General features: G+C 33.3%; 3 protein-coding genes across 7 annotated transcripts; 1 reads left to right on the top strand and 2 right to left on the bottom strand.

Annotated features, from left to right (window-relative positions):
• Positions 1-31895: 31895 nt before the first annotated feature.
• LOC105794000 (RHOMBOID-like protein 13) lies at positions 31896-33686 on the bottom strand. Its single transcript, XM_012622948.2, has 2 exons — positions 33480-33686; positions 31896-33144 (listed from the first exon to the last, which is right to left on the bottom strand). The coding sequence occupies exon 2, from the start codon at positions 33088-33090 to the stop codon at positions 32281-32283; it is 810 nt and encodes a 269-aa protein (XP_012478402.1). The 5' UTR covers positions 33091-33144; positions 33480-33686; the 3' UTR covers positions 31896-32280.
• A 136-nt stretch (positions 33687-33822) lies between these two features.
• LOC128039771 (uncharacterized) lies at positions 33823-66575 on the top strand. 5 transcript variants are annotated; one of them, XR_008194356.1, is made up of 2 exons: positions 33823-34175; positions 64848-66575. XR_008194356.1 is itself a non-coding variant. In XM_052628250.1 (2 exons), the coding sequence occupies exon 2, from the start codon at positions 40979-40981 to the stop codon at positions 41786-41788; it is 810 nt and encodes a 269-aa protein (XP_052484210.1). In that variant the 5' UTR covers positions 33823-34175; positions 40905-40978; the 3' UTR covers positions 41789-43804. The 5 variants fall into 5 exon arrangements, 1 of the variants encoding a protein (XP_052484210.1); XR_008194353.1 differs by having other exon boundaries at positions 64944-65362; XR_008194354.1 differs by lacking the exon at positions 64848-66575 and adding an exon at positions 38665-40818.
• Positions 66576-69465: 2890 nt separating this feature from the next.
• Positions 69466-71235, bottom strand: LOC105793996 (60S ribosomal protein L38). Its single transcript, XM_012622944.2, has 3 exons — positions 71073-71235; positions 69830-70013; positions 69466-69684 (listed from the first exon to the last, which is right to left on the bottom strand). The coding sequence occupies exons 1-3, from the start codon at positions 71073-71075 to the stop codon at positions 69662-69664; spliced, it is 210 nt and encodes a 69-aa protein (XP_012478398.1). The 5' UTR covers positions 71076-71235; the 3' UTR covers positions 69466-69661.
• Between the last annotated feature and the right edge of the window lie 854 nt (positions 71236-72089).

The raw sequence follows: 72089 nt of genomic DNA, 5'->3' as shown, positions 1-72089 counted from the left end.
CTTTTCATCCATAGCCTGATGGGCAGTCTGAGAAGATTATCCAGATTCTCGAAGATATGCTGAGAGGTTGCGTGATTTATTTTCGAGACAGTTGGGAGGAACATTTGCCACTTGATAAATTTGCGTACAATAATAGCTTCTAGTCGAGCATTCATATGTAACGTGACCACGCCCCAAGCTCCACTAAGTCCTAACCTTGACTCTATCGAGCTCCCAAAGGGACCAATGACCCGAGCCCGATCTAAGCGACTTCAAGAAGTTGTCTCAGCTCTATTTCTTAGATTTTCGAAGGAAGATCAGCTTGTTAACGAAGAGAAAGCTCGGGCTAATCCATTGAAGAATCCATGCACTTTAGTGCAAGCTGATTTTAGCTCGATTCCAGCTCCTTTACCTCGTTTCAGCTCCAACCAGCTCACTTGAGCTCAATTCAGCTCATTCGAGCTCAATTTAGTTTCTAATCAGCTCGTTACTATTATCTTTTAAATAATTTGAGTATTAGCTTTAATTTAAATAATTTTCTACAGCTCATGACCGAATATACCAGCTCAATTCAGTTCATTAAGTTGTTTCACATGTTTAAGAGTTAGCCGAATTAATTATGCTAGCTAAGTCAAGTTCAATTAGCTTTAAATTAATTAATCTATTAATTATTGAGTTTGATATGAACCCAGCTTGGATCAGCCGAATATATCTTGTTTTTAATTAGTTCATGGCTTTTGTAGGTACAGTCAAATATGGGAACACAATTAATGAAGATTCATGAACGGGCTGGTTCAATGTACGTGCGGATGCATGAATGACTACCTTCAATGAACGAATGCTTTAAGGATGGTACATGAGTGGTTCATTACAATGAATGGAAGAGTGCATGAATGTTCACCTACATGCATCGATTGCTGTCCATTGATCTCCTATGTACTTATTCAGCCAAGAAGCATCTTTTGGAGAGACCATTCAAACTTTGGCCGGATCTAGACATGCCCATTGGTCTCCCATACATTCACAAGCTGCCAAATTCATTTCCTTGGTTTTGAAGCTAATCATTGAACTCCTCATTCAGCCGAATATAGGCTTAGCTAATAGGAAATACATTGCTTGATTAATTCACACAATTAAAGCCGAATTGCTTAGTCTTTAAGTTTGTCTATTCGGCTATCATATATAAACTATAAATAGCTTATTTCTCTTTGTAAAAAGGTTAGATATTTTGAATTATTAGCTAGTGGCGTCAACCTGACTCTTTGAACTTATCACCCTTTTGGTGTGGCGTTCAACCATCTTTTATACCTTTGGTTCTTACCTCTATATAGGTAACGGGTCAAGGTCCATTTTTGACTTTCCATTAATCCACCTTAAGCAATATAAGTCCCGGGGCAATACTTTACATAGTATTGGATTGTTCTTAAGCTTGAGTTCAATTTCCATTTCCATTTTAACTATCAACTTAAAATTTTTATTTCTTGTTAAATCGAACCTAGCCATATTAACTTATCCTATCTTTTGATCCCAAATTGCCTGCTTCCGCTTATACATCTTCATAACTCAATTTTCATATGACATCAAACGAAAACTTCTTGTCGACGATTGGGCAATCAAGTGAATCGACTCAATCAATCGAGTTGGATCACGTCAATATGGCTCATTATGAAGCTCTTTATGGACGAAAGTGTAGGACACCTCTTTTTTGGACTAAGTGGGGGGAGAAGAAACTGTTAGGAATGGATCTAGTGCAAGAAAATAAGAATACTGTAAAGGTTATTTAGGATCATTTAAGAGTGACATCAGACTGGTAGAAGTCTTATTCTGACTTGAAAAGGAAGGATATAGAGTTCACTGTTGGTGATAGAGTCTTCCTTAAGGTTTCACCTTGGAAGAAAGTGTTAAGATTTGGCTACAAGGGGAAACTGATTCCAAGGTTCATTGGACCCTATTGCATCATTAAGAGAGTTACCTCCAGAGTTGGATCATATCCACGACGTTTTTCATGTGTCCGTGTTGAGGTGATACATATCTGACCCTTCTCATAAAGTCCCGATTCAGGAGATTGAGGTTCGTTCAGATCCTCTATTGTGAGGTCAAAGTTTTGTGGAGGAAGCAAATTCCACTCGTAAAATTTTTATGGACAAATTACGACTCTAAAGAAGCCACCTAGGAGCCGAAAGATTTGATGCGACAATAACATCCTCACCTTTTTCCCTCAGGTAAATTTTAAGGATGAAATTTATTTTTAAGGAGGGTAGAGTTGTCACATCCCATCTATATATTTTTTATTATTAGCAAAAGTTTGAAAATAAAGAATGAAATGGTCTAGTGGTTTAATACTCCATAGATATCCTAGTGGTCCAAGGTTCAAGTCCTATTGTTCACCTCTTCAATTAATTTTTTTTTACAATTTGTCCCTTGTGCTAAAGGAGTTGCCATCCACCCGATAGTTACCATATTTTGGAGGATTTCTTTCCTCCATTAAGAGTCAAACCTACCTTAACTTGAGGGTGCATGATCCCCTTTTCACTCCATGTCTCCCTCCCTTGCCAAAACTTCTCACTCGTGCCATTAGTAAAGGTTTATTGAACCTAGTCCATGTTGATCAAACCCTATTCTCATTCACCACCTCTCCTTTCCATCCCTCCTCCCTTTTTTTCCCATTTCTCTCTTTTTCCTCTTTTTTTCTCAACTATTTTTTCTCCATTTGCAAAAACTACCACCCTTTCTCTTTTAACTTTTTCTCCTTTCCTCCACTATGACCGAACCCTTCACCACCATTCACCACGCCTCGTGCCCACCGTAGCTCCCCTTCTCTTCTTTTTCTCCTCCCATCGCCACCGTGATCACTACCGCGTGCCACTGTGGGTCTCTTTTCTCCTCTATTTCTCTCATTCCTTTTCTTCAACCATTTTTGGATCATCGCTCCTTCATCACCGGACCGTCACCGATGGTTGATTTTCTTCCATTTTCTTCTTTCTCTCTTTTGACGTTCCACGTATTGATTAAACTTATACTCACTTTGCTCTAACTATTCTTTTTGATCTTTCAACTGTTCGATCTCGTTTCGATTTTGATTCATCGTCCATCTTGATTTATTGAAGTTTGTAAGTGTAGGTTATTTCGATCATAGACTCATCTTCTTGGTGATTTCATCTCTTGGCTGAATGGTATAGTGGTCGTAGGGATAATTATTTTTGTATTGTTATTTATTTATTTTTGTGATAATACTGTTCCTTACAATCTTTGAAGCACCAAACAATAATCATAAGGGAAACCTCTAATTTTGCATTGGGAATCATCTTTTTGAGAGTCCAAAATCATGGGATAAGTGTTGGTGAGGCTATTACTAACCGATTTATTAGTGACAAATTAGTTTTAGATAGATCCTATCCAATAATGATTATTCATGTGTTAGATACGTCTTTCGAGTTAGATCAAAGTGAAATCGATACTAAGGATTGTGGCATTTAGGATCTTCGATAAAATGTGTGGGATTAATTTTACTTATTTTATGTTACATAATTATTTTTGGTTATATTAATAACTTAAACATAATTAATTGTGAGTACACTAAGTATTCAAAAAGGAGTTGAAAAACTCATTACAAAGGACCCAAGTAAGTGACTCTATCTGAATTACATTTTGTAAAATGCACGAGATATGTGATATGATGTGATTATTGTTATAAATAATGATGTATGTGTAGATCTCATTCTCATGACATGTGTTGCATGACTTATGTGATATATTTGGTGATTCAAGTATGTGATATATGTAACAACCCGGTTTTAGCTAAATCAGAACAATGGTTTTAGAACCACAAATCTGATGTTGTAAAATTATTTTAATATTATTTTTGGTATTTACGGTATGTTATTTAATATGTGTGAAAATTTCGTGATTTAATTTTACCGATTGGTTAGTTAATTTGATAAAAGGACTAAATTGCGTAAGGTGTAAAAGTTGTGTTCTATAAGCTAAAGGTGTCTAATAGCTATAGAACATTAAAGTAAAGGTCCTTAAGTGAGAAATAGCCATTCGTGAGTTAGTGGATGATAGTGGCTTGGCAATTATGTAAATAGTAATGATTTTAAAGGTTAATTAAGTAATTAGAATTAAACAAAACAAAAGTTAAAGTTATCATCTTTAACATTTGTTCAACCGAAACTTCAAAGAGAAAACGAACCATGGAAGTTTAACATTCAGCCAAGCTTTCATTGTCCAATTAGGTACGATTTTTGTTCCATTTTTAATGATTTTTACGTTTTTGAGATCGTTGCTTTGTATTCTAGCTAGCCTGTGTCTTAATTTTCAAAATTTTTGATGATTTTGTGAAATTTCATTGATGAATATTCAAGCTTTTTGTTATTTGATGATGAAAAATAAATATTTGTTGATAGATTTTTGATGAAAATGCAAATTAGGGATTAAATTGAGAAATGTGTAAATTGAGTGGTTGAAATGTGAAATAAATGAAAGTTTTGGGATGGTAGGGACCTCTAATAAATTTGGCTAAGCATGGGTGTATTGAAATTTTGTAGAATTTGTGATTTTGTGAAATATTGACTAAATTGAATAAATGTGAAACTTTAGGGGCTAAAGTACAAAAATGTCCAAATAGGAATTTTTGAATGAAATTGAATGAATAGGTGATTAAATGAGATAAATTTGAATTCATATAGATAAAGGAAGGAAGAAATCAGATTTGGATCGGGGAAAATCGAAAGTTGCCGAATAGTCATTCCAATCTGTTCATTTCCAAACGAGGTAAGTTCATAAGTAAATAAATGTTTTTGAATTTAAATGTAAATGTTATATACATGGCTGAATTTGATTATTTTATACATTTTCGAATTAATTCGTATATAAGTATTACATTGCTGAAATTTATTTGTATATGGTTATACTTATCGAAATTGATTTGTATATGAAGATAAGTTGCCGAATTGATTCGTATATGATTATACTTTGCTGAAATTTATTTGCATATGGTTATACATTATCGAAATTGATTTGTATATAAAGATAAGTTGTCAAATTTGATTCGTATATGAATATATATTGTTGAATTGATTTGAGCATTGGATGACTGGTTTCGAGTATGAAATGATTTAATTATGAAGTCGATAGCTCTGAATGAACCTTAGAAAATGTATTTGATATTGATGACATGATATTAGGACTTCAGAGATGTGATTTTCTGTAAGACCATGTCTGGGACATTGGCATCGTATATGATTCGTATAAAACCCTGTCTGGGATAGTGGCATCGATATGCGTTAACATGTAAGACATATTCGGGATATGGCATTGTACGAGTTTTATATGATTTCTGTGTGTTCTTAATAAACCCGAATGTGAATTTGAGTTGAATGGTTCAAGTATGCATGAAGTTATATGTTTATGAAATATAAAGGTAAGTTTAGTACTTAATATAATAATATGAATTTATATGAGTTAGTTAAATGTATATGTGTTTGAGATATATTTGAATTCGACCTAGTTGAATTGAATTATAAATATCATTGAAATGATTTATTTGCTTATGGATTACTAAGCTTCCAAAGCTTAATTTGTGCATTCTTCCACTGTTTTATAGATTATCGAAGCTAGCACAGACTCGGGGATTGTCGGGAAATGTCATCACACTATCGATCATCTTGTTGGTACTTTTGAAGCTTTGTTTTTATGGTATATGGCATGTATAGGCTAGTGAACTTTTGATATATTTTGAATTGTAATTCTAGCCATGTGTGTTGGTTTGGAAGTGGTATATATGATGGAGTTGTGTTTAGGATTATGTTATGAGATGAATCATGGTAATTGAAGTGTATGTATATTAGCTATGTGTTTAGCATGCTTATTATGATAAGTGATGTTTCGATGATTAAATGATGGGAAAGAATGAATATGTTTTATGATTGATTGGTTGGTTATTTAGGTAATGTTCTAATTGGTAAATAATGACTACGTGATTCAATTTTACGAATTTGACTAGTAGGAATAAGAGGATGGTTATTAGTTGAGTTCGAAAATAATTTGTAAAGGAGATTATATTACTTCGTGCTTGAATTGTAATGAATGACTGTTCTGAACGTGTTTTGATCGATAATGTCTCGTAACCCTAATCCAGCGACAGATTCGGGTTAGGGGGTGTTGCAATATATATATATATATATGAGTATGTGAATATTGAGACCTATGATTTAAGGTGACAAGGATGATTAAACATGTTAAAGTGATGATTACTGAAATGTGATTTTGTAAGAATGTCCACATGTCTAAATGTTAAAAGTGATTCACATGTGTTTAAAAGTAAAATTACCATGTCACATGCATGGGGTGGGATTTTATGAAAGGTGGAAGTATGTAGCAATATATCTGCATATCAGTGGTGGCTAGACCACAAATTGTTATATGTGGCAGTATATCTGCATATAAGTTGTGGCTTGTCCGCAAAGTGTTATCAATGGCAGTTTATCTTCAAATCAGTGGTGGCTTGTCCACAAATGGTGATTCGGATGGATGAGTTTTGGGAACTCGATATTGGTGTGTAACGAAGATGGGTAGGAAATTTTATAAAATGTGCATCGTTTCAAAATATGCATCGATATGTCCATGCATAAATATCAATGTTATAATTTATAAATATTTTGATGTTTGATATGTCGTGATTGATATATTTTTGGTATGTATGTGAATATATATATGTATGTGAAAATACTTGTGTTGATCTCACACTGGGCCCTTCAAAGCTCACCCATATTACTTATGTGTTTTTCAGATAATCCTCGTGGTTAGGACTCGAATTCAGTCGTCGGTGATGCTCTCAAAAATGTTTCTGTTACGATTATGGATTTTTCTTATGTTTTTTACTTTTATGGACATTATGACTTCTTTTTGGGATTTTATTTTCTGATAGACTATTGAACTGTGGTATGGGATTTTTTTTAACTTTGGACGTTGGGTAAATTGCATGGATTTTATTATGGATTAAATATTTTGGTATTTTTCCTAATAAAATTGTTTTTCCGCAAACTCAATTTATCGAATTTGAATTTGAAGATCATCAAGTTGTTTTACAAATATTAAACAAGGTTTTTTTTTAAATTTACATTAACAATATCATATTTAAGAGAAATACTAGTACGCGTTATTCAAAGATTAGACAATTTTACTTCAACTCAAGTTTTCTCCATACCTATGGCCTATGTAATTGATTAGATCGAGCTATAACCTTTAGGCCTAGGTTGAGGGGTTACAATTTCTTTTAAAAACTTGGCATTCTTAGGGACTTTCTCAATTTAATCGATTATAGGTAGGTTTCAATTTAGTGTTTTGAAGAAGTTTAGGAAACTTACAAACTCATCTTCATCCCGCTCTTGCTTTTCTTTTAGTCTTAAAAGGAATGTGATCTATGTAACGAAAACATTTTTAGTTATTACTTTCTTTGGCTCCACTGCTGGTGCAATTACCTTATCTAGTTCTGGTTCATCTTTAGCCTCTAGGGATTTCTCTAGAGGATCATAAGAATTCTCCATATTTACCCTTAGAGTATGATTTTTTTGGCTACTTAGTACTTTGCCCGATCAGAGCACTATTGCTTTCACATGCTCCTTACCTTCCCTCCGAGGATTTTTTCTGTGTTGTTGGGAATTTTGATGCCAAATTGCCTTTTGATGTCACCCATCATGCTCACCAATTGGCTCATTTGATCTTCAAGTTTAGTCAATTTTTTGGTTGAGTTAGTGCACTCAGACTACACCTAATTTATGTCCGTTCTCATTGACTGCATCTCACTCTTGATTCTATCTAGCCATTGACCACATGCAGTATGGTCACTTGGGTTAACCCTATCCTAAGGTTTCTACAAATAAGGAGTTTGATAATTAGTATTTTTGGCTTGATTCGAACAATTACCTCCTCTTTGGTTTTCTCCTCATCTCAGATTTCGGTGATCTCTCCAGCCGAGATTGTAGGTATTTGAATAAGGGTTTCCACCTCTATTTTTGATATAATTCACATTTTCAGAACGATTTTTGATGTACAACGGTTTGTTTTCTCTACACATAGATGATTTATTAGAAGATTCAATACGTTTAAGTCTATCCACTAACTGTTGATACTTGTCATCCTCTTGGATAACTTTCACTGTAGCAGGTTTCTGGCCATATGTGAATCTTTCAATGGGCCACTGACAGGAGTTCAATACCATGTTTTCAATTATTTCATACATATCCTTGTTTGTTTTGTTCATGAGAGCTCCTTATGTTTCCCCGTCTAATCCAGATCTTGCATTCGCATCCAACCCATTATAAAACACCTGTAGTCGCATCCATTCAGGGAATCTGTGGTGCGGGCACTTTTGAATCAACCTATATAAAGACAGAAATCTCTCTTCTTAGTTGAACCGCTTTGCTTATAGGGAAGAAATTTTGAAAGAAATTTTCGGCGAGCTTATCCCATGTCGTAATAGACCATGGCGCCTACAAATCTAACTAAGAAAAGGCGTTATCAACCAAAAAAGAGGGAACAACCAAAGACGAATAGCTTCATCAGTGACCCCATTTTACTTAAAAGTATCACAAAGTTGGAGAAACCATTTTAAGTGTTTATTCGGATCCTCTGTCGTTGTGCCCCTAAACAATTGATTATTCTAGATCTTCTGAATCATTATCGGTTTAATCTCAAAATTATTTTCTATAATAATCGGCCGTGTTATACTTTCCTGAACCATGTCCAGACTTGGTAATGTGTAATACCTTAGGGTTCTCTCGTTACTAGCCATGTGTAAGTTCACGGGTAGTTGTGGTGGTGTTGGTGGATCTCTTAGGGCGTTATCATTAGCATTTTCGAACAGGGAATTATCGCGCGGTACGTTGCCTTCAGTAGGTGGTGGTGGATCTTGCATCTGTTGCTCCTATTGTTGCCTGCGATTTCTTCGGATTATTCTTTCTGGATCTATGACTGCTACAATAGGTGTTCCCCTACTACGAGTCATACACTAAACCCAAAAAGAGAATGTTAGTAACAATAAAGAAAATAAAATTATATCTATCACCTAAAAATTTCCTAATTATCCTTATTGAGTGCAAAAATTAAAATCAGACTAGTGACATTGCCTCCTTGGCAACGACGCTAACAACTTGGTCGCCTTTGGACGTACTAACTTCTAGAATGTGAATACTGCAGTGAAAAACATATCAATGAGGTGGTATCTGTAAGTATACATGACCAATTGTAATATAGTTACAATGGCGAGGGTGAGTACTCCGAGGATCGTACCCAAGGAAGGCTAGTACTAGGTCAATTTATAGAACGATAATAGAATAAAAGGAGATTTTTTAAGGTTTTTATAATAATAAAATAAAATAACATAAGGAAATAAAAATTCAAGAGATCAAAATTTAGAATAAATCAGATCTGATTATGAATGATTAGTTCGCTTCAGTAATCCTAGCAGGATCTTTCAATCTCCCACTCAAATAATGAGTTGCCAAAGACTAATTATCTTTCGACCTCATAGTCTAGACCGACTTGGAGTGAAGGTGTTCACAGATAGGTCATACCAATTTTTGGTTAATTCCCACCTTGATGACTTCCTAAGGTTGTCAGGCCTAAGGTTTTAAGTTTTTCGTTTCCCAAACAATTAATCTGTTGAGTAACCCTACAAAACAATTAATCATACCTCCACTCGCTAATCCCCCATAAAAATATTAGTTCCTTATGACTTTCATAAACAATATGGAATTGATGTAAAGAGGAAACATGATAAATGAATTGAAATGTAGAGTTTAAGAAAAAACCTGATTTGTATTAAAAGATGAAATGAATTCATCGAGTTTGATTATCCCACAAATCAAATCTCTTGAGATCATACAAAGAACAAATAAAAAATAAACCTAAAATCTAAGAGGAAAGGAAAGCTAAACTGAATTTAAGAGAAAAATTCTAAACCAAGTAATTAGTGTCTATAACATGTGACAAATGAGCCTATTTATATATATTTCAAGTGGCCGTCGTCCTTAACCCTAGGTTAGTTGACGTCCAGAGCTTTAAGTTTGATTGTGCAGACTAAAATGCCCCCTGGCTCATGTTTAATTCCCATCTAGAGTCGATGTTGCGACACACCAGGACTTGTGTCGTGACATAGGAGTTAGTATACACCTCTTAGGATATCTTTAGGGGTATGTCGTGACACATTTTGTTTGTGTCACAACAACAAAAGTAGTTTCGTGATTTCTCCATTCTGCTCCCTATGTTGCGACATTGATCATTCCGTGTTGTGACATAGCGACCTACATCTATTTACTATGTCTTCTAATGGTCTCCTGTACACTTATAAAGTTCTTTAGCTCACCCTTAGGCCTCATTCGACCACTAAGGTCAATAAAAGACACAATTTGTACATTCTATTGAATTTAACAAAACATACTAAAGCATGATTAAATCCTAATGATAATGCTTAATTTCAAGCTCTTAAAGTGCGAAAACTAGTTTAATATGGTACATCGAATTACGAAAAATCATATACGATGAGGACAACCTACAGAAACAGGAATATAAGAGGTTCGTGGGGTTACTAAGCTACAAATTTTTTATATCTCTGGATAAGCATTTCGATTTGAGAAAGGGACTTCTTGTGATCAATGCAAGAAGAAAGCATAAAATTAAAGAACGGGACAGAAGAAGAAAGACAGAATGACATGATGGGTGTTGGACAAATACAAATAGAAGCAATCCAAGGAAAACATCCATGTGCACTTTAATTGAACTGACAGATGAATCCAGTAGTAAAACTTGATAGTTCTAATTAAATTCTAATTTTATGTATAGTATTGTATATTCAATTAATTGCTTAGCTTAGATTTTAATTTTTATTAACATTGTGTTTTATAGGAACTGAGACACTTCAGAAGCTAAAATTTGGCTCAAAACTGAGTCAGTGTCTGATCTGTCGTAATTCGATGTAGCAGATCAAGCTAGTTTTTACACTTCAAGAGCTTGAATACAAGCACTTTGGTTATGTTTTAGTTAAGTTTTTGTAATTCTATTTGCATGCAATAAAATGTATAATTTGATTCTTTTATTCACCTTAAGGGCCCAATGAGGCCCAGAAGTGAGGTAATATGCTTTGTGAGCGTGTAGTAGACCATTAGAAGGTGTACTAACTCGATATTGGTCACTGTGTTGAAACATGGAGAGTTGGATGTCGCAACATAGAGAGTAGAATAGAAGAATTTCAAGACTACTTTCGATGTCGTGACACATTCTGAGGATGTCACGACACACCCTTGAAGATGAAGCATACTACCTTCGATGTTGTGACACAGGACCTGGTGTGTCACAACATCACCTCTGTACAGGAAATAATTAACCAGCCAAGAACGTTTTGGTCCATACAATCAAACATTAAGCACAAGGACAATAGCTGGTCTAAGGTTAATGATGACAACCACTTTAACCCTATAAATAAGCTCATTTAACACATGTTATGGACAAATTTTCATATTGTATAATTTTCTTCTTAGTTTTAGTCTTTAGTCTTTCTTTTTTCTTAGGCTTTAGGATTATTTCAATTTTTTTCTTTTGCTTTTGCGGAAGAGATCAGATTTGTGAACTGGATCAAACTCCATGTGGATTCAACCATTTTATTCGATACAAACCAGGCTTCTTCTAAACTTTATATTCTTGAATTGTTATTCATGTTTATTCTATGATATCCATGAGGAACTAATTCTCTTGTGGGGAATTAGCGAGTGGAGGTATGATTAATTAAATTTGTTGTAGAGTTCTTTTAGCGGATTAGCTGTTCAGTAAAGGGAGAACTTAAACCCTAGGCTTGATGACCCTAGGAAGTCATAAAGTTGGGAATTAACATAAAATTGGTATGGCCTATCCCTGAACAACTTAACCCTGGACCGGTCTAGACTATGAGGTCGAGAGATAAGTAGTTCTTGTTGACTCATTATTGTCGTGGAAGATCAGAGGATCCTACTGGGGTATCAACTAGTTTATTGAACAAGAAAGCCAGAAGTTATAGTTGGTTATGATTATTGAATCGAGCTAATCACTCATGCTTAGATTTGACTGATTCTTCTATTTGATTTCTCATTATTTGTTTATTTTATTATTATTATTAAAAAAACTAAAGCATTTCTTTATAATTCATCATACTATAATCTATCTAAAGTACTAATTAGACCTATTTGTGCTTAGGTTAGAATTAACTTAGTGCTTGCCTCTGTTTTGTACGATCCTCGTAGTACTCATCTACTCCATTGTAACTATATTACAACCTAACCCGTATACTTGTGGATATTGCCTTTCCATATATTTTGTGCAGGATTTCTACTCTGGACGTTGGTACGTCCGAAGGTGATCAAGTTGTTAGAGCCGTTGCCGAGGAGGCAACGTCAGTAGTTTAGTTTTAACTTTTACACATAAATAGAACAATTAGGAAATATTTAGGTTATAGACACGATTTTTAGTTCATTGTATTTAGTTACTTGTAAACATTACTAACAGTTCTTTGTTCTTCAAGAAACCTTATAGTACACTCTTGTCCAAGATACTCACAGTAGTGACTACTGAATTTAGTTTCGTATAAATCATGGACAACTTTGATTACATATGGTCGGATGAAGAATTAGACTGTGATGATGAAATCTATGAGGAATGAGTGTATGAAGAATGGGAGGTTCTGGAGAATCAGCGATTACTCATGCTAGAACTGAGTCAACTTTGAGGTGAAACTCCAACCAAATTACAATTTTGTGGCACCAATATTAACATAAATCCAATTGGTTACCAATATGAGCAAGCTCAAACTCTAGAATAAGAGGAAAACTCAGTAGCAAAACCCCATAGGGAGAGGGAACATCCGAACAATCAGATGATTTCGAGTATGAAAAAATACCAAGGCGGGCTAGGAGGAATAACACCACAAAAAAGTTACCCAAGAAGGGGTAGAGCCAGAGGAAGAGATAGTGAGTAGATACACTAGTTAATCAGGAGTTAAGTTCATCCTTCAAATGACATTAGGTTTTCTCAATTAGGAGAACGTACAAGATCAGAACATAGCAAAAGGTACTAACGTAATGAATCTACCTCGATAATCGGAGGCAATAGTACGCACTGCCAACTCAATGGAGGAATGCTTAAAGTCTCGAAAACTAGTGAAAGAGAGCATGGAAAAACATGCAATTTTGGAGGATACACTCAATTTGAATGTATTCTGCAAAATATTAATTCTAAATCAGACACCTCAAAGGTTCAACGATATAAGGGACTTTTGGATGTGAATAAATGTACCTCTAACCCGTATCCGTCGCTGGAATAGGGTTATGAAGCATTACCGAAAAATTTTATCTTAAAACATTTGATTACAATCATTTATAAAACACATCATATTCCATTAAAATGCATTCATAACGTCCATTTTTTGAGTCCTCGAGGCCATAGAAACACTTTACAAATATTAGGGACGAAATCGAAAACATTTAGAACTTCATGGCAAAAGATAGAAAAATTCATACTACAGGGTCACACGGCCGTCTGGCTAGGTTGTATGACTCACACAGTTGAGACACACACCCATGTCTCAGGCCGTGTGGATATTCGAAATATGGACACACGGTCGTGTTCCAGCTTGTGTCCGTGCCAGTGTAGCTCTCTGACTTGGGTCACACAGCCAAACCACACCCCCGTGTGCCAAGCCGTGTACCTCTCGAAATGGCCTCATATACCCGTATGCCTGGCCATGTTCTAGGTCGTGTAACTACCTAACTTGCAACCCTTTGAAACCTACAGGGGACACATGACCGTGTCGCATGGCCGTGTGTCACACACGGATGAGACACACGCCCGTGTCTTAGGCCGTGTGGACAAAAAATAGGCCATTTTCAAGCCATTTTCCTCACCCAAAACTTGGTCACTTATACAAGCCAAATGCACCTATTTTCAAGCATCCAGATTGTACCTAACACATGCATATTCAAGTTAGATCATCATAATATTTAATCATACAACCAACATGCCTAAAAGACACCTCAATCACAACAATCAAACTTAATTATACATTTGCTAAGTTTAGCCATAAATCAACCAACCATTGGAACTAATTCTATATAAATATTTACCACAATGTTCACATACTAATCATACTCAAATATACTAATTTGACCAATCAACAACTATCATCACTAAACCTTAGTAAACTAGGCCATATGCCAACCACATCCAAACTTACCAAATTAGCCATTTATCTACTCAATACTCACTACCTATTTCCATATCAAACCATACCTTAAGGACAACCTTCAAGCATATCAAAACAACGTTTCATAGCATGCATTTAACTTACCATTCCATCATCCACCAGTTAAGCCCCAAAATGCCAAAATGTCAACAATTATAACATCACATTTACATGCCAACATAACAACCTATTCATCAATCAAAGTCCCAAATTTACAAGTCATATATATAATGACCATTTCATCAAACACAAAAACACTTATACATGCCATTATAACCATGAGTAAAAATCATCAAAATCTACCGATATAGCCGATGGATAGTGTGATGGATCTCCCACTAGCTTTCAACCCAATCGAGCTTCCAATAATCTATAAGGTAAAAGAGAAACTACGTAAGCGATGAATGCTTAGTAAGCTCGTATAAACTTTAAGCATAATATTCCATTTCAATAATGAACTTTATAGAATAAACATAAATCTATGCCAATACTATAAGATTTATAAATCAATATGATCATCAACTCACAAATGAGTAAGTTTATTAATGTCGCATATTTTTTTGACCATTCATAACATGATAGGATTTCATGAGACATAATATATATAATCATCAACCTTTTATAAGATTATATATCTTTCTATTTACTTACTTTCCATTTCGTCCCCAATGCTTATCATAAGCTTAAACAACATTATTAACTCTCACTTCAGTGTATTTATCGAAGACATAGGTGTATTGATTCAAAGCATAAGTAATTTGCTCACATATAATACATCCCAATTACATACATACTATTCCATTCCTTTTTTTTACCCGTTTCATATGCATAATACAAGCATAACCATAAACATCAATCATATCCACAAGCTTGGCATAAGCCCTAGCACATCAACAACACATGTTAGTTCATTTAAACATGATTCATATGAATTTGACATGGATAAACATTATACTTGAGTATGATTCAATTGGATTTATCATCCATCACAACATATCATGTTTTTCTATGTATCACCATTCCATTGACTTTCATATAAACATGTTTTAGTTCTTATTGAACACTTACCATTTCATTTGCATAACTTAGAAATATCATCACATGGTAAGATATGGTACATAACATAGCATCAGTTATAACATACGTTTCATAAACCTAAATATTCATACTTTGATCATTGATACATCATACCTTTCCATATTTTTCGTAGTGAAGTTAACCGAAATCCTTACTGGAGCTCACACAAAGTGTGCTAAATAATGGTTGTAACTGGCTCATTTCATATTCGCTGGCTGAAACCATCCCTTTTCATTAATTGATGGTTGTCACCATCCCTTTTCATAATCGATAGCCGAAGCTATCCCTTTTCATATTCGAAGGTTGTCACCATCCCTTTTCATATTCGATAGTCAAAGTTATCCTTTTTCATTGGTCGATGATCGCCAATACGCCATAGGATTTTTCTGCCAAGACATAATTTGATATTATAGAATGGCAGCATTTAAAACATAATTTAAAATGCAATTTAAACGCACGAACTTACCAGCCTAAATTGCAAAAATGCCAAAGTACAGGGGCATTTTGGTAATTTTCCATTCTTCTCAATTTTCTACTCGATCTTGATCTAAATTTATAATTTCATTCAATCTATTAATTTCGATAGTAAAAAATGTATTTTATGAAATTTAGTCATTTTTGACATTTTTACAAAAGTGCCCCTAAAATTTTACTTTTGTTCAATTTAGTCCCTGAGCCTAAAACATGCAAATTAACCATTTTTAATGCCAATTCACATCAACCAAATATTCATGGCACACAAAAAAAGCCCACATTTGTAACAATTTCACATCAAATCCTAATAAAAAATTCAGTCCCTAATAAAAAATTCATCAAAATCACTTAACAAAATACTTTTAAATAACAACTAATATTTCAAATTCATCATCTAACATAAAAAAAACCCACTAGATTCATCAATAGAAACATTCAAAAACTGTAACGGTTTTAAAATTAAAGGTACGAGATAGCTGGACCTAATTGCAACCATCTCAAAAACATAAAAATTATGAAAAATTGATAAATAAATCGACTTACATGCATCCACTTTTATTTGGGGGAACCTCAAGCTTTTTTAATGGAGGTTTTTCACTTTAACATTTCAGTGCTAAATAATAATGAAGATGATGTCTTTTGATTTTATTATTTTTAACTTATTTTATTATTAAATCAACATTATATTAAAATAGGTTTTCACCTAATTGAACATAAAACCGTCCATTCTTCACTAAAAAGGTCCAATTACCTTTTAAATCCTCCAACAATCTTTAATTATGCATTTAGCTAATAATAATTAATAGCGATTAACTTTAACGTCTTTTACGATTTAGTCCTTTTTCATTAATTAACTATCAAAACGTTAAAATTTTTAATGAAATTTTAATACTACCTTACTGAAACTCTGTAAATTTTTTTGAATGATTTACAGATCAGTTTATAGAACAAGGTCCTGATACCTCATTTTCTAAAACCACTGGACATTAAGGTCTTACCACTCGAACTTAATAAATCTCTTAAATAACATAAATTATCAAATCAAAAACCTTTTCAAATTTACATTTGACTTGTAAATATTAAATAATAATATTTACAAACTTACTAGTCAAATTTGGTGGCCCTGAAACTACTGTTTCGGACACCACTAAAAAACGGGTTGTTACAATAAAGATCAGGAAAGTAAATATCAGCATTACCACCAATAAATACAGAGATAAAGCTGAAGAAATTATGAAGCCTTCGGTGCATACGAGGATCATTTAATAAAACTGTACCTCAACATGTAGAAGAACCAAAAGGACTTTGTAACAAACAACAAAGCTGTGAGATACGTTATGACTCCTTGGTCAAAATGCTTGAGGTAATTCCTAAGAAATCCTTCTCACTGGATGAGTTCTTTACAAACCTTATTTGAATCAAGTATGGAAATTACTTCTAATACATTCTACAAAACCAGAATGGTAAAAAATGTTTAGAGTTGTAGTAACACCCCTTACCCGTATTCGACGCCGGAATAAGGTACGAGGCATTACTAGAACACATACATTTGCATACGTATTAAACCGAGTTACAAAATTTCATTCAAATTAAGGTTTTCCAAATTATTAACATGCTTTTATAAATCTTTACATTATAACTTTAAAACACTATAATTATAACAAATAGGGCCTACGAGACCCGATACTTACTCATGTAATTCAATGCTTCATTTTTATTTCATTCAATTCACAATTTCTTATGTTCACAATTCAAATCAATTTCTCAATCCAATATACATTTCAGTACCACCATAATTCTTTTAATTCAAAACATATCACTAGAAGCTTCCATTTAATTCACGTACAATTCAATATCATTAAGTTCAATACTAATACGTATTCACCATTTAACTCAACGTTTATCGATTTTACCATTAATTAACACATTTATAAAATTCTTAGTATTGCAATGCAAACATCACTTAAGCTTAAATAACAACATTGAATCAACTCATCATCCTCTTTTTCGTCATTTTATTCTTCAAGTATGAACTTAGTATTTCATTTCCTTTCCACACCCATTTCCTACGAATATCACACAAAACAATAACATATCATTCAACCATAGTCGCAAGCTAGTGCATTTAATCCATATACCATTCATGGCCGTACTTCATACCAAATCATATACCAAATATACCATACATACATACTATGAAACTTTATTTTCTAATATGAGCTTAAACCATGATCAATAATATACAAATGTAAGCATCATTTCTATTTCCACATTTATCGATTATAATCGATCATATAACCAATTATACATAAATCATTCATATATATATATATTTAATTTTCCTCCTCCTTTTCTCCATTCCACATCCTTAGTGTACTTAACACTCTTAGAAATAACATTTTCTATAGTTTCTTTATTCACCCTTATGTATATTCAAAGTTGTCTATCCGAGTCGGTATCACTAAATTATTTTTATCTGAAGCTATAGGACTCAAAATTAATAACCGTTAATTTTCCCTGAAACTAGACTGACATATATTCTTACCTTAAAATTTTCATAAGTTTTGGTTTAACCAAATAGTACAGTTTATTCTTTAAAGTTTACCCTGTTACACAGTCTGATAGTTCTGACCACTCTTCACTAAAAATGAATTATACCATTGTAAAGAATTAAAATGGTGTTTTTGTTTGTTTCTCTTGACAATATACTCATTAAGGATTCTAAGCATATAAATTATAACTCATAATTATTTTTTTAAAAATTTTTAATGATTTTCCAAATTCAGAACAGGGGATTCCGAAATCAATCCGTCCCTATCTCACTAAAATTCAAATATCTCAAAATATATAACTCTTTTGCTTACTCTGTTTCTTTTATGTAAAAATAGACTCACTAATATTTCATTTCATATCTTATTCACTATCTAATTCTATTTCCACCATTTTTGGTGATTTTTCAAATTCACATGATTGTTGCTGTCCAAAAAAACCGTTTTGTTGCTAATTCTACTTTTTCATAATTTCACTTTTTCACTTTCAATCATTATTCAATTCAAAATTCACTTTTCCATTTTCAAGTCAATATTCAATTCAATTCCACACATATATTCATTATTCAATTACACTTAATCGTTACATGATCTCATGTATTTTCACTTAGTCAATTTTCCGATGAACACTTCGGAATAATAACAGATACACAGTGGATTCAACACACAGCAACCACCCTTTGTAATCAATGATATCCGGTGGGATCAGCACATAGCAACCACCTTATAATTAATGATGCCGGTTCACATAGTAGCCTACACATAGTACTACATATGTGACCATCACTATCCGATACACGTAGTAGCCTGCACATAGTACTACACACGTGATCAAGGCTATCCAGTACGCATAGTAGCCTACACATAGTACTACACATGCGACCTATCATTCTGGTACACGTAGTAGCCTGCACATAGTAACACACGTGACCATCACTTTCACTTTCACATAGTGGCCTACACACAGTCCGTGCCACACATGTGATCATTTCTGTCACTTCATTTGTATCCTTGTTTATTCCAAAGGTTCAATTGGGAATTTCTCACTTTTTTTCACTTTTATTTTTCACTAATCAAAGTCAATTCTTTGTCTTTCTTGACTTATAATGACACATTTAACTTATTCAACACTCACATTCATCAAAACAATCATTGACACAAAATTTGGCAAAATTATAATTTTTCCCCAAAGATCGGAAATTAAACTTCATCTCTTATTCTTATGTTTTATGACATGTTGAACATTTTTCTCTTCTATGGCAACATAAAATTCCCACTCTAACACTTACTTATGAACATTAGGTATTTTTACTGATTATGTCGCTTTACTCATTTTCACTTAAAATCGCTTAGTAAAAGTTGTTTAACATAATTTCTAGCTTCATATTCTACCGTAAAACATCAAAATAAACACATTTCACCTATGGGTATTTTTCCAAATATAAACCCTAGGTTAAATTATTGCTAGAATAAGCTCAATCAAGTTACCGAGACTCTAAAAACGTAAAGAACATTAAAAATGGGGTTAGAACGGACTTACAATCGAGCTTGGAAGCTTGAAAACCCTAACCATGGCTTCCCCTTGATAATTTTGGCCATGAGGTTGAAGATGATGATTTTTGGCCTATTTTGTCTTTTTAATACTTTTTAATTACCAAATTACCAAAATGCCCCTAACTTAAAATTTTCCTATTTCACTTATATCATGTCCATTTTTGTCCACAATTTAACCAATGGTCTAATTACCATTTAAAGACCTCCAATTTAAAATTTCATAACAATTGGACACTTCTAACATGTAGAACTCAACTTTTGCACTTTTTACAATTTAGTCCTTTTGGTTAAATTGAGTGCCCAAACGTCACAGTTTTTTTTTTGAACGAAATTTTCACGAATCATTCTATGAAATTGTAGACCATAAAAATATAATAAAAATATTTTTTTCCTCGTCAAATTTGTGATCCCGAAACTACTATTCCGACTAGGCCTAAAATCGAGTTGTTACAGTTGTTACACTGTTACTTGATTTTGAGAGTAGTTAACTGCCACGATTTACGAAAAGATTTTTCAATGATGAATGCAAGATGAAAGGATAAATTAAAAGTGTGTGGTAAATGAACAAGTGTAGAATAGCATAACGGATGTTGGGCTAATACCGACAGAAACAAAACACGAGAAGCGTCCAAGTGCACATTAATCAAGTTAATGGATAAGTCCGATAGCAAGACCTGACATCTTTATTTAACCTTAACCTATTGTGCATTATTGTATATTCCATCGACCAATGAGTTGAAATTTTATCAAAAGATCAAATACAGGTCTAACACGCATTTGAGGTACCCTAAAGATTAGAAATTTTGGAAAAACAGAGGTGGTGTCGTAATATGGCAATCTCGTGTCACAACACCAAAGGCCAAAATTGAAGGAATTATGAAAATCATCTCGACGTCACGACATAGAACCTTCATGTAACGACACAAAAGAAAGACTTCCCAGGTTTCCAAAAATTTAGAGTGTGTCGCAACATTGAACCCCGACGTTGCGACAATGATAAACTGCCAGGGATGTCACAACATGGGACCCCTATGCCATGACATCCCTGTAATTTTCTGCAGGGTTGACCTGACCCATTCACGCAACCCTAATGTATAATCCTTATTTTACCCGATTTTTAAACCTAGAAACCTCTGATTTTCAAATTAAAACGCACTTTAACCCAACCTCTAACCCTTTCTTAAACACTAAAACCCTCTAAAAACTCTTAACATCCCAAAATCCATCTAATCAAAACCCTAAATCCCTAAAACTCCATTTCCAACTCTCAAGCTTTATTTGGGTGAAAAATCCTTAACCATTTCAACAAGAAGCAACAAAAAATTGCAATGGAGTTAAGGTTAAGTGTTCTTTCCCGTTTTACTGTCCTATCAATTACTGTTCATTTTTATTCATTATTTTAGAACTAAGTATTGGAAAATACTACCTAGAAAGAGTAGGAAATCTAAGGTCAAAGAAACTTCGGTGGTTTCAGACCCTGAAAAATTCCAAAACCCAAATGCTGAGAAATATTTTCTCAAATTATAGTGACGACCACTTATACAAGAGTGAGGGTTCGAACCCTCAATGGTTCAATGCAAAGAAATTTCGACATTAGTCAAATACCATCGATGTAAGTGATTCTGTGTCACTCCTAAGGAAAATATGGTTATACCAGAAGTACAAGAATTTTATGCCTCTTTTAGAGATCAAGAAATGAGAAAAAGGTAAGGTGAAAGTTGGGACACTATAACGATGAGAGGAAAAGAAGTATCGATTACCCTTAAAGAGATATGTGAGTTTTACGATATCCCTTACTATAGAAAAGACTTCCTTGATAACACTGATTTGAATACATTTGAGGATATAGAAATGGAAGATGTCATTACCTACTTAACTCAAGGTAGAGGTACATGGAATTATAGGTTGGATACTTCCTTACCAACTAATTTCAATCAAGCGATAAATTTCTCAGTAGTGAAAATGTGGATGCAATTCATAGGTACTAGAATTGCACCCTCATTGAATGTTTCTAATGTTACTAGTTTTTGAGCTATTCTTTTGTATGGTATTTTGCAGCACAAGCAAATATGTGTGGCCAAGTGGATTTATCACGAGATGAAGCACTGTGTGAATAGCCAAAAGACCAAGTTTTTCTTTCCCCACCTCGTGACAACACTATGTCAAAAAGTGGAAGTTTTGATGGGAGAGAATAAATAGTTCATGAAGCCAAAAAAAAAGCATAATTGAAGATTCGTTATGTACGCAATATGTTAAGCTTCAGAGGAAACAGATTATTGATTGGAACCAAAAATTATGGATGTTCCAGTGTCACTCAAATGGAATGACCAATTGAAAGCTCATAAAGGGGCAAGTGGAAACAACGAAGAAAAACTCGATGGAATGATCAGGTGGATGCAAGGGACAGGTCCAGTACTTCAAGAATTCGCCCAATTGAATGGGTTAAGAGCACCAAATTATCTGCCAAACATGTTTGATCCATCACAAACCCATCAGAGAACTGAAGAGGAGGATGCGACCTCAGAGGACGAGGATGATATGGATCAACAAGATCTCCAGAGGAATGTGGACGATTATGAAGTAACATTCCAGCCACAATACTCCACGTAAAAAGGGCCCATCATTCGAAGCCCAACTCCACATGCACCTTTAATAAGAGGGACTTCCCATCACAAATATGGCTTGGGAAAGGGAAAAGCACCAATGTAAAGGACGTCTTCGCGTTGTTCTGATCATTCAGATGAAGATTAAAAAGTTAACTTTTTATTTTCTATTTTTGGGTTGTATTAATTTTTGGATGATTTTTAATTTTAAAATTGGTTAGGGATAGGAATAATAGTAGATTATTAGTTTTTTTGTGTTTTGTTTAAATTTTCTATGTAGGAACAGAACATGGAAGAGGTACAACAATCTTGAACCTTTAATGATAAAAGGTGGAGGCACCCACCAATAGCTTATAGTACTACTATGGTCAATTGGGTAACATCGTTCCTTATTTTTTTAGGGCTACACATTGAGGCCAATATGTTATCTAAAGTGTGGGGGTAACATAGAAAATTTGTTTTATTTTTACGCTTTTCTTTGATTTTTCTTATCGATTGTGTGCTTGAGCTTGTAGAAATACAAGTGATTAGTTAGGAGAATGTACATAGGTTAATTTTATTTACGGTAAATTTGGCATGATGATAGGTGATTTTAAATTTTTTACTATTAGAATATTAAGTTCTATATATTACACTATAAATAGGCATTAAACAATTAAATGTACTGGATGATATAGAAAATACAAGAAAACAAGCATGCTAGTATGAATGATAGATTGTTGAATTTCTGATTGTTTGTTTGACTAAATTTGCAAATATTGAGATACCTAGGGATAACTTAAGGCATTGTTTGGTATACACTCAAAGCCAAAAAGCTAACCCTTGGTTTTTCATCCTTATTACCTATTTTGATCCTGAAAACACTTCTTGATGAACCTCTATACAAAACTCGAGCTAAAAACAATAATTTGTGATTACCCTTTTATTTGGTCCTAAATTGCATGATTATAGACATCTGGCCATACATATTGAGGGTTAAGTAGATACATTATAATGGTTTTGTAAAAACAGAATGATGTGAAATATTAGTGTAGTATGGTGATTATAGGTTAGCTTAAAAGTGCAAAATGAAAAAAACTGAAAAAAATAAAATTAAATAAGTAGAAAAAAGATGTGATAAGAATAAAATCATTTCTGAGTGAGGTACCGTGAAAAATAAGGAAAAGTGATAGAGTCACAAAAATAGAGAAGCTTGTTCATTAAGTGCACAAAAACTTGTGAGCTAGTCGTAGTTACTATATGATGTTGAGATTTCCTATAAGGAGAAAGAAGGAAGGTGAGAGAAGGAGAAATAAGACGGTGAGCGGGAAAAGGTCATTAAGGGGGAGAATAAGGGGTAATATAATGTGTCAAACTATTTTCGTGCTTGAAACTACTTGATGCTTACTGTTCTGGAACTCCATACCTATCCCAAGCTACATAATGTTACAAGCTGAAAAAGCCTTATGTGATCTAGGTGGACTTATTTAAAATATGACATCATACTGAATATTTGCATTTACGATTGTTTGAATTATGCTAGGATATTCAAATTACTTGTATAATTTATTGATGAATCCCTACATTTGAAACCCTTAATGCTTGTATGTTTTGTAATGTACTGAACTTAAGTGTTTGATATCCAAAGTGGTAACTCAGTTATATATCATGTCAAGATTATGCGCGAATATGAAATGGTTATTCATGTGCTCCAAAGCTAAAATTTATACCATACTTGCTCAAGGTTCATCTTTTCATTTACTATTTTTTTCTTTTCTTAAGGACAAGTAAAGACTTAAGTGTGGTGAAGTGTGATCTGTCGTAATTTTGGCATTCCAATAGGTTATAGTGCATGTTGTATGGGATTGGTATGAGATAAGATGATGATTCTTATATATTTTCCATGTTCACAGAATATACCAAGGTCTTGCATTTGTTACAGACTATCGTGTTATCTTACAGTGTTTTTTAGCATGTTACCGGGAACGGATGTTAGCCTATGGGCTAGCCATTAGGTGCCGAGGCTTGTTATTAGTTGGATTGGCTCGTATGAGTGTCTGGCGTGTTTTCAGATGGTTAACCATGTACTCATATCCATATATCGTACTCAGATTGTTATTAGTCGTGTGACTCACACGACTAAGACACATGCCCGTGTCTCAGGCCGTATAGGCATTCGAAGTAGGGACACACAGCCGTGTCCTAGCCCACGTCCGTGTAACTCTTTGACTTGGGTCACAAGGTCAAGCCATACACTCGTATGCCAGGCCGTGTACCCCTCAAAATGGCCACACACGCCCGTGTGCCAAGTCATGTGCTAGGTCATGTAATTGCTTGACTTGAAACCCTTAGCAAGCTACAGGGGACACACAGTCGTGTCGCCTGTCCGTGTATCACACACGACTAAGACATACGCCCGTGTCTCTGGCCATGTGGACAAAAAATAAGCCATTTCCAAGTCATTTTTCTCACCCAATCATGCACACACCTACAACCAATTTTCCACATGTAATCAAGCATTCAAAATGCATCAAATAATGCATCAACAAGCAATATGAATAAGGTATATATTCACACAACCAATATGCCCAATGGGTACCTCAAATAACAACAATCATACATATGTTCACATTTTCATAGTTTAGCCAAAACTTAAACAACTTATAACTAAGTCATGCCAAAACTTACCACTAGGTTCACATATCAAAATCACACTTGACATACCAAATTGACCATTTAACAATTAGCATCATTGGCCATATATGTCAACTACATTACCTAAATCGTAATGACCATATTCAACCATATCAAAGAACATTCCATCACATACATTTTGAATACCATTTCAACTTTCATTAATTAAGCTCCATAAAGACTATAATATCAACCATCATAAAGGCACATATATCAACATAACAACTATTCCATCCTCAAAAAGAGACCATAATTACAAGCCAATTCCAATGACTATATCATTAACCAAAACACCTATACATGTGCATATTTAACCAATTATCACTTAACTTTTTTTCATGCCAAAACATAACATAATTGATACATAACAACCGTACCAATTTTGGTCATTTCAAAACATACACCAATTTAACCATATTAACCACAACCAACAAGATATCATTAGTACCTTAAGTACCTCAAATCCAAGGCAACATTTCATGCCATAATCATCAACCAAAATGACATATACATACCAAACTCATCAATTAAACATTAGACATAGTCCACCTATACATGTCATTATAGCCACGACTAAAGCATTAAAATCTACCGATAAAATCGATGGATAGTGGGATGAATCTCCGACTAGCTTCCAACCTGATCGAGCTTCCGATAATCTGTAAAGTAAAGGAAAATAACTACGTAAGGAATGTATGCTTAGTAATCTCGTATAAACTTTAAGTATAAAAATTCCATTTTGATAATAAACTTATTAGAATAGATATAAACTTATGCCAATGCCAAAATTCATAATTCTATATGATCATCGACTCACAAATGAGTAAATTCATTAAAGTCACATATATCTATCATTCATAACATGATAGGATTTTATGGGACATAATGTATAACCATCAACCTTTCTATAAGATTATACACCTTTAAATTTAGTTACTTTCCATTCCGTACTTAATGCTTATCATAATCCTAAACGACATTACCAATTCGACTTAGTGTATTTATCCCCGATCTAGATATATTCATCCATAACATATGCAATTTGTTCACATATAAATACACCATTTATCATATTAAACATTTTATAACATCATAATACATCCCAATTACATACTTATTGTTTCGTTCCCTTTTCTTACCCGTTACATATACATAGTACAAGCATAATCATAAACATCAATCATATCCACAAGCTTGGCATAAGCCTAAGCACATCAACTGCATATGTTTTTTCATTTAAACATGATTCATATGAATTTGACATGGATAACCATTATCCTTGAGCACAATTCAATTGGATTTATCATCCATCTCATAACATATCATGTTTTTCACATACCACCATTTCAATGAGTTTCATGCATACCTATCTTAATTCATATTGAACACTTACCATTTCATTTGCACAACACATAAGACATAAATATAGCATTAACCATATTCACAAGTTAGTGAATAAACACATAATTTAGCACAAATCACCACATGATAAAATAACTTTCATGAATATAGCATATAAGCATTCATACTTTTCATGAACATGGTTATACACACTTTATTCATCAGCAACTCATACCTTTCCATACTTTCATGACATTGCCAATTGGAACACATACTGTTCCTTCCCTTTGTATGCTCGTTGAACCACTTAGAATAATATTAGATACGTGGGAATCTTACACACTGTGTACTAACATATGGTCAAAACCATTTATTTCCTTTTCCTTTACATAGATGCTCTCTCTTGAGCCATAAATGGGTTTGCTCACAAAGCTATCGGTCAGGACGTAGCTACACTGTGCTGCTCACATAAGCTGTCAAGTATCCGCAACACATGCCAAAACTCAGCCACCGATAGGACATTAAGGACCAACACCAAAAATATGGTAACCCTAATGACATGTCATTTGTATCCTATATATTCTTAAAGTTCAAATGGGGCTCAGAAGTCGTCGTACATCGTTGTTTACTCAATATATTGTATAATTAACATATATATTGATTAATTTTCAATAAAATCATATAATAACATACAATTTGGTCAACATTATACATAGTATAATTCATACGAACTTACTTGGCTATTTTGCAAAAATGTCAAAGTACAGGGGCATTTTAAAAATTTTCCATTCTCTTCGATTTTCCACCCGGTCTTGATCTAAATTAATAATTTCAATCAAACTATTAATTTAGATAGTATAATAATTCATTTTATGCAATTTAGTTATTTTGACATTTTTACAAAATTGCCCCTAAAATTTTACTTTTATTCAATTTAGTCCCTGAGCCTAAAACATACAAATTAACCGTTTTTACCCAAAATTGAGCCCATATGAATACTTATTCTATCCAATACAACCCATTCATACAACAATTTCACAACAAATCCTTGTATTTTTACTATTTTAACAATTTAATCCCTAATCGACAAATTCATCAAAAATACTTAACAAAATACTTTTAAATATCAACCAACATTACAAATTTACCATTTAACATCAAGTATCACAAGATTCATCAATGGGAACATTCAAAATCTTTAACAATTTTAAAATTGAAGGTATGGGCTAGTTGGACCTAATTGCAACAATCTAAAAAACATAAAAATTATTAGAAATGGGTGAAAAATGGCTTTCCATGCATCATTCAAAGAAGAACCAAAGCTTGAAGCTTTTAAATTTCCATTTCCATAGCGACATTCGGTGGGAGAGAAGAAAATAGCTTTTGTCTTTTATGTTTTTATTTTTTAAACTTTTTATTCATTATTTTCATAATATAATAACATAATAAACATTAAAACTTAAAAGACCCATTAAGGCCATCCAACTATAATTCTTTAAGCAATTAACACCTTTAAACTAATAGCGATTGAGTTTTTCAACTTTTATGATTTAGTCCTTTTCGCTTAATTAACTATCGAAATGTTAAAATTTGTCAACGAAACTTTAATACCACCTTAATGACACTCCATAAATATTTATAAAAATATTTAAGGCTCAATTTATAGAAACGAGTTCCCAATACATTATTTTCTAAAACTACTTGACCTTAGGGTCATACCACTTGAACTTCATAAATTGCTTATATAACATAAATTATCAAATCAAAAAAAAATTTAAAACCATATTTGACTCGTAAATATTAAATAATAATATTTACGAACTTACTCGTCGGATTTGAAATCCCCAAAACTACTATTTCTGACACTATTGAAAAACGGGTTGGCACATGCATCGAGTGTTGACTCGGTCTTCCTGGAATTGCCACAACATACGTGTTGGCAAACTATCCAACCTTTTACCACAACTGGAATGACGAAAATGTGCAACTGTACACAATTGTAACAAGTAATAAAATGAGTAAATGTCGAGTTATCGTACCCACAGAGACTGTGAAAAGAATTATATATCAATGCAATTAAAAACACTTTGGTAAAGAAAAATATTTTGATTTTGAGGAAGTGATTAAAACTAAAATATAACTAAGTAAAATAAAATAAAATAAAACTAAAAGTTCCAATGCATGATTTTAAAAATAAGATTTTAATCAAGATGACATAATTGTGTTAGATTAATTACATTTCTTAACTTAGAATTACTAAACTCATGTTCATGTTGTTACGAATAAATTCACGGCAACTTGGTAATTTGTTAACTATTGCTCATACATACCTATTAAATTAACTAATCTCTTGAACATTTTCCAATGTCAATTCAAACAATTAATCAATCTTCATAAGCACATAAAAGATTAAGTGAGATAACAATATATTACTATATTGAAATAGTTTAATCATAATAATCTTACAAGTTATGCAAGGCTAACTTAATTAAACAAGCATTGATTAAGTATTATGTCAATTAATTCATTAGTTACCTTACAATTATAATGCAAGAATAACTTAGTCATGGTTTTACTTAATCAAACATCTTATCAATACCTATAACAACACAAGCACAATTTTAATAAATTAAGTGGACAAAATGTAATCAACCTAACACGAATTAAATTCAAGCCATATTAATTAAATTAAATATATAAACATCATAAGTATTCATATTCATGTTCATAATAACAACAATAAAATTAAAAGGATAAGGAACAGGCATCAAATCTGGTGTTTCTCCAAAGCTTGACTAGATCCGCTCCTTCTTCTCCGCTTGTTCTTGTTGAACTGAGGTTTTCACAAACACTTGAATGGTGCTTCAAATGGTGGTTGAAGGACTCTTTTCCATTAGGTGAAATCGGCAAGGGAATGGGAAGGAAAATGAAGAACAAAGGAAGGGTTTTGAAGAGAGAAAGTGAGAGAGAAGTGAAAGGATAAGAAGTTTTGAGGTGTGTTTCAAATGAGCAGCCAACGGGGGCATTTATAGGTTGAGATGGCTGCTAAAAATAGCAAAAATCAACAGTCATAGGCTCCCCCCATGCCCGGCCACACATGTGGCAAGTTTGAAGGTTTCAAACTTGCTATTTTAAGGTAGGGACAAATCTAAGAATGCACGATAAGTGGAGGGGTTTGAATGCAAATTCAAGGAATCTTTAAGGGTTATTTTGCAAGCCAAATAATCAGCCAAACAAGCTACTTGGGTCAGCATGTGGGACGGTTTTGGACAGCCCAGTACTCGGTTGGATCGATTTTCTTCGTTCAGCTCAACTAAGCCTCTTTTCATAATTAATTATTAATAATTATTTAACCCAAAATAATTTAGATTAAAATTAAAATTAATTACATTATGAATTAATATTCATAATTTGTTCATATCAGCTGGGGCTTTAGAAGAGTCAATTTCTTTGACCGGTCTAGGAGTTTTTACAAACACCTTTTGGCTCTTGTTCCTTTTCTTCAACATGCTACTGCCATTTGTGGGAGGGGTTTGTCGCTCGGTTGGGGCAGCATTAACCCTTTCAGCTGCTGTAGAAACAGACGAAAACGAGGCTGCATTAGCAGCTGGCAGCAGCGTGACAGATGGCAGCTTACCCGCTGCAACTTATTGGCCTCTTTTTACTTGTTTTTTCCTTGGAACAATAGTCCAAGTTCCCCCATCGCTGTTATCCACCGCTGCAGGGCTGTTAGTCAAGACAGCCAAGGGAGGGGTCACTTTAGGAATGCCAACAGTAATGGAATTTTGCATGGAGAGAGTTGAAATTCCATTAGAGGAAATATTGGGCAAAACCAAGTTACCATCAGCTCCTTTAGAGCTGTTATCCCTTAGGAAACTAGTATTAACCTTGAGACCCATAGTTTCACATGAAAAGCAATATAAATCCAGTGCCTTATAATGCAAAAAATTTTTACGGCCATCGATAAGCAAATATTGTTTTAAACCCTAAACCCTAATTTTGACAACTAAAAATCTCAAATCCAAATCAATGAGTTGAAGCTCTCCGGAGAGGTTCCATAAATGATTTAACTTAAAAAGAAGATATTGGTCAAAATTTTCCCGATGATTAGGGTGTTACCCCACTGACGCATCCTAGATTTTTCATCCCGAGAAAGGGTGATGGAACCATCATCAACAGATTCCAAAATAGACGTGTCCATATCATCCGTAGAAACAGGTTCTTGCTCTAAGCAAGCTTCAAAGTCAGCAAAATCAGCACCAACTAAAGTATCCCTAAAAGATACCATTTTCCTTGAGAATTTTCAGTAGAGCCAACAGCTTATTTGACTTTTTTAATGCTCTTGATAAGCTCCTCCTCTTCCAAAGAGAGCTTATCCGACTCCTCCGCCACAGAAGGTTCAAGATCATGCATCCCTTGATTTTTTTTTAACTTAAAAAAAAAGTGATTCTTTTTATTTGTTTAAAAATTTCATTTATTTAATGTTTAAAAGTGTTGAAATATTTATAAACTGTAATTTCCGCCATGAAGAACATGTCTCGCCTATGATCCCTAGTGGAGGGGACATTTAAATATGTGATCACATAGGGTGATCGAAGAGCGCAATATTTGTTGCAATGACCATTAACATGTGTTTATACATGCATATATCACTTGGCTTATATCTCACCACATGACACTTACTCCTACTTTTTTTCTCTTAAAAACAATCATGCTTGTAACTTTGTTTTTTCCTTTTCTTTTTTTTTTCTTTTTTTGAAACATTGATATCTAATGCTTATATTCTACACATTGATCTTGGAATATTGTATTATCTCATATCACTTAACAATTTCCATCACATTCAAACACACAAACCATTGCAACCTATGTTACTTCAACTTTTTTTTCTAATTCCGTTTTCAATAAATATACAAATATGAGCACACATTTCTAGTGAAATAAAAAAAATTAGCAAAAGTTGAACATACTCATACAGAACAGGTGCAACTATTTTCATCTAGCATAACTCTAGCTTTAACTAAATGTATAAAAATAAAATTTAGAGAAATAAATCTTTTTTCAAGTTCTTAAATAATCATATATAATTGGTGTTAGGTGCAATGATAAAACACATTGCACTCTTAAAGGTAGAATAAGAATTTGAATCTCAACGATGACATTATCAAGAACAACTACAAACCCCGAACATGTTATATAAAACAAACCCAGATAATTACCATATATATATATATATATATTCAATGAATTTGCGTTTCCAATATCAACAAATTTTCTTAGCCAATTTCCAAAAGAATCGTAGAACCTTGTTACTTGAACTCAATGTCAATATTGAATATAAGTATGCATCTTCGTAACCATGCCATGCCAAGCCAGACATAAGTGTAAGACATAAATCAAATAAAATGAAAAATAACATAAAATTTTTTAAAAGCTTATACATTGAATGCATATGAAAGCAATGATGATCACTAACTTGCAATACGTCAGTGAAGAAATTTGTGTAAATCTTTGCAAGTTTACAAGCAAACCTGGAAACTTTGTATTATCAAAGCAGAGGAAAGCAATGAATCTGTAAAATCCAATGGTTAAATAGCAAGGACACAAGTAGCAGCCACGATCCAGCATTACGGTAACTATTTTACAATTTCGACTCATTCACCACCAAAATTTACCCTCCGGTAGTTACCACATTTGACTGTGATAGCATCATCAAATTTACTTTCTTGTCCAGCAAAGCAAAACCAACATATTCACAAAGGAACTAAACAATTTGAATGCCTTCAACTGGAACTGTATTCATCTGCAAGGTTCTACCATTTCTGATAAACCGGACAGAAGGCAATGAAGGATCTGTAACAGACTCAATCTCGAGAAAACTCAAATCATAAGCACCAGAATGCTTCAAACTGAAAATGAAAACAACTGCAATCCATCCCAGCATGGAAACTGCCCAATAATTAGTCATCCCGTGAATCAAACCCCAAGCTATAGCATACCCCACAATAATACCAGATAAATGTCCAAGAAAACTTGCTTGTGGAACAATGATCGAAGTGAAAATCAACGACTCAAAGGGTGCAAAACTAATAGGAAGTGAAAGGAATCCAAAGAGATCTAACTTTGATGAAGGTTGCTTCACGGACAAAATCGTCATCCATCCAAAAACAACACAAGAATAACCGACAGCAGTTACTCGCCGGAAATACTCTATCTTAAACCGCTGAATTAGAAAATGGTACATTCCCAACACAAGCAAGCCCGAAAAAACAACCAAAACAAGTGTGTAATGAAGATAATTAGCCACTCCAAGACCTAAATGATCTAATTGTTCAATAACACCAAGACTCCAAAGGGCACTCATATTGAAAACAAGATGAAGAACACTTATGTGTGAAAAAGATGAAGTAATTACCCTCCAATGGTGCCCTTCGATCGCGGTTTCGTAACTTAAACCAACATGCTGATAACCAATGTTTTTCTTCTGTATGTAAAACCATATTCCACTACATATTCCTATTATACAACTTGTTGCTGGTTTTTCCAATATCTCATAAAACAATGGCTTCCCCATCAATACTAAAACTATAAAACTCCTTCAACTTCTCTACTTTCAGCTTTATTCAATCTAAAGAGCAAAACCCAACATTAAAATTCAGTTAAAATTCATGAGCCCATCAATTCTTAGATAAAAAAACATCACTTCTTTCAGCTTAAAGCATCAATCAATAATTTCTGACAAAATTTTAAGCCAACCCAAAACTTGCATTGAATCAAACTCAGATTTGAAATTCGCAATACATTTCAAATATTCATTTCAATATATAACAATAAACAGATATATGAGAACTGGGGTTTTTTCACAGTCGATCAATTAACTACTTCAAGCAGGAGTAAATGAGAGATTTTAAAGAAAATTTTAGTTCATACAGGAAAAAGAAAAGGAGTGATAAGCGATCTTACTTTGTCAGCTTTTGTTGTAAATCGATTCACGATTCCTGATTGCCTCTCTAGATTTTATTCCTTTTTATTTTTTTGCGGAAAATAATGATTCAATTCGATCATTAAACTATGTCTGTCGGACTCTCGAATCTCGATCTCTCTGGACTGTTTCCCTGCAAAATTGTATCGTTTCTTTAAAATATGCAACCGTGCCTTTTATATTTACCATAATCATAAATTTAACGCTAAATATTTACATTTTATCAATTTAACTCTTATTTTTAAACTAAATTTCATTATTAATCTTTTAAAAGAATTTTTTTTTTTGAAAATTCGACTGGATTAAAAAAGAAAAAAATGAAAATCGTCCAAGTTGGGCTGAACCTAAAACAATAAATCCTAAATAAAACTACAAAGAAACGGGCTGTTATCATTTTAGCCCACAAACGAAAAAAATCAAAAACCCCCAGCCGAACGTGATCCAGTTGTCTGCAATAATTGTTCTTCCATTTCCTCTGCCCAAGACCACTGAACAGTAAAAGCAAATCTCCTCAGATCTCCTGCTTTTCTGATTGCTTTTACTATACTGCTCTTCATCTTTCATTTCAACCGACACCCACTTCAAAACAAATCTTATCTCCTCTCCCTTTGCTCCGAATGATCCAGACGAATTGATTCATGCTCCTCCCATAACGCACGTAAAGTCTCTCCTTCCAGGTAAAATTCTTCTCCTTTCTTGAGTGTTTCTCTTGCTATTCTGTGTGCTTCCATATTTCCAGTCCTTGGTATGAAGGAGAATCTGATTTTTTGAAAGAAACCTTTTAGACTTTGAATATCACTGATGATTGCTCCTATTTCTGATCTGTCACGATTTTCACTTTGACATTTAGATATAACTGTTTTTGAGTCTCCTAATATGTCCACATTAAGGTAACCCAGTTGAATCCCTAACATTGTTGCTTGATATTAAAATATTAAAATATTAATTTTTAACAATATTTCAGGTGTACTTTATGCTAACATAACATTATTTATTTTATATCTTAAAGTTAACAAATATTTTAAAATTTTAAAAAATTTCCAAATTCAAAATTTAAAAAATACAAAATTTTCATAAAAATTAAAAAACATGAATTACATATGAAATTTCATAAGGCTGCGGTACTTAAATTTTTAACATTTTAATCAATATTTCTATTAGAAAAACATCAATTCAATTTCTTTTTCAAAAGATTTATGATTAAAGTTAACTATTTTTAAAAATGTTTAGAATTAAATTTAGCTTTAAAAAAAGGGTAAGAGATAAATTTGACATTATGCTTTTATATTTTAATGAAATTTGTCGGTTTTTTTCTTGAAATTTAATTATTTTAATAAAATAAAGTTTATGCTTTAAATATTTTAATCTATACTATTTATATTTTAATCAATATTTTTTGGGGGTAAGGAAATTAAGGCCAGATGTCTATGGAAGCAGCTATTGTAGCCCAAAATTTGACTTGTTTTTGCATGAGTCGATCCATTTGTTCTGCCTTCACAAATGGGTGTTGTGCAGGAGATGCCCCATCTCTCAAAGTCACCATTCAACCTTTCATGGCTTTTTCTTAAAGATAACTCAAATAAATTAATTATTTATAAAAAATCATGTACAAAATTATATATAAAAATACCTGTTTTGAACAGTAAATTTTGGTGTCGTCATTGCCATTGACGCACCATCCTTCATAATGGGCCAATATTGGTTGATTTTAAAAAATAATATTTTTTTGTGAGGTTCTGCCATTGTTATTGGTGACACCGGATTGAAATGTGATTATATAAAACGTTTAGAAACTAGATGAAATAATTAATTTTTTAAATGAGATGAAAAAAGGGTGGCTCATGATTGTTGGCGGCATCCAATTAAATGCTTTTAAACTTTTGATCTATTTGTATGTTAGGTCTGTCTTTTTTTTTAAATTAAATTTAAATAGTCATTAAAAATATAATAATAACAAAAATAAACCTTTTTCATTTTTTTATTTTTTAAAAAACAATAAACATAAAAAAACTATATAAAGTTTGTAACACCTAAATTTTACCCGGCCTACATGAAAAATAAATACAGAGTCCAATTACAAACAGGCCTATAAGGGCCCAAACTGAAATAAACAGAGGCCCAAAATAAATCCCGGGCCCAAAGCAGTTTCAGAAACCCTAGGGTTTCTGGGGTAAGCCTCACGCTGCAGCCAAGATCCGCAAGAGCCGCATCCCCGCTTCACCTGCACGACAAGAAAAGAAACAAAACAGTATATGGAAAGAAAAATCAAAAGATTGATAATCAAATTGATGTAAACAAGATTTACTTTCTATACTATTTGTTTTATTATGGCTATAAAAAGCCATTAAGAATACTGTAAAGGGGACCACGGGAAAATCAAATAAAAAAAGTTATTATTTTCACACCGAGAGTTCAATACAGAGGGCAAATCGATCAAAAAGGTTGACATTTACAATATTTATTTATTTTTCTATTTTTCTATTTATTGTTTTATTTTTTATAAACGAATAATATAAAATTAAAAACGAAAGAAACCACCTTTCTTTGGACTTTGAAACGGCGCTGAAGCGTTTGAGGGAGCCACGCCGAGGATCGGTGGCCGGAAACCGAAGGGTTTCCTTGACTTCTTTGCGGTTTTTGTCGATATTTTGAAAATTCCAAACCCAGATTTGGGTTTAGAGAGACCGAAGGAACCGAATAAGGGATTTTCCCCATTGTCGGCCACTGTAGACGGCGGTGTCGACGTTGGAGATCGACGACCAGTGCGGTGGCCGATGAGCGGCCGATGGCCGGATTGGACACCGGAGAACTAAGGGGGAGAGCTTTTTTTAAAGGACTTTGTTTTTTTTTAAATAGGGTTTAAAATGAGTTTTTTTGGAAAGATAGGGGCTTTTATAGGGTACCAAAACGGTACCGTTTTGGAGAGCCCCCAAACGCCCAAAACGGCGTCGTTTTGGGAAGGTCGACCCGACTCGGCCTAGGATCCGCGTGTTTTTGAGCGGAGGGGTAAATTGTGCTTTTAGCCCCTCCGCCTTTTAATACTTTTTACAATTAAGTTTATTTTATTTTTAAAATTCGCCTTTAATTTGTTTTTAATTTCAATTTCGTCCAACTTGCAACAGCGCCGTTTTAGAGAAGGGACAACTTCCTTTCCAGCCCCTCTGCATTCTTTGCGCATTCAATATGGTCATTCGATCTTCAATTATTTGCGAATTTGCCCCAAATTTTTTGTCTTCAGTTCAATTTAGTCCTTTTTTATTTTCTTTATTTTTTAATTAATTGATAATGTAATTATTATATATATATATATATTTAATTTTAATTTTTTTAAAAAAATCTATATATGTATATATATTTATATTTTCTTCTAACTAATATTTTTCTATATTTATATTTTTAATGAATATTTTTATATTTATATATATATATATACACGTATATATTCATGTTTTTAAAATGATTAAATACTTATTTTTAAAAATCGTATTTCTTATTATTATTATATATACGTATAATTATGTATTTTTATTTATTTTCATAAATACATTATATATTTTGCTATATAAATTTTATAATTCTAGATTTTATATGTAAATCCATGTATGTGCATGTCTTTTTATTCTTCATAAGTTCAATGTATATATTATGTACTTTTTATTATTTATTTATTTATTTCATTTGTTTATTAATTTGTGTTTTCATTTATATTATTTTTTATCTTGCTTGTTTATTTGATACTTTGCATGTCATTAATTATTTTTTCTTAGGAATATTAGTTTCGTTCATTTATTTGTTTATATTATTTCTATGCCATTGTTGTATTTATTATTGTTGTATTTGCTATCGCGACATTTATACATACAATATAACATTACATCATCTTTTACTTGAATTTAAAAATATAAAATTTTCAAAATAGAGATAATACTCGTATTTAGGATTTTCAAGAAAATTGAGCCCTAACGTATTGGGTTCCAATTTTCTTCGTAAAATCTAACAATCAAGAATTGCTCTTTAATTAAATAAAATAAAGCTTGTCATCGGGAATTCAACATGTGGTGTCCTAACGTATTGGATGTGACGCGTTGATTTCTCGAGATAAAGATTTTTCTAAAAAAATAATAAAGGAAATATTCAATGCTTACAATTTTGAGAAATTGTGCCAATGTATTGGGCCGCGATTTCCTTATAAATTTTAAACAAATGGATATTCTTTTAAATTTTATCACACAAATCTTTTGGACAAACTCATCTTGAAGAAATAAAATATCGTGCCCTAACGTATTGGGTGTGATGTTTTCTGTTTCAAAATGAGGGAGTCTTAATAAATAATTTAATTTAATTAAGGATCGTATTTTTAACTCGACGTTAAGACATTAATTAATCAATTTGGTACCAATTTTTGGGCGTTACGAGGGTGCTAATCCTTCCTCGTACGTAACTGACTTCCGAACTCGTTTTTATAAAACTCGTAGACCAAATTCGTTTTTAGGTGATCCAATCACACCTTAATAAAAGATTAGTGGCAACTCCAATTTTCATCGACAACTATTTTTTGTTTTTTTTAAGATAAAAATAGTTTCGACAGCTTGGCAACTCCACTGGGGACATTTTTTTAAAATAAGAGAGTCGAGCCACAAAGTTGATTAATTCTTGTCTTATGGTCGAAAAAAATAAATTCATGATATTCTTTTTGTATTCATTATTTTCTTGCTTAATTGATCTAAGTATTGTTTGCATTACACATTACATGAATTGAATGATCTTACCCTTCTAGGTGGGAGTGAGAAACTATTCCTTCGTGAGGTTTTCACCTCCATATAGGATAGTGGGTCGCTTTTGAAATACATCGGTACCTATGCCTTCGTGAGATTTTCATCTCCGTATAGTCATAGGGAAAATGTATTCCCCTGAACCGAACTTGATCTATATGAGCCTATATTGGGTGAAGATCGAGGAATCTGCTGGTTTTAGTACCTTTGCCTTAGAAGCCGAACTTCATATAGTGAACCTTAGGAATCCACCTTAGGTAGAACTACACTGAACCTTGGTAGATATCCAAATAGGTGTTTTACTATTTCTTGATTATATTTTATGTTTGTATGATACTGACTTTTTATGTTTTATTTTGATTGCATGACATGGCATCTCATTTCATTATAAAAGGCGTCGGTTAATTTTCAGTTGCTAGATAGAAAACTTATCATGGAAAAAGGGTTTTTTGATAAAGTGGAGGATAATGCGGTTGTCCGAACTTGGTCTGAAACGACACTGCAAGAGAAAGACGATAGTTTGGTTGACAGATATGTATCAGAACTATGGGATTTTACTCGTATTAGTGTAACTCAAAACAATTTGCAAGAGTTGAAGGAAATTTAGGATCAGTGGAATGACAAGGTTAGACAGTCATTTTATAATAATTATGGGGATTTGCCTTATTTGTTTGATGTGAAGGTAGACAAGTATTTGTTTCGAGCCCTCGCCCAGTTTTGGAATCCTGCTTACAGCTGCTTCACATTTGGGAAGGTAAATTTGGTGCCTACGATAGAAGAATATGTAACTTTACTCCGATGTTCAAAGTTTCAAGTGGACAAGGTCTACTCGAGAGCGATAAATGTGCCAACCTTTTCGAAGAAGCTGATGAATGTAACGGTGATGAGTGAGCAGTGGGTTGCTGCACGGATTAAGCAAAAAGGGGATAGCAAGTGCATTCCATGGAAGAGTTTGAAAGATTTAATTCTACGCACCCAGATGTCAGGAAGAGGTTAGACGTTTTTCCTTTGAGTATATATGGTTTAGTTGTCTTCCCCAAAGCTTTCGGGTATGTTGAAGGTTACACCGATTCCAGCGATTTTGGCAGAAATTTTCAGGTCATTGAGTGCATGCCGAAAGGCGGGTGAGGGTAGATTCATTGGATGTGCACAGCTCCTACTCGCATGGTTTCACTCACTTTTGGAAGGTTGATCAGGTTTTCTATAGGGTTTTCTCTGAAAATTACTCACCATTAAAGGAGATTGTAGCCACACTGAGGAGAGACGACATTTTGGAGGAGAAGTGGATGTCAATTCTTCAAAATCTTCAAGAGGGGATGTCGAGTGGAGGGTTCCATGGTTGCTTCCAGATGAGATCTTGTATAGGTGTGGTAATTTCGATTGGGTTCCACTGCTTGGAATTTGGGGAGCTGTTGGATATGCCTCATTGTTAGTGCTAAGGAAGTATAGGTCAAGGCAATTCATACCTGCGACCCAAGGAATAGCTGATTGTGAATTTTCATACAGGGATGATGGTTATAGAAAGAATATTCAAGATATGTCTAGCACATGGAAACAAACTCGCCGGATGAAGAGGTTAGCGGTGGGTCCGATGACAACTCCTGAGTATAATGAATGGTGGGTTAAGAGAATCAACGATAATATACCAAAGATAAGTCAGGAAAATAGCCAATCAATAGAGGAATATTTGCGGGTCGTCCCTTCTGAGTTGGAAATCATAAGATAAGATTTTGAAGGAAGAAATGCAGAGTTAGAAAATAAGATAGAACAAATGGAGGAAGAGAAGATGAACTTAAGATTAGACATAGACGTTCAAAAGCTCGAAACTGAGAAATTAAGAAAAGGGAAAAACAAGGTTGAAGAGGAGTTGGATAGTTTGAAGATAGTATATAAAAAGTTACGTCTGTCAATGAAAATTATCGGGTTGGGAAAACTTCAGAACAGTGGCGAGTAGAAATTTGAGAGGAAAAGGACAAAGCTGATAGATGAGAACGAAAATTTCAAGAGACAGATGCAAAACGAGGCTTTAGAAAAGAGTTTGTTAGATAGCCAAAGAGAAAAAAGTAAATTAAAGGATAGGGTGACTGAGTTGGAAAGATCTCTTCGTCAGTATCAAAATCAAAATTCCACAATAGAGTTGAGAGCAAGCTTAGGCAAAATTGAAGAAATGAAGAAAAGAATAGAAGAATTGGAAATAGCTTGCAAAATTGTGAGATTCGGATCGAGTGCTTGGAAGCAATTGAAAGTCGTAATAAGGAACAGCTTCACTACTTTCAAAATCAAGTTAGGAGCAGAGATCATATTATGGAGGTAGCGGTGGTCCAGATTCGAGAAGTAGCTGATCACATACAAATTTTAGTAGTGCAGGCTGACATGCTGAGTGTGAAGTACGAGCTAGAATCAGATCGGGGGCAAGAGTTAGCTGTGTTACTTAGGAAGATTAGAATGTTGAGTAATAAGGCAAAGCTTTATTTGTAATTCAATTTATGTAAAGAAATTTGCTTTCTAGTAAAGTTTTTTAAAATGGAATTGAATCAAAATTGACGCATTTTTTGCATTCATTTCATGCATTGTATTTTTTTCATATGCATTAAAAATATGAAAAGATTCTAATTAATATAAATCATTCATCAGTTCATCTGGAAACCAACCAACCCACCACACACCACTACGGTACTCGATCAAAAACTAAAGACATGGATTAAAGGATGGAAAGGCTAGAACAGTTCCAAAAGGAGAAGCAGGATCAACTTCAACAACAAATGAATGAACAGCTTGTGAAAATTCAGCAAAAAATGATGGACAAAATGATGGAATCTCAAGGGAGTATGATGGCTCAATTAACTCAGTTGTTGACTGGAAGAACTGATAAAGGAAAGTGTTCTGTACTCAATATGGAAGGAGACAATGAGGGACCCATTTATCCCCCAGGCTTTACCCCTCAGCATGTGCAGACCCAAGTGGAGGTATATCCGCGCAAATCTTCTGTCACCATCAAGCCTCAGCATTTTCAGGCTGGTGTTACAACTCCAATGAATTTTCAAGCTGGATCAGGCTCTAATCCCGGAGATAACCTTGTCAATCCTGTTGTCCCTGACTTTGATGAAACAACTGGGAAAGAGAAAATGAATGATGAATTGCCAAAACAGCTAGAGGAAAAGTACAAATGGCTGGAAGAGAAATTTAGAGCGATGGAATGTGTTGAGAGCTACTATGGGATTGATGCTAAAGAATTGAGCTTGGTTCCAGAATTAGTCCTCCCTTACAAGTTCAAAATGCCAGAGTTTGAGAAGTACAACAGAACTAGTAGCCCCGAAGCTCATATTTCTATGTTTTGCAGACGAATGACTATGTATGTTAACAACGACCAACTGCTGATACATTGCTTCCAGGATAGCCTCACAAGGGCAGCATCCAAGTGGTACAATCAATTGAGCCGTACCAAAATTAATTCATTGAGAAGTACAACAGAACTAGTAGCCCCGAAGCTCATATTTCTATGTTTTGCAGACGAATGACTATGTATGTTAACAACGACCAACTGCTGATACATTGCTTCCAGGATAGCCTCACAAGGGCAGCATCCAAGTGGTACAATCAATTGAGCCGTACCAAAATTAATTCATTGAGAGATTTAGCACAGGCATTCATAAAGCAGTACAATCATGTAACCGATATGGTACCTGATAGAATCACTCTGCAAAACATGAAAAAGAAACCCGGTTAAAGTTTTAGGCAATACGCACAGAGTTGGAGGGAGGTTGTCGTCCAAGTTCAGCCATCTATTCTAGAACGAGAAATGACAATGCTTTTCGTTAACACATTGAAGGCCTCATTTATCACACATGTTAGGAAGTGCTACTAAAAGCTTTTCTGACATAGTTATAAATGGTGAAATGATAGAAAATGCTATCAGAAGCGGGAAGATAGATGCTGGAGAAAGTAACAAAAGGTCGGCCTCGAAGAAGAAAAAAAATGAGGTCAACAACACAAGTTCATATAGTAAGGGATATTCAAAGACGATTACGGTGAATCAGCCGGGAAAAGTGGCTGTTAACCAACAAGGATCATCAAAACAGGGATCTGACACAAGCTAAAATACGGAGAAGCTTCAATTCACGACGATTCTAATGTCGTATAGGGAGCTATATCAGAATCTATTCAATGCACACCTGGTTTCCCCTTACTACTTGAAACCTCTGCAGCCTCCGTACCCTAAGTGGTACGATGCAAACGCATAATGCGATTATCACACGAGAATCGTAGGACATTCCATAGAACATTTTACGGTGTTCAAGAAGCTGGTTGAAAGACTCATAGGCATGGGTGTTGTTAAATTGGATGATTCGCCTAATACAAAAAAATTGTTACCTAATCATAATGATAATGGATTGAACATGATAGGTAGGAACATGGGTAGAGGAATCAAGGAAAATATCGCAGAAGTGAAAATTCCTTTGAGATGGGTCTGGAAGAAGATGGTAGAAAGAGGGTTGTTTGTTCTGGATTCGAAGAGAAGCTTTGAAAAGGTGGAAAACTACTGTGAGTTCCATCACGAGAAGGGACACGAGATTCAGGAGTGCAGAATTTAGAGCCTTAGTTCAAGGCATGATGGATAACAAAGAAATGGAGTTCTACGAAGAAGTTAAGGAAGAAGGGAGTATATGCACATCTGAATCCATGAAGGCTCCAAAAGTAGCTCAGCCTGTGGTCATCATCTCGCGACCAAAGAATGATGAAGTAAGAACGCCAATGATGCCAAGGATCATAATAAAGAAACCTGCAATCTTTTCTTACCAAGATAGTAGGAAGGTTCCATGGAACTACGAGTGCAATACAACTATCCTTAGAAAGAAGACTACAAAGGACCAGGGTGTGAGTGCCGATCCAGAACCTGTGAAAGGAAGGGCCGTAACAGTGGAACAAAAAGGGAAAATAGCTAAGCCTGTGTTATCTATCAATAAGCCAGTGAAAGAGGAAGAAGCTATGGAATTCCTCAAAATTTTTAAGCATAGCGAGTATAATCTCGTCGAACAGTTGCATAAACAACCGGCTCGTATATCTGTACTAGCCTTACTCTTGAATTTAAAAGTGCACCAAAATGCGTTGATGAAGGTGCTGAACGAGACCTATGTGACCAACGATATTTCTGTCGACAAATTAGATCGGTTGGTCAATAATATCAATGCTGATAATTTCATATTCTTCAATAATGATGAAATACCACCTGGGGGCATGGGGTCTACCAAGGCTTTGCATATCACTACACGATGCAAGGGGTATACTTTGCCAGAAATGTTGATTGACAATGGATTAGCTTTGAACGTGTTCCCATTATCCACACTTAACAAGCTTCCCTTAGACAGCTCGCACATGAAAACATGCCAAAATATAGTGAGGGCGTTTGATGGTACAGAAAGAAAGGTCATGGGAAGAATTGAGATACCCTTATTGATTGGCCCAACAGTTTATGAGGTGGATTTTCTTGTGATGGACATCAAACCTTCCTACAATTGCTTATTAGGGAGACCATATATACACAATTAGGTAATCATCATCATTACATCAGAAATTGAAGTTAGTGTCAGAAGGTCGGCTGGTGACAATAAATGCCGAAGAGGATATTATAGTGGTTGTATCCAATGAGGCGCTGTATGTGGAGACCAATGACGAGTCGGTGGAATGCTCTTTTCGATCTCTGGAGTTTGTAAATGCAACATTTATTCCTAAAGGGAGCAAAATTCTGGTGCCTAAAATATCCAAAACTACAAAGATGGGTTTGTAATTGTTGGTAGGGAAAGGAGCTTTACCCAGAAGAGGATTAGGGAAATACCTTCAAGGGAAAATTGAGGTTCCAGTGCTAAAAGAGAAACAATACAACTTTGGCTTAGGGTACAAACCAAATAGAGGACAAAGAAAGGAGTTGGAAAGAAGGCAGGAAAGAAGAAGGGCGCGTTTAAGTGGGAAGGAAATCAAATGGGAGCCAATGATAAAACCCCAATATCCAAAACCTTCATATTTGGAGGAATCATTCATTCTGAGAGAAGGATATCAATTGAGGAAAGCATCGAAGAGACGTTGGAAAAACATGCACATCAATGCCATAAATGAGGATGCAAATGAAGGGAGGAGTTTGTTAGACATTTGTCCTTATAAACTTGGGAGTGTTCTAGATAATTCGACTGCGAAAGAAATACCTGAAGTCTTTAGAACTGTCTCAGAGTAATATTCAGAACAAACTTGTTATTTTAGCTTAGAAATAATAAGAACTCTTTTGTGAAAAAGGCTTATGTTCAAATATCATTATTTTAATAAAATACAACTCTTTCGAGTAAATATTCTTTTATTCTTTCTATACGAGTAAATATATTAAATTATTCTTTCATTTATAATCATATTGCACAAATAATTGTACATAAATTTATACATTCTTTTGTAACCATATTAGGTCATTGTATATCAATGACGCGAATGACACTGCTACAAACTCAGAGTTTCCTTTGGAACGAAACATGTGTTTAGAGGGATCACAAGACTTTGAAGCTGACGTAGATGGTGGTTTATCTTTGGACTTGTTGAGAATGGTAGAACAGGAAGAAAAATAAATTTTACCTCACAAGGAAGCAATAGAAGTTGTGAGCTTGGAAGAAGGGAAAGAGGTGAAAATTGGAACTGAGATTTCTGTAAAGACAAGATGAGACCTCATTGAATTACTCCAAGAATTCAAATATGTCTTCGCATGGTCGTGCCAAGATATGCTCGGGTTGAGCACTGACATTGTAGTGCATCGCCTACCTATGAGGGAGGATTGTAAGCCGGTTCAACAGAAGTTAAGAAAAATGAGGCCCGATATTGTGCTTAAAATAAAAGAGGAAGTCAAGAAGCAGTTTGATGCTGGGTTTTTACAGGAGGTCAAATATTCTGAATGGGTAGCCAACATCGTCCCAGTCCCTAAAAAAGATGGAAAAGTGCGAATGTGCGTAGATTACAGATATTTGAACAAAGCTAGCCCAAAAGACAATTTCCCATTGCCACATATCGATACTTTGGTGGATAATACGGCGGGATATTCACTGTTTTCCTTCATGGATGGTTTCTCAAGATACAATCAGATAAAGATGCACCCTGAAGATATGGGAAAGACTACATTCATTACTTTGTGGGGAACATTTTGGTACAAAGTAATGCCATTCGGATTAAAGAATGCGGGAGCAACATATCAGAGAGCCATGGTAGCCTTGTTCCACGACATGATGCACAAAGAGATTGAGGTTTATGTTGATGATATGATTGTCCAATCTAGAACAGAGGAGAAGCATGTGCAGGTCCTGAGAAAATTGTTCTTAAGACTAAGAAAGTTTCAGCTCAAACTCAATCCAACAAAATGCACTTTTGGAGCCAGGTCAGAAAAGTTGTTAGGCTTCGTAGTCAGTGAAAAAGGAATCGAGATTGACCCATACAAAGTCAAGGCAATACGAGATTTACAGCCACCACGTACTCAGAAAGAGTTTCGAGGTTTCTTAGGATGACTGAATTATATTGCTCGGTTCATTTCACAGTTGACTGAGAAATGTGACCCCATATTTTGTCTTCTGAAGAAACATAATCCAGGTGTTTGGAATGAAGAGTGCTAGGAAGCTTTTAAAAAGATAAAGCAATACATATCCAATAATCCAGTGCTGTCACCACCTAGCCAGATAGACCATTGATTTTGTATTTAACGGTGTTCGACAATTCTATGGGATGTGTGCTGGGTCAGCATGATGCGGCTGAAAAGAAGGAAAAGGCGATATACTATCTCGGTAAGAAATTCACTGATTGTGAAATGAGATATTCGTCTATCGAAAAATTATGTTGTGCCTTGATTTGGACGACAAAGAGGTTGAGGCAATACTTACTCTATCATACGACTTGGCTAATTTCAAAATTAGACCCTTTAAAGTATATGATGGAGTCAACGGCGTTGAATGGGAGAATGGCTAGATGGCAAATCTTGCTATCCGAGTTCGATATAGTATATGCAAGTCAGAAGGCCATCAAAGGGAGTGCGATAGCAGATTTCTTGGCTAGCAGAGCTTTAGAAGATTATGAACCTTTGGACTTTGACTTCTCGAATGAAGACTTGATGTGTGTGGAAAATGCTGAAGAGGATCCTCAAGAAAATCATTCTTGGAGGTTAAACTTTGACGAAACTTCGAATGCATTAGGCAATGGGATTGGGGCAATCCTGGTATCTCCAAATAGAGATTATCATCCTTTCACCAGTAAATTGGACTTTGACTGCACCAATAACATGACTGAATATGAAGCTTGCATCATGGGTATCCGGGCAGCCATAGAGCGAAAAATGGAGACACTAGAAGTGTACGGAGACTCAGCATTGGTAATATACCAACTAAGAGGGGAATGGGAAACAAGAGGCCCCAATTTGATCCGTTATTGGAGATTGATTCTAGAATTGATTGAAGAATTTGACAACATTACCTTTTGTTATCTCCCACAAGAAGAAAATTAGATGGCTGATGCTCTTGCTAGTTTAGCCTCCATGATTAAAGTAAATAAATTAGAGGACATGAAGCCCATTCAAATTAGTATTTATGAGATCCCGGCCCACTGCTACAATATTGAAGAAGTGGAGAATGATAATCGTCCCTCGTACCAAGATATATTGCTATATGTGAAGAATCGCGAATATCCTGAGCAGGCAACGGAGAATGATAAGAGGACATTGAGGAAAGTAACTATTGACTATGTTTTAGATGGAGAGATTCTATACAAAAGGGGAAAGGATCGAGTACTGTTAAGATGCGTGGATGTTGTAGAGGCTAAGGAAATTTTAGAAGAAGTCCATGAGGGTATTTGTGGAACACACGCCAATGGATTCACTATGACTAGACAGATCATGAGATTCGGATATTACTGGCCCAATATGGAAGGAGATTGCATCAATTATGCCAAGAAGTGCCATAAATGCTAAATTTATGGAGATAAAATGCATGCGCCTTATTCACCTCTTCATGTTATAACTTCTCCATGGCCTTTCTCCATGTGGGGGATGGATGTCATTGGGCCAATATCGCCAAAGGCTTCTAATGGACATCATTTCATTTTTGTGGTTATTGACTACTTCACTAAGTGGGTAGAAGCAGCCTCATATGCTAATGTCACAAAGTTAGCAGTCAGTAAGTTTTTGAAGAAAAAGATTATATGTCGATATGGAATGCCTGAAAGGATCATATCTGACAATGCACTGAATTTGAATAACAGCACAATAGCGGAAGTCTGCAACCAGTTCAACATTAGACACCATAATTCATCACTGTATCGTCCAAAAATGAATGGTGCAGTGGAGGCAGCCAACAAAAATATCAAGAAAATTGTGGCGAAAATGGCTGAAACTTACAAGGATTGACATGAGAAGTTACCATTCGCTCTTATTGCTTACCGAACATCTGTCAGGACTTCTACTAGGGCAACACCTTTTTCTTTGGTTTACGGGATGGAGACAGTTTTACCCATTGAAGTTAAAATCCCTTCTCTCCAGGTATTGGCTGAGTTAAAGTTGGATGAGGCTGAATGGATCCATTCTCGGTATGATCAGTTGAATTTGATAGAGGAAAAAAAATTAAAAGCTATTCGTCACGGTCAAATGTACTAGAAACGAATGATGAGAGCATATAACAAAAAGGTCCGTCCTAGAGAATTTCATGAGGGGGATTTGGTGTTGAAGAAAATCCTCCCTCTACAAAAGGATTTTAGAGGGAAATGGATGCCAAACTGGGAATGACCTTATGTTGTAAAAAAGGTTTTTTCTGAAGGTGCTTTGATTTTGAGTGAAATGGATGGTAAAAACTTACCGAATCCTGTAAATTCAGATTCAGTCAAGAAATATTTCACTTGAAGGAAAAGGAGGAATCAAAGTGAAAACCCGTAAAGGGTGCTCTGACATAAAAAAAAAGGCCAAAGTGAAAACCCACAAAGGGCGCCTTGAGACCAAAGGGGATTTGAGTTGAAAACCCGAAAAGGGCGGCTCAAACATTGTCAGGTTGGGGCATGTGGTGATCCTGCTACACCTAAATCAACAGGAAAGTGATATACAACGTCTTGGGGCATCAACAAAGTACTGTGGATCTCCTAAACACATGTTAAACTCAAAATGATTCTTAGTTTGTACGGAGAAATTCAAGCTGCGATATCCAAGGCACCTAGTCTTCATATTACTTGTATTGAATTTGTTTGTTCTTGTAATACTTCATTCTTTGATGATCTTGAATACTTTTTCTTTTCAAGAAACTTGCTATCAATAAATTCTTTTTCTATTATTCGAGTTATGCCTCAAATTAATTTATCTCTTAGTCAGTATTTTAATCTTTTTGCAAGCATGTTGCATTAAAATAATGATTAATGGACTAATAAACTTTCACAAAAGGAGTTCTCCATATTACTCTGGGAATTTCTAAATAATTCAGTAACCTGAAATAGGACTATGGTTTAGAACACGCCAAGCTTAAAACGAAGAAGGAAAAGTCTAAATTAAAATTGTTCTTTCAGATTTTGTTGTCCAAATGTTGATAGAACGAGACAACAAGAAATCTTGATTGGTGACAAAGCTTCAAGGGATAGAAAGAAGTTCCCTTTAGAAAAGAAATTCTTCATTTGCACATAAGAATTTAGTATGATACCCGGGGAAGGGTGTAAAGAACCAAGGTGTTTCATGATCTGCATCCTTGAGATACGATAAGATTGAGGAAAAGCCAAATTATTCTACCATTGGGTCACAGTGGAAGAAAGATGGTACAAATTTTTTGCGTCCCAGTGGATTGAGCTTTGAAGTTCACGGTAGGGGCAATTAGATTAAGTGTTTCTTTAGAGATGCCAGCCTAGCAAAAAGGCGTTGTAGCACGTCAGCGATAAAGCCTTAATAAACTTTGAGTAATGATAACTTGAATGATAATGAGGGATCATTCTTAAAAAAATGACATTCTGCATTGATTCAAATGTCATTCATACATGTCTAGTTAGGGGCATTTGATTCATTTCGATCATGACATCTTAATAGCTAGGCATAAATAGGTTCATGAATTGAACAAGTCATGTTCCCCAGAGAACAAGCCGGTGAAACTTCAGCCTTATCTCCCTGAGCAGCAGTGGAGTAGGTTGAAAATAACAGATCTTGTCTTTCTGTGCTGGCAGTGAAGCAGATCGAAGACATTAGTCTTATCGCCTTAACGTTGCAATGGAAAAGATTGAAGCCACGACGGCGAATCTTACTTCTCTGGCGTTGTAGCGGAATAGATTGAAGCCACGATGGCGAATCTTATCTCCCTGGTGTTAAGACTTGGATTAGCAGAAGTAGAGCGGATTAAAGCTGTGGGCAGCGAATCCTATCTCTTTGGCCTTATAGTGGAATGGATTAAAGTCGCAACGGCGAATCTTAATCCTCTGGCGTTATAGTGGAACAGATTAAAGCTAAAGTAGCGAATCTTGTTTCCCTAGTGTTGCAGCGGAGCAGATTAAAGCTAAGGGCAGTGGATCTTATCTCTCTGGCGTTAAGACTTGAAATAGCTAAAGCGAAGCGGATTAAAGCTGTGGGTAGTGAATCCTATCTCTTTAGCATTTCAGTGGAATAGATTAAAGCCGCAACGGCGAATCTTACTCCTCTGGCGGTGTAGTGGAACAGATTGAAGCTACGACTGTGAATCTCGTTTCCCCAACATTGCAATTAAAAAGATTGAAGCCGCAATAGTGAATTTTACTTCCCTGGCGGTGTAGTGGAACAGATTGAAGCTACGACGGCGAATCTCGTTTCCCCAACAATGAAAGATTGAAGATGGCGAATCTTATCTCCCTGAAGTTGCAGTGGAGCAGATTAAAGCCAATAATCCTATCTCCTTGAAGTTACAGTGGAGTGGATTAAAACCACAGATCTTATCTCTCTGAAGTTACAGTAGAGTAGATCACATCGAGTCTTATCTCCCTAAAGTTGCAGTGGAGCAGACTCAAGAAAGCAAGTCTTATCCCCCTGAAATTGCAGTGGGGCAGACTAAATAAACAAATCCTGTCTCTCTAAAGTTGTAGTGGAGTGGATTAGAGTGATGGATCTTATCTCTATAAAATTACAGTAGAGCAAATCGCATCAAATTCATCTTTAAGTTGCAGCAGATCAAGTTGAAGCTATAAGTCTTATCTCCCTAAAGTTGCAGTGGAGCATATTAAAGATAACAAAATTTTGAGAAAACTACAATGTACGAATCCCATCTCCATGGCATTGCAGTGGAATAGATTGATGCATTAGTTCCTATACCTTTGAAGATGCAGTAGGAAGGAATGAGGCTACTTGAAGAAAAGGAGTACCAAGGGCCAAGCACGACCGGGCAAAATTGGGCATTTTTAAAGTCTTTGCTCCGTTCCGTTACACAATAACGAGCAAAGAGGGGCAACTGTAACACCTAAATTTTACACGGCCTACATGAAAAAATAAATATAGAGTCCAATTACAAATAGGCCCATAAGGGCCTAAACTGAAATAAACAGAGGCCCAAAATAAATCCCGGGCCGAAGCAGTTTCAAAAACCCTAGGGTTTTTGGGGTAAGCTCATAGCTATGACGAGTTTCATGAAGAGCCGCATCCCCGCTTCACCTGCATAACAAGAAAAGAAACAAAATAGTATATGGAAAGAAAAATCAAAAGATTGAGAATCAAATCGATGTAAACAAGATTTACTTTCTATACTATTTGTTTTATTATTGCTATAAAAAGCCATTAAGAATACTGTAAAGGGGACCCTGGGAATATCAAATAAAAAAAGTTATTATTTTCACAGCAAACCGAGAGTTCAATACAGAGGGCAAATCGATAAAAAAGGTTGACATTTACAATATTTATTTATTTTTCTATTGTTATATTTATTATTTTATTTTTTTATAAACGAATAATATAAAAGTAAAAATGAAAGAAACCACCTTTCTTTGGACTTTGAAACGGCGCTGAAGCGTTTGAGGAGCTACGCCGAGGATCGATGGCCGAAAATCGAAGGGTTTCCTTGAATTCTTTGTGGTTTTCGTCGATATTTTTAAAACTCCAAACCCAGATTTAGGTTTAGAGAGGCCGAAGGAACTGAATAAGGGATTTTCCCCATTTCGGCCACCGCAGACGGTGGTGCCGGCACCGAAGATCGACGGCCGGCGTGGTGGCCGATGATCGGCCGATGGCTGGACTGGACGCTGGAGAACTGAAGGGGAGAGCTTTTTTTTTGAAAGGATTTTGTTTTTTTTTAAATAGGGTTTAAAATGAGTTTTTTTGGAGAGATGGGGGCTTTTATAGGGAACCAAAACGATGTCGTTTTGGAGAGCCCCAGACGCCCAAAACGGCGTCGTTTTGGGGAGGCCAACCCGACTCCGACCCGACCCAGCCTAGGATCCGCGTGTTTTTGAGTGGAGGGGTAAATTGCGCTTTTAGCCCCTCCGCATTTTAATACTTTTTACAATTAAGTTTGTTTTATTTTTAAAATTCGCCTTTAATTTGTTTTCAATTTCAATTTGGTCAAACTTGCAACGACGCCGTTTTAGAGGTGAAGGGACAATTTTCTTTCCAACCTCTCTGCATTCTTTGCGTGTTCAATATGATCCTCTGATCTTCAATTATTTGCGAATTTACCCCAGATTTTTTATCTTCAGTTCAATTTAGTCCTTTTTTAATCTTCTTTATTTTTTTAATTAATTGATAATGTAATTATTATATATATAATTTTAATTTTTTAAAAAATCTATATGTATATATATTTATATTTTTCTAACTAATATTTTTCTATATTTATATTTTTAATGAATATTTTTTATATTTATATATATACGTATATATTCATGTTTTTAAAATGATTAAATACTTACTTATTTTTAAAAACATATTTCTTATTATTTTATATATATACGTATAATTATGTATTTTTCTTTATTTTCTTAAATACATTATATATTTTTCTATATAAATTTTATAATTCTAGATTTTATATGTAAATCCATGTGCATGTCTTTTATTCTTCATAAGTTCAATGTATATATTATGTACTTTTTATTCGTATTTTTTATTTATTTATTTCATTTGTTTATTAATTTGTGTTTTCATTTATATTATTTTTATCTTGCTCGTTTATTTGATACTTTGCATGTCATTAATTATTTTTCTTAGGAATATTAGTTTCGTTCATTTATTTGTTTATATTATTTCTATGCCATTGCTGTGTTTATTATTGTTGTATTTGCTATCGCGACATTTATACATACAATATAACATTACATCATCTTTAGGATTTTCAAGAAAATTGAGCCTTAACATATTGGGTTCCAATTTTCTTCGTAAAATCTAACGATCGAGATTTGCTCTTTAATCAAACAAAATAAAGCTTGTCATCGGGAATTCAACATGTGGTGTCCTAACGTATTGGATGTGACGCGTTGATTTCTCGAGATAAAAATTTTTCTAAAAAAATAATAAAGGAAATATTCAATGCTTAGAATTTTGAGAAATTGTGCCCTAATGTATTGGGCTACGATTTCCTTATAAATTTTAAACAAATGAATATTCTTTTAAATTTTATCACACAAATCTTTTGGACAAACTCATCTTGAAGAAATAAAATATCGTGCCCTAACGTATTGGGTGTGATGTTTTCTGTTTCAAAATGAGGGAGTCTTAATAAATAATTTAATTTAATTAAGGATCGTATTTTTAACTCTCGACGTTAAGACATTAATTAATCAATTTGGTATCAATTTTTGGGCGTTACGAGGGTGCTAATCCTTCCTCGTACGTAATTGACTTTTGAACCCGTTTTTCTAAAACTCGTAGACCAATGTCGTTTTTAGGTGATCCAATCACACCTTAATAAAAGATTAGTGGCGACTCCAATTTTCATCGACAAGTATTTTTTATTTTTTTTAAATAAAAATGGTTTCGACAAAGTTCTTATTTAAATTACCCAAATATATCCCTCAATAAATTTTCTAAAGTTTTAAATAAGAATTTTTTACTTGAGGAAAATTCTCAATGAATATATTTGGGTAATTTAAATAAGAATTTTATATAATTTTTTATGTTTATTGTTTTTAAAAAAATAAAAGAATAATTTCAAGGGTTTATTTTTTATTCTTATATTTTTAAAAGGTATTTAAATTTAATTTCATAAGAGGACAGACCAAACATTCAAATAAACCAAAAGTTTAAAAGCATTTAATTGGTTGTCAGCAGCAATAATGGCGCCACTCATCTTTTTTCATCAAATCTAAAATGGTAATTGTTTCATCAGGTTTTTAAACGTTTTATTTAATCACACTTCAATTTGGTGCCGCCAATGACAACAACGGCACCCAAAAATATTATTATTTTTTTAAAACCAACCAATGATTGACCCATTATGAAGGGTGATGCCTCTAATGACAATGGCAGCACCTAGTTTCACTGTTCAAAACAGGTCAATTTCATACATGATTTTGCAAGTGTGTCATTTTCATAAATAATAAACTTATTTGAGTTATTTTTGAAAAAAAAAACCTTTCATCTAACTATGAGGAGATTGATCCATGGTTTCTTTTTATTAATAAGTTACATCACTTTATTCCCAATTGTTAGGTGGATGAGTGTCATCTTGGTTTCAACTTTTAAGAGAGTTGAAACAATTCTTCAATCATAGTAACTCCTCCACATTTCCCTTTACTATCTTAAAAACCAAGTTCCATCATCTATCACCAAGTTACTTGTCGTTGAAGGATTTATCTTAATACTTGTTAGTAGACGAGAAATTTGCAGACATGATATAAGAGTAGAAATTATTTATTTGTTGTAACGTCTTGAGGCATAACTCACATTTCAAGCTTTCCCTATTCCCTAAAGGCTCATAACTCTCATGTTTCACTGCTATCTATATTATTAAATTGAAGCATATTAGAGTAGTAGTAGTTGTTGAGTAGTTAGTCTATTAAAGAAAGGTAAAAGAAGTTAGTAGATAGTTACAGAAGTTAGTTAGTTAGCAGCTTAGTAACCTTTAATATCATCTGTAAAAATACAAACCTTAATGAGCTTTGTAAGTAAGATAATGAGTCAACCAATCTTATCTTCATAATTTTGTACTTGTTTAGTATTTCATTGTATAGTTAAACATGATATCAGAAGTCTTTATCCTCATGGATTGATCCTGTGAAGAACTGCTCCTGGTGTTTACCAGCTCAACTGCGACTTCCACTGCTACCCCAGCAATGGCTTCTATCTTCACCGATAGTGTCTTTGATAGTCTTTTTTTTTTCAACCAAGAATATTAATATACTTCTTGATTATTCTAATTACCTACTATGGAGACAACAAGTACTTCTTGCCATCAAGACTCACAAGTAGCAACAGTTTCTTGATGGTTGCATGGTCCTTCCTCTCACACTTGTTCCTAATGATGATGGTGTTCTTCATAAAAACTCAGACTTTGCTCGATATGATGATGGTGTTTTTCATAAAGACAGTGTACTTGCTTCCTAGCTTCTATCTTCCATCAGTTAAAGTGTTCTTCCTTACCTCATAGGGAGAGATTCGAGTTCTCAAATCTGGAATACACTTGCTACCATCTATGGCAACAAAACTATGTCTAGGTTAATAGTTTACAGACGTGCTCTGCATTCTCAACGAAAGGGAGACTTATCAATGAAGGATTCTTGATGAAAATAAAGAACTATGGTGATAACCTTACAAGCTGTGGTGAAGTAATCAGTGAACATGAACATGTCACTGTGATTCTAAATGGGCTTTCTTCTGAGTTTGAGGTCATTGTAACAGACATCATATCAAGCTAGGTCTGGTATAGTGTTCAAGAAATTACAACCATGCTTCTTGATGCTGAAGCAAAGTTACAAGCTACAATGGTTAATGTGTCCAGTTCAACCAATATGGTTACAAATCGTTCCATTGACTTTACTGATTGTGTCCATCAACCAACATATCATCCCACCTCAGCCTCTAGACGAGGTCGTGGACGTGGACACTCGTCTAACTTGCGTATTCAATGTCAACTATGTGGGAAAATTGGTCATATTGTGGATCGTTATTATCATTGATTTTATACCAATTATAAAAGTACAGCATATCGACCTCCTCCACAAGCCAACATGTGTATGTTTAGCAATAGGGCTTCAATTTCCCCTTCGATGCATCAGTTTAGTTCACCTATGCCTGTTTTCCACTCTTATAATGAACTCTCGAGGCAGTTGGGTATTCTTTTCTCCAACATCTCAAACTTGGACAAATCCATTTCATTCTCTAACACAAACTATGAATGTCCTTGCAACACCTTCCAACTCTCAAGCTTTTGTAACAACTCCTGACACTATGGGAGATAATGCATGGGGTATCTAAATTCTGGTGCTACCCATCATCTTACACACTTTACTACTTCAATGACTGAAAGCACTCCATATAGTGGCTCAGGTATGGTATATGTGGGTAATGGTGTTGCCCTACCTATTATTCGCACTGTTCAATCATCCTTGCTCACTTACTCTCGTCCACTATATATGCGGTCTCTCTTATTTGTACCTAACATCACTAAACATGAAGTCTGTGTCCAAATTTGCCAAGGAAAATTAGGTTCTATTTAAGTTCTTTCCTAACAGGTCTCAAGTTCGTGACTTAAGAATGAGGGAGGTGTTGTTGCAAGGGTCGATTCACAATGGACTTTACAAGTTGAACCTAATTAATGCCTTCAAGACTTTGATGACTGATAAATCAGCTCAGTATTTTATTGTTGATAGAAATGTACCTTTGAATGTATGACACTCTAGACTACGTCATCCCTATTTGGCTACACTGAAGAAAGCTTTGCATCATTGTAATGTGCCATTTTGTGATAATAAAACTGTGGATTGTGTGTCTTGTCACCTAGGAAAATAGCATAAGTAATCATTTTATGTTATTGTCTTTGAATATACTTCTCCCTTTCAAATGGTGGGCGTTGTGTTTGAAGACCTACCCCAATTCACTCGAATGACTTTGCTTACTATATAGCATTCAGAGATGCCTATACCCGATATACTTGGGTATACTTCTTAAACAAAAAGTCAAATGTGGTAACTATGTTTCCTTAGTTCCTAACCATGGATCTATGTGTGAGGAACGAATCGAGGTGATCAAGGTTGGGAAATTACCTAATGTTTATTCAGAGTAGACAGCAACACCTCAACAACGAGTAGTCTGATCTGCTGTCGAACCAAGCCGCAATCTATCGTGATCCCGGCCTCTACGTAATCCACCCATTGACTACTGAACGGAAGGAATCCCCAAAAGCAGTTTTGAGAGTTATTTTTCTTTGACGGCTGCTAGGCTCAAACAAAGAAAAACGGGATTATATATATATCCTTTTGTTTTAGGGTTTTTAGGAATTAAATAAAGATAATAATATTTTTATACCGAAAATTATAATTACATTAATTAAATATAAGTTCTAGTAAACCATATATTTATTTGAATTCTTATGCTAACCAAATTCATGTCCTCATTATACATACAACAACCTTGTACATAATGTGTTGGAAATTTGATTACCAATTAAATTAATTCTATAATTAATTTAATTCAAACGACCCAAAAACAATACCAACTATGGTTTATTCCGTTCATTTCAACTATAGGTGTGACCACAGAGGTTCTTGTAACGTTAGCGATAACACTAGAATGATTCTAATGCTACAATCAATGAGTGGCATCTAGCAATGCATCATTGCTACCTAAGTCACAAGAGATCATGATTCGACATAACCTTTTTTTTTATGATTAACCTTTTATGCAATAATCCTTAAGTCCTTTATCTCTGGATTGGACACAAGTCATGGAATAGTCACACTTGCATTGTCCATTCCATGTTCCTTGATATCTTAAGCAGACTACGATATACAAATAAGTATGACATCTAATATCAACTTATTTGAGCATGGCCATGCATTTCTAGTCTCACTTAATCAAGTGGCCTAAGATATTACTCCTATTATGTAGGAGAGACTTATCCTATATCGACCAACCATATCCCTCTACATAGATTGTGGTATATCCAACATCAGTCTTTATAGAACAACCAGTTATGGTGTACGTTTGACTGTATCAAAATATACAACTCACGATGTTGGGATTATGATGATCTCAAGTCTGAGGATCATATAAATATTAATCATTATGAGTAATGTCGTGACAATTACATAATAATCCAAGAAACATACTCATAGCGGTCACCCAATATGTTGTACTCTAACACACATATTCATGTAATGATTCTGACATTCCATATCAATGACAACTCTTTATCATCAATCAACTACATGTTAGTCTTAATGCATTATCGTTGTCCTATCCAACAATAATACTTGACTAAGGAACTTTTAAGAATAATCATATTATTCTCGGACATTATTATAAAACAGTTTATTTATATACGAGAAAAAGAAACTGAAATAATAATGGTAACGCCTTATATTAATAAACATGATAAATCAAGTATGTTATTACAACCATCTCATGATTGATCTTTGGGCATACTCTAACATTTTGGTCATAGACTTAAGGCTCTTCAAATTGATGAGGGAGGAGAGTTTCAAACTTTGAAGTGGTTTTTTACTCAAAAAGGGATTGTTCACAAAACTACATATCCTTATACGTTTGAGCAGAATGGTTTGGTTTAGAGAAAGCACAAACATATTGTGGAAACAGGCCTCTCCATGCTTGCCCATGTATTAATGCTCTTGTACTACTGGCATGAAGCATTTAGTAGTGTAGTGTTCTTGATAAATTGATTACCTTCTCAACCTTTAAGTAATGCCTCTCCCTATGAAAAACTATTCAAAGAAAAACCAAACTACTTGTTTCTCAGAGTCTTTGGTTGTTTATGTTTCCCTAATCTCAGACCATACAACACAAACAAGTTACAATTCAGGTCCACCCTTTGTACCTTTTTAGGGTATTCCTCTCAACATAAAAGCTATAAGTGTAGAGATTCTTTAAAAAGAATTTATATATATCAAGACATGTTACATTTCATGAAAACGAGTTTCCATTTCGATCTAACTCAAACTGTCCAAAATCATCCAATAGCAACCCACCATGTCATACAACCTGCTCAAAGTTGATCATTTTTCCACATCAATCACAACCAAATTCAACTCACCAACAGTCTCCAAATCCAGTTCATCGACAACCCCTCTCGAGTGAATCACCTAGTTCAATGTCTAGCGCACCATTACTTGATTCCAACCTTATTGAACCTACTGTTCCTTCTGAGTCAAGTCAACCTAGTCCAATTGATCATTCTGAGTTCAGTCAGTCCTCACACAATTTAGTCAATACTCATTCTATGATCACTCATAACAAGGTAGGCACATTCAAACCCAAAATCTATCATTCCAAGGTAACTCAATTATCTAACACTACACGTGTTGTAACACCCCTAACCTGTATCCGTCACCGGATTAGGGTTACGAGGCATTACCAAAACATAGCACAATTGAATACAAATAAATACAAAATCATAATTCACAAAGTGACTTAAAGAAATACATATTCATCACTTATTTTAAATATCTTGCATATAAACAATAAGTCAAATTCTATACTTGTTGAATTCAAAATAACACAATTACATCTATTAAATTTTAAACTTACAAATAACATTATGATCATGCATATGTATATAAACCATAGTCATCACTACATAAATGTACAAAATGTTCTAAACTCATTTAATATTATAAGTATAAATATAAATCACATTATATCAAATTTGCATTTACATTTATAAATGCTAAATTAATGAACTTATTCAAATTTAAACAAGGTTAAAACAACCAAAATCAATTTATCAAGGTATGATCGAATGTAAATATTTTTATATGTATAATCGACATATATTAAACCTATATCTTCATACTTGTGAACTCCAAGTATATATGTCTATATCGATTTAGCATATCTTATATACATAAATATATATATAAATACTAAAACGCATATACTCATAAGTAATTAATTATACATATATTATTTATAAAAGTTTTCATTTCATCACCTTATAAAATGCATTTCATACCTCAATTTAAACATATATACTTTCATATAGAATTCTAATTCACAAATTTAATTCTTCATTAGCATTCAAAACCAAATTCAACTCTAAAACAATGCACACTTCCACCTATTAACATGATATATAATTATTAAGCTCAAACCTAGTTCGAATAAACCATACACACATTATTTATTTACCTTACATATTTCTTATAATGCCAAACCAAACCAAAATGTGCATAAATTATCATTCAAACCAAAACCGATTATAACAAACTAATTAAGCCACATACGCATGGCTTTAATACATATTTACTCTCAAAAGAAACAATTTCAAACTAGTCTATACATGCCATAATCTCAAAGAAAAATTTCAGCTTAAAATACCTTAATTATCCTATAGTGTGATAAACTTTACTGACGATCCCGAGCTCGTAACCACCTCAAAATCTATAAAACAAATTAAACAGACACAAACACATACAGTAAGCATTTAAAAGCTTAGTAAGTCAATAGCATTGTAACACCCCTAACCCGTATACGTAAATAAATTAGGGTTACGAGGTGTTATCGGACAAAACGCAACTTAACACAAACATTCAGTAGAATTCAAAAATTTTACATCTATGTTAAATTAGTCAAATATGAAGTAAGTATAATTAGAAATTCTACTTTAATAATTTTAATTTATATTTTTATAACAAAACATAACATTTCAGTTCAGTTAAACCATAAGAAAAATAAACTAATTTAGTATGGCTATTAATTATATATATACATCATATTAAAGTATGAATCCCAAAATATTATCTAGCCTATACATGCCATAAGTTAAAATTTAAACGTTTTAATACCGAGATAGTAGATAGAGTGATGATCTTCGCTAACGATCCCCGAGTCTGCAGCTTGGTTTTTATCTATAAAACAAATGGATAAAAACAATCGAAGTAAGCTTTTATAGCTTAATAAGTTTATAACATATCTAAAATACATATAAACGAACATATGTATAAACATTATATGCTTATAATCAAATTACGACATAATCATTAATTGCATATCTTGATTTCTAATATACTTATCATTTGCATTTCATCGAATGCATATATATGATCCTTCAAACACATATAGACAAATGCTCATATAATTATTCATTATATATATATCCCATAATCATTTATATATATATATATATATATATATATATATATATATATCAAATGCATATAATCACTTAATTTAACATATTCATAAGGCACTTAGCACGCTAGGCTTATATCCTGATTCCTATCACCTAAGACTTAGCACCTGAGGTTTATAACTTTGATTCAGATCACGGCACTTAGCCCGCTAGGTTTATAACTTTGATTCAGGATCACTAAGACTTAGCACTGCTAGACTTAAAGTCCAATTATTTCACCGACCTTAAGCACCTAGGTTTTAAACACGAAAATTTCAATTTCACATATACAAAATACTCCTCAAGTAATTCATTAAATAAAACACATAATTGTAAAAGATCATATTCAAACCTAAGAGAATTTATAAAATCCTATCTTCAATTCAATTCAAATTTCTATAAATTGTATGCTTTACATATATTCATAAACCTTACTACTTAACTAATTTCAATACAAGAATTTTACATATATATATATATATATATATATTCACCTATTCGAAACTAACTATACATATATATTTATGCGTATTCAATACTACCCATATATATATATGTAAACTTAACATTCATATCTTGAGATATGTTTAATACCTATTCGAATGTATACATATATGTTTCAACTCACATTTAAACACTTATTCGAAATTTACCTATGCATATGCAATATACACACTTTTAATCCATCCCAAAAGTTATACATGAATGTACATGTATATGTTCAATCTTATGTTTACATTTACATTTCTCATATCATCAAATATTTTCAAATAAAAACATAAACATATAGATATATATTTGAATATTCAAACAATGTATATATATATATATATATATTTATCTATATACCATTCAGTAACTATATTAAATTCCAAAACTTATATAGGCATATATCCATTTAGCCAACATAGCTTATACACAATTTCTATCCATATTTCAAATCTATTCAACCAAAGTATACTTGATTATAAATCAATAATAATTCAATATAGATTCGTACACATATTTATATACTAATTTAGTTCTATTTATAAGCTAGTAGACTTACCTCGGACGATGAAAAATTGAAGTCGGACGATTATTCGACTATTTTGGTTTTTCCCCGATCTAACTCCGATTTCTTTGGTTCTCGATCTAAATATATTCAAAATGAGATAATTTATTTATTAACACATTCAATTTATTCCAAAAACACATAATTTGGAAAATTACTATTTTGCCCCTAATATTTACACTTTTTGCAATTTACTCCCTATTGCATAAAACACAAATTACACACAATTTGCCTATACCACACAAGGGCCGAATATTCATGGTTCTCATACAAGTCCACACATTTCATTTATTTCACATTTTAGTCCCCCAAAAATTTAATTTCACAATTTAGCCCTATTTACTCAATTTCACTAAAAATTCAAAGACAAAACATTTTAATCTAACACCTATATTTCATATTTCATCAACTAACATCACATATCACAAGTTATCATCAATGGAAAAACACAAAATAATCAACAATTTCAAAAATTCAAGCATGGGTCTTGTAGTATACAAAGCAACGATCTCAAAAACATAAAAATTATCAAAAACCGAAACCAAAACACACCTTAATTTTCAATGGAATTGCCAAACCCTAAAAGCCATTGATGAATTCTCCCAAGCTTAACATTCGGCCAAGGTAAGAATGTTTTGTTGTTTTTTTTTATGCTTTCTTTACTTATTTTAATTATATGACATAATTTAATAAATTACTAAATTAACCTTATATAATAAATATATAAAACATATATATAAAGGACAATGTTGTCATATGTCACCCATGACTATATTTTGGTCTAATTACACCTTCGGACCTCTCACTTAAAAAGACAACAACAAATAGACACTTTCATATTTAACCATTAAATTTTTATTTTACGCGATTTAATCCTTTTATTTAATCGGACACTCAAACGATAAAATTAAAACACGAAAATTTCACACAATTAAATTCATACATAATAAACACACAAAATAATATTAAAATATTTTTTTTGACTCGGACTTGTGGTCCCGAAACCACTATGTCCAATTAGAGTCGAAATCGGGCTGTTACAAGCATAGATAAAATTTAACTAATAAAAATAAAAGAGTAATTAACTTATTTTTAAAGATAATATATGTCTCTTGGATACACATTTAATTCCATATACCTTTCTACTAATCTAAACATACCTTAATTCATTCATATAAAAATACATATAAGCCTTCATTATGGTAGCTTAGTTATCAACTAAGCCAATTTATAATATTACAAACACTTATGATATTTCATTTCAAATAGACAACTTACCTTATTTGCATTCATTTATTTAACTAATACATACTTGCTGATAAAATTCAATCACTTGTCCAACTGCATCTAATATTTCATCGACAAGAACCTTCTAAACACATATTTTGAACAAATTCATCGGCACATAGCCTTCTAGGCTTGAAGCATGATTCAGAACACCGACATTAAGCCTGCTAGACATATAGTCCGAAATTTTTCACCGGCGTTAAGCCTGCTAGACGTATAGTCCGAAATATTTCACCGGCGTTAAGCCTGCTAGGCACAAAGCCTGAGAGATTCAGAAACAAAGATGATCTTTCTTAAAGATCTTTATAATTACATAAGTCTTACTCAATATCCGTATATTCATAACATGGAATTATATTCGATTTTCATAGTAAACATACATCCAAACCACTTAAATATAACTCAAAACATTTAATTCAAATTTCAAGGATTTTATAATCTCTATATTCGAACTCAATATGAATATAAGAAACATACTTTAATTTCCAACTCAATAACTTGATTAAATGCATACATATATGTTCTAATCTCCTATAATTATAAAATTCATACATTAATTCCCAACTCAATAACTTGATTATATACATACATATTTGTATTCGAACCTCATACCTTTAAACATATGTAATTCATAAAATAAATTTTAACTCAAGAACTTATATTATACTTCTAAATTAAACATTTATAACTCATCACCTTAAATTCAACCCAAAGAAATATAACCTTACATTTGATTTAGGTGTCTATGTATATTTATTCCACCATTAATTTCAAATCATTGAAACTTAAAAGCACTTTTAGCTAAGATACATATAACTTAAATCATTAATATCAACCCAGCTAAATTAAATTCCTATATTCGGCTATCATATAGGAAAATTACAAGGTTTCATTCATTTACACATTTTAAGTTCTAGCTAATCATATTCATGATAAATAAATGTATATAGATTTAGTTTAGAAAACATTTACTTGCTAATTGACTTACCTCGGATGATGAAAAATCGAAATCAGACGATTATTCGACGACTTTAGCTTTTCCCCAATCTAACTCTGATTTCTTTGGTTCTTGATCTAAATATATTCAAAATGATCTAGTTTAAATATTATCACATTCAATTTAGTCCAAAAACACCTAATTGGGCAAATTACCATTTTGCCCCTGACATTTACACTTTTTGCAATTTAGTCCCTATTACATAAAACACAAAATACACAAAATTTGCCCACACTATGCTAGGTCCGAATGTTCATAGACTTCATACAAGTCCACACATTTCTTTTATTTCACATTTTAGTCCCTAAAAAATTTATTTTCACAATTTAGCCCTATTTACTCAATTTCACCAAAAATTCAAAGACAAAACATGTTAATCTAACATCTATCTTTCATATTTCATCAACTAATATCACAAATCACAAATTATCATCAATGGAAAAACACAAAATAATCAACAATTACAAAAATTCAAGCATGGGTCTTGTAGTAAACAAAACAACGATCTCAAAAACATAAAAATTATCAAAAATTGAAACCAAAACATACCTTAATCTACAATAGAAATGCCAAAACCCTAGGAAGCCATAGATGAGTTCTCCAAGCTTAATATTCGGCCAAGATGAAGAATGTTTTCATGTTTTCTTTACTTATTTTAATTATATGATATAATTTACTAATTTACTAAATTAACCTTATTATAATAAATATATATAACATATATATTAAGGACAATGTTGTCATATGCCACCCACTAACTATTTCTTGGTCTAATTTCATCTTTAGAACTCCCACTTAAAAAGACAACAACAAATAGGTGCTTTTAAAATTTAACCTCTAAATTTTATTTTACGCGATAAAGCCTTTTTTATCGAATTGAGCCTTCAAACGATCAAATTTTCACACGAAATTTTCACACAAATAACTTAACATGCAATAGACACTAAAAATAATATTAAAATATTTTTTTGACTCAGATTCGTGGTCCCAAAATCACTATGTCCGATTAGGGTCAAAATTGGGTTGTTACACGTGTTGATGTTCATGAGGCAATGATGTATCCTTATTGGCAGGAAGTTGTCCAAAATGAGCTGGGAGCCCTCATCAAGAATAATACATGGACTCTCTATTCTCTCCCCCCTTTCAGGAGGTTCATTGGCTACAAATGGCTTTTCAAGATAAAAAAGAAACTTGATGGGACTGTAGATAGATACAAGCAAGGCTAGTTGCTAAAGGTTTTTCTCAACATGTTGGATCAAACTTTTGTGATATGTATTAGTCTAATAGTTCGTGCTAAAACTGTTAGGGTTGTTCTTTCTGTTGCTATTATGAATGGATAGACACTAAAACAAGCAGATGTCAATAATGCCTTCCTTAATGGCACTTTGACTGAAGAAATCTATATAAATCAACCACCAGGGTTTGAAACTATATATGTAAATGGCAAGCAGATTGTGCGCAAGTTAAACAAAGCACTATATGATCTCAGATAGACATATTGGGCCTGGTTTCATACATTGAGGGAGTATCTAGTTGGACAACTTAGTTTTCATGCTCCTAAAGTTAATCCTTCACTACTTATTTGAACAAGTGTTGAGTCTTCCTTATTTCTAATGGCCTATGTGGATGATATTATTATCACAAGAAGCTCCTCCAAGGAGATTGATAAGATTGTTCATCAGCTACATAACAGGTTTTCTCTCAAAGACATGGGAGATCTTCATTTCTTCCTTGACATTGAAGTTCATCATGTGTCACATGGGCTATATCTCTCTCAGAAGAAGTATATTCTGGAGTTACTTCATAAGGTAGGAATGGATTAAGCCTCACCGACTCCAACATCTATGGTAGGTACACCCAAGTTGACTGTAACAAGTGGTAGTCCATTTCCTGATGGTCATTTGTATCATAGCATTATTGGAACTTTATAGTATACATGCATTACACAACCAGACATAGCCTTTTGTGTCAATAAACTGAGTCAATACATGAATGCTCCAAAGGATACTCACTGGCAGGTAGTGAAGCGTGTGTTGAGATATCTTAATGGAACTTTAGATCATGGCTTATACTTCACCAAAGGTTGTTTTGAATTAGTCTATTATTCTAATGCTGACTGGGTATCCACTATTGAAGACAAACGATCCACCACAGGTTACTGCATTTACCTTGGCTCCAATCCAATTGCATGGTGTTCCAAGAAGCAAGTTGTTGTTTCCATATCCTCCTCAGAAGCTGAGTATCGCAGTCTCTCAAATTGTGTTGCTGAACTACTATGGGTGAAGCAGCTGTTGACTAAAGTTGGTGTCTATCTATAACATACTCTAGTAGTATGGTGTGACAACACCTCCACAATGTCAATTGCAGCCAATCCAACTCATCATGCTAAGGTTAAGCACGTGGAGATTGATCATCACTTTGTTCGAGAGAAAGTTCATGATGGTATCCTACATGTTAATTTTGTGCCCTCAACAAGTCAAATTGTAGACGTTCTCACCAAACTTATCACTCCAAAGCAGTTTTCTTCCTGTTAGAGTTGTGTGACCCAAATTCTTGTTAAAATAAAATACAGTGGTAAAATAAAATAAAAGTAAATCCATATAAAACTGTACTTCTTTTATTTGACATTGAATAGAATAAGGTTTTACAGCCTTACTACACTTCATCTATTTGACACTGATTAGAAAGGTTTTTCATCATTCAAATAGATGCAATTGAAACTCCTCTTGTATTATTCGAATTCGACATTAATGAATTTTCTTCTCCTCTGCCTGTGGTTTTTCCCGAAAGGGTTTTCCACATAAAATCTGTGTGTTCTATTATTTTTTTATTGCTTTGCAATTGTTCTATATTGCCATTATCGAAGTTAATTCTACACTTCCTTTCGAGATGCCTTACGAGTCCTCCCTTTGAGCGATAGTCAACCAAAAGGTCAACACAAGACAAACCGGGAGAATGTTAGAGTAGTAGCAGTCGATTAGTTAGTTTGTTAAAGAAAGGTTAAAGAAGTTAGCAGATAGTTACAGAAGTTAGCTAGTTAGCAGCTTAGCAACCTTTAATATCATATGTATAAATACAAACCTTAATAAGCATTGTAAGCAAGATAATGATTCAACCAATTTTCTCTTATAATTCTTTACTTGTTCAGTATTTCATGGTATAGTCAAATAAATCCAATGGAGTATCCTATCCTTCACCAAGTCTAGATTGGTAGAAAGAGGATTCCCAAACTAAATGGCTCGCATTGAAAAAAGACCCTATATATCTCTTTTACACAAGGGACATGGCTTATCAATCTCTTCGCCCACATCACATTTAGTACCTTCTCAGATCTGCACATGTTTCCCCATCTTGCAGAAATTCCTCCCAAATCCATGAATTTGCTGGTTTCTTTTCCATGTTTTCTAGCTCCCGATCCTTGTAGTATTTAGATTTCAAAACATTTTCTATTATGATTCTCATGCTTGTTTTGCCGAAAGGGCTTCATTCATCAATCGTGTCATTAAAATACCCAGTCCATCGTTCGAACGGGCCTACAAAGCTTCTCCTAGCTGCACAAGTGTTGTTTACTTTTTGTCTACCTTATGATAAAAGTTTTAATATTTTAATGTTTTATAATTACTTTAACTTAGGTTAGATGAATATTCGCCTTTGGATAATATTTTAAAACATTTTAAGTTTCAGTGTTAATGATGTGAATATTTTGATTTTTAATTAAATTTGTACTGTATAATTAATGTTTATAATATTATTAAATGTTTTATAAATTTTAAAATTTTTTCCTTTATTTTCAAGGAAAATGTGTTTTATGTTATTTTTGAATTTTTATAAAAATTAAATAAAGAAAATGACTAAAGACATGTAATTATAGGAAAATAAAATATTTATTCAAATTTATCTTTTAATTTTATGAAATAGTTATAAAAATAATTTTTATAAATAAATGTTTATCTTTAATTTTCAACGTCATTTAAAATAATTAATTTCAAAATTACTCATATTATACATAAAAAAAGAAGTTCAATTTTATATGAACAAGTATATAATTGAAAAATTGTAATATGTACATTTTTTTCCTGTCCACAACTAATGGAAAGTTGTGATTAATTTCTTCTTGTTCTCTTTACTCATTTTAAATATAATCAAAGGAAATACATCATTTCCTTTCTTTTCCGACTTGAATCCAAGCATGGGGTTAAGTTTATGCGAAAGAATAAGCATTTAATCTTGCAGTAAGTTTGCTATTTTTTTTTTTTTAATTTGGAAGGGTTCTGTTGCTGCGCATGTTTTTATTTGTGCTGCCGCATGACATCGTCCTTAATGCAACGGGTAAAATGTAGTTGTATTAATTTTGAAATTTAGTTATTTAAAAGTTTAAAATTTAATTTTTTTAATTTAAAAATTTTATTTCAATCATCACTGTTGATAATTTCCATAAAATTTTATCAATTTATTTATTTTCTATCAATCATATGTCACATGATATGAATACGGCCTAGTCAATATACCAAATTGATAAATTTTGAGACAAAATACTAACAAGGTAAATGATTCGACTAAGTTTTTAGATAAAAAAAGTAAGACTTAATTTTAACTTTACATAGGCTAAAACTTAATTTTACAAAGTACAGAAATTAACTCATATTTTAACCAAATGCATTTTACATTAGTGTAAAATTAAAGTAATTTATCGTACTTTTCATAGCACATTTTGTCTTTGTACTTGTCATGAATATAACTTTTTTAATCAGCATGACATCTTTATCATATTTATTAAAATAGTATACATTAGTATATATTTAATGATAGAAAATTTCTTACATAAAACAAATAATTATTAGATTTAATCCTCAACACTTTCATTATATTTTAATTTAGTTCATATTTGACATATATAAATATTTTTAACACATTTAATCTTCAACACTTACATTATATCAATCTAATTTCAATTATAAATATTTCAACAAATTTAACCCACGGTTTTGATCTTGAAACACATCTTCAAAAAAAATTGAAATTATACTTTTGCATGTGAAAACTAATGGTTCATTGTTACTGATGACGTTTTGAAAACATAACTGGAAGAAGACCACAGGAAATTTAGTCCTCAACTAGTTTAGAGTCTCGAAATACAAGACGACCCTCATCATCAACTGTTTTACTAGTTTTAATTCTGATATGCGTTTAAGGATGAAATTGTTAAAATTTATAAATATGGAAGGTTAAATTTGTTGAAATATTTAGAATTAAGATCAAATTGATTGAATATACCAATTTTGAGGACTAAATGTGTTATAACACAAAATTAAAAAAAAAACCCTCAAACAATTTAACAGAGAATAACCAGAACAAAAACATCCCAACCAAAACAGAAAATTTAAATAAAACCTACACTTGATCCAAACCAAATATACTTAAATATTTTCTTCCTTGGCTCATCAATCGACTATGCATCTGATATGAATATGTTCAATTTTTTCGTATTTAGAAAATATCCATACTCATATCTGGATAGACACAAGTCTAAACAACATAAACTTGCAGAAGTGAGAGATCTTCAGTTTTCCAGAAGATGAAAAAACATAGAGCATAGGACAACCAAAAGCAAAACACATTCATTAACCATTAAAAAGTAACTCGACCTTACTCATATCCATAAAAAAAACCAGAATACAAATCCATTACAGTAAATTTTGAGTTTGGAAGGCATGAAATATGATAAAAGCAAAGTCAAAATCTAGCTTTCATCACCTAGTAATTGGATGATAAACTCGAAGCGGCCCTATTTTCACAGGTCCTGGACACTCAAACCTGCAAACCCAAGCCAAAAGAGAAATGCGGTCAAGAACAATGGTTTGTTTCTGCTACTTATCTAGCATTTTAACATTTTATTTGTTCATTCTGCTAGTTCGATCCAAAAAAGAAAAAGGCTCTGCAAACATGTATGGTTTTTTACCTGGAGGAAGAGACTGCTTCAACTTATCAGCCTTCTCAGCATCGGACACACAAAGTGTATACAAGTACTTTGAGCAGCGAACTTTGAACTTGACAACGTCTCTGCTCTTCTTGATTTTTACAGAGCGTGCATCTTTCCTTCTGGCAGTGAGAAGGAAGTCCTTGATCTCATGAATTTGCTTCGGCTGCACAAAAGAAAAAACATTCATTTAATACAGAAACCTATAAAATAAACCTGTGCTTGCATATGAGCATTAGATACAGGATTGAGTAACAACATATGCGAGTACTTTAACTTTTATGCTAGGTTCAACCATCTCATTTCCACTGACCATTCCAATTACTACTGACTTTTTTTCTCATTATCTATACAAGTCCTTTGATGACATTGCAATTAAGAAATAAATGGACATAAATTGATTGATCGCATTACATACTTCCTTGTGATATTGGTTCCAGCCACTGGTATGTATCTATATCTTGGATTCACATAATCAGCTAAAAGGTATTCAAAATTTTGATAAGGATACATGAACCTTATAAGAATGTCTAAAAGCATTTAAATGGTACAACCTATCATACCAATGAGGAGTCAGACCCGAGCATGGAAATCATTATTCAAGAGTCTATACAACCAGAAATCCTAAGATGGATCAAATGGTAAGGAGAAAACACCAAGATGGAACCAATAAATCATTCAACAGCAGACAAGCGATTCATGTTAAAAACACGAACAACTGATACAATGATTGAAGTTTCTTACAAATTCATTATCCTAGAACTTGTAGAACCTCAAAACAACTTGATCTTTTAATACAAAGAAAAACACTTTCATATTAACTTGCAAAGTTCCAGCAAAGCGCTTAAAAAAACACCTGTGCTAAATAGAGGCATTATACTTTGTACATGAACAAATTTGCAAAATAATTCATCCAAAAATAATTGAACAATGCAAATTGAGAAAACTATCAACTGAAAGTGATAGTTATCACAGTTCTGAAATCTCTAGAACACGTAAAGCCAAAAAAAAAAAAAAGCCCCTCAGTTACCTTCCTAAACAAAAATTCAAAAGAAAAATTGAAATCTGCAACAAGGAAGCCAAAAAAACAGAACAACACAAACCAAGAACAAGCATCTGAAGCATAAATTATCATCAGAAAATACAACTATGACAGATAGAGCATCAGAAAAGAACAGATTCAGAGATCTAAGGAGATGATTGAAGAGAGAAAATCCGGTTTTACCATTTTCGGTAGAAGCTTTGTGGAGAGCTTACAAACAAGAAGATAGCAGCAAACCCTAATTTCTTCTATATTCAATTAATATATAGGCCCATGACAAAACCCTAGAAAATTTCCCTTGTAAATTATAAATGTTTATCGGGCAGGCTTTAACTATTGGGCTACAAATGGAATAACATTGCTTAGTTGGTTATAGCTGAAGCTTAGAGAAAGAAGACAATTGGGTTTAAGCCGGACTCAAACCTAAATTGGACCAGATTTTATATTTATTAAGAAAACATATTCAAATTCTTAGTTTTTTATTTTAAAATTTTTTATTTTATTTTAATAGTCAATTATACTTTAAAAATTATAAATATAAAAAAAATTCATTTTCTTAAAATTATAAAACCAGTCTCAAAGGTTTGATGGACCGGGTTTAAGCTTTGCTTATGGAGGATGACCAAGAGCGAGTGTGAAAAATTTGTTAACCAAATTGTTAAGATCAATAACCACCTTTTTTTACTTTGTAATTTAATTACTCTTTTCCATTATCCAAAGTAGAGAGAGTAGGGTAAATTATTCCAATAACCCCTAAATTTTGTTTAAATTTATATTTTGATCATTTAACTTTTAAAAGTTATATAATAATCATTAACGTTATTAAGTTGTTACATTTTGGCCACTTGTGCATTGACTTTTTAAGAGGATAACGTGACACGGTAATTCAAAGGGTTAATAATTAATTTGTCCTTTGAATTATAACTAAAATATCATTTTGATACTTTTAAAATTGTTCTTAAAATAAATAAAAATATTTAAATTACAAAATAATTAAAATCTATAAAAATTAATACAAATTCAAAAATATTAAAAATTTCCCAAAAATAAAAATTATTTAAAATTCATAAAATAATTATTAAATAATCCATTCACAAAAATAATAATTTTCATTTTGATGGGATTTAATTCCGTTAATGAAAGTTAATAGACGAGTGGCCAAAATATAACAACTCGATAATGTTAGTGACTATTACATAA

This window comes from Gossypium raimondii, chromosome 3 (genome assembly GCF_025698545.1).
Source record: "Gossypium raimondii isolate GPD5lz chromosome 3, ASM2569854v1, whole genome shotgun sequence".
NCBI lineage: Eukaryota > Viridiplantae > Streptophyta > Magnoliopsida > Malvales > Malvaceae > Gossypium > Gossypium raimondii.
The sequence above is the reverse complement of the archived record's forward strand: the minus strand, read 5'-3'. Positions and strand labels throughout refer to the sequence as shown.

What these genes read in the sequence shown, in the direction of transcription:
- LOC128039771 (XM_052628250.1), top strand. Translation starts at nt 40,979, where the DNA reads ATGGAAAGGCTAGAACAGTTCCAAAAGGAGAAGCAGGATCAACTTCAA.
- LOC105793996 (XM_012622944.2), bottom strand. An exon ending in GAAGCAGTCTCTTCCTCCAG is followed by an intron (nt 69,685 to 69,829) that starts GTAAAAAACCAT and finishes TTGGGTTTGCAG; the next exon opens with GTTTGAGTGTCCAGGACCTG.
- LOC105794000 (XM_012622948.2), bottom strand. Translation starts at nt 33,090, where the DNA reads ATGGGGAAGCCATTGTTTTATGAGATATTGGAAAAACCAGCAACAAGT.